Raw genomic sequence first — 72,089 nt, 5'->3', positions numbered from 1 at the left:
CACTTTTTCTAAACACAGAAGTACTCGAAATCGTTAAACATTTTTTCTAAACACAGGGCCTTGACATATAGGCCTACGGGACGGCTTTAAGCTCTCCCTTAGTAGAGTACGTAGTACTCTAAATCGTTCCCAGCTTTTTCTAAACACACATTGACATATCTTGAATAATTATGACGTTTGTACATTGAGCATGTAAACAGCGGACGGCCATATGCTCTCCCATAGAAGAGTATAAATGGTCTCAATCGTTCACTACTTTTTCTAAACACATATTAATATTTGACATCCCCGTTATGTCGTTGTAGTTCTAGCCAGGGACGGCACACTGCTCTCCCATAGTTGAGTACGAAATACTCAACATCGTTAAACACTTTCAAATGCGAAGCATTTCTTAGCGAACTTCGGCGACTTTGAGCGTTTTTATCTATCTATCTATCTATCTATCTATCTATCTATCTATCTATCTATCTATCTATCTATCTATCTATCTATCTATCTATCTATCTATCTATCTATCTATCTATCTATCTATCTATCTATCTGTCTATCTATCTATCTGTCTATCTGTCTGTCTGTCTGTCTGTCTGTCTGTCTGTCTGTCTGTCTGTCTGTCTGTCTGTCTGTCTGTCTGTGTCTGTCTGTCTGTCTGTGTCTGTCTGTGTCTGTCTGTCTGTCTGTCTGTCTGTCTGTCTGTCTGTCTGTCTGTCTGTCTGTCTGTCCACCTATGACTTTTAGCTCTCCTAGCCGTTTCGATAATGATGTCAATACCAAAATTGGTCTGGCATAACATGACTGTATGAAGAACATATTTGACTAGTCATAACATGAAAATCGCGACATGGATGTCATGAATGTCATGATTTACATTTCATGGTTTTGCAGCTCTTGCGGTGGTTTCGCTCACATGGCATGTTGCAAAACTGGTATGGTATGATATTATTGCATGGTAAACACAAGCGACAGACTAACATGAAAATGATACATGCGTGTCATGTAACAACATGACTACATGCCAAGCTCATCATGCGCTCGCGTCCATTTCGCTAGCGTCACATATACCTAATTTGGTATTACGGTACGCGAATAGAATACGAAGGTATGTAACTGGTGCAAACATGATAATCGTGAAATGTGTGTCATGTAACAACATGGCTACATGCTACGCTCATGATGCACTCGCGGCCGTTTTGCTAGCTTCACATGAACCAAACTTAGGATTACACGACGCGAACGGACGACATAGGTAAATGACACGTCCAAGCATGATAATCAGGACATGCGTGTCATGTAAGAACATGAGCACATGCCACACTGATGATGCGTTCGCGGCCGTTTGGCTAGCTTCAAATAAGCCAAATTTTGGATTACGTGCACGTCAATGGATGACGAAGGTATGCGAGTGGTACAAACATGACAATCATAAGATGCGTGTCATGCGAGAACATGACTACATGCCACAGTCAAGGCGCGAATACATTTCGACGTGACGCAGTATGCGTGCTTGCCGTCGTTCATTTCTTGGCGCCACGCCGGCGTTGCCACGCCAGGCGCCGGTCCTGCTACATACTCGCAGGCCCGCGCCGCGTTGCTTTGACGCATGCGCGTTTCAGCGCGTCCGGCGTCCCTCCGTCACGTGGAACGCAGCGTTGTGGGAGACAACGCTGCGTCCCACGTGACGGAGGGACGCCGTGGGAGACGCAGCGTTGTCTGGATAACGCATCCGTGCGAAATGCAGCGTGTCGTATTTCGCGCCGGTTGCGATCGGGCCGCAGCGACGGACGCTGGTCGCGCCGGGTGCCATGACTATAGAGTGCTCGCGCTTTGCTAAGGTAGCGTCGCTGCGCCCAGAATGCGCGCACGTCAACGCTACACTAGAGTATATTGGGCCCTTCATGATGCGCTCGCGGCTGTTTGCTGCTCCACATATACAAAATTTGGTGTTACGTGACGTCAATGGATGACAAAATATATGACTGGTGCAAACACGATAATCCTGATACGCCTGTCATGTAAGAACATGACAACATACCACGCTCACAACGTGCTCGCGTACGTTTCGCTAGCTCCACATATACCAAAGTTAGTGTTACGGGATGTCAATAATTGACGAAGTAGCTCCCCGAGCACCGAATTTGGTGTCACGTGACGTGAATTGATGAGGAAGGTAAACGGCACGTCCAAACATGATAATCATGACACGGAAGTCATGTAAGGCATCATTTACCTCCACCTCGTAACGTTGTGCTGATTTTAATGTGACATATCAACATTTCTCATTAGTGCTTCGCATATCATCGATTCCCACTGTACGTGGGATCTGCCTTTTTTTTTTTTGCCGATGAGGCCCTATCAAATGTGAGGCCCATGGGACGGCTTTCAGCTCTCCCATATACCGTGTATCCTAAATCGTAAACCACTTTCTCAAAATAAACCCTTTCACACAATTAGACTGGGACAGCATTCTGCTCTCCCGTATATCATACTGCGTATTTTAAATCATTAACCACTTTTTTTTTAAAGACACCCTATCACACAATTGGTCTGGGACGGCATTCTGCTTTCGCATGTTCGAGTACCAACGAAGTACTCTAAATCACTAAACAATTTCTCTAAACACACTTCGTGATAGTGTGGACAGCTCAGAGCTCTTCCATAGTATAGTAAACCGTACGCTAAATTGTCGAATATTTGTTCTAAACAATCCAAATGGCCCTTCAAAACACCCGTCCGAGACATGCAACAGTTCGAAAAAGCGCTCACGGCAAATTCGTCGAGATGTGGCACTCGCTAATGGTAATCCTACGTGCTGAACTTGCGACAAGTTTATGCGATAAGCAGAGGTATCTGCGAGATAATTGTGAACTAGGAGTATTGTAAACTCGACTCGCTGTGCAAGCAGAAAAAAGAAGGGAGACAGGAAACAGCACAGTCATACTGAAAATTCTCATCTTTCGCTAAGTCAAGCTTTGAACAAGAACGAAACAGTGCAAAGTAGTACTGCTGCAAAAAATATGGACAATTTGGGATAATTTCTTAGCCAAATCTAGGGTTTCACGAGTGAATACCAAGATACGATTATGAGAGACGTCGTAGTGGAGGGCTCCTGAAGTTTCAACCATCTTGGTGTTTTTTAACGTTCACTGACATTGCACTGTAAACAGGCATCTACCATTTTGCGTTCATTGAAATACGAACGCCACTGCTGGTACCCGACCCGCGACCATCAGTGAGAGTTGGAACGTCGGCTTGTTAGTGCTGCATTTAAAAGAGTTTCATGCAGCGCGTGGCGAAGTACAGAAAAAAGAAATGTGCAGCTCTGACCTGTACATCTGTACATTTCGTGTTTCCATAAAATACTTTCAATAGCGACCTTCGGGTTAGCAAGCGAGAACTATTACCACTGCTCCACCGTGGCCGACAATTTGAGTTTGAGTTTGAGTTTGAGTTTATTTAACCACGTGACAAGTACACGAAAAAACACAGCTTACGCGGTTTGGTGCGAAGGGAAAAAAGCTGCATTTCACAGCTTGACTGGCCCCTTCACCCAGAAAAAAAATTTAAACTACAAATTTACAAAAAGTTACAGGCAGCGGAAAACGACAATACAAAAAGAAACACGCATGTGGCCCATGACAGCAAATAATAAAATCACAACTCTAAAATACACACAAAAATATTCATAACAAAGCAGTGCATGAAAGAATAAAAACTGAATAACCATTAGAGGTTAGGACATTTAGGATTTTCTACCACGCACATGAATATTTTTGGGGTAAACGGGTGTTGGCTTTGTTCGCATCCCTTAAGATGTCGGTCGCCGGGGTCGGGAAAACCTACCACAAGGGGAAGTGGCGCTCCCTGGTGGTGCACAATAGCCTTGATTTCAGTCAGCCTCGAGGCGTGCGTTAGCTAAACGAAGAAAGCTTGCATCAAGGCACGCTAGTATGCGTTTCAGATAAATGTATTCAGGCCTATCTAAGTAATGAAGAGAGAGTTAGGAAATGTAGGTAGATATACCGGTTCAGGATAATCGGTAAATCTAAAGAAAATACAATGAAATCCAGCACAGTGTATGTTGTTTACGTCTTCGTTTCGGTAATCTGCCAATTTCAGCATGCATGAATTCACTGATGAGTAGTAGAAACTAAAGGACTATACTTCGGCTAACATTACCTGCGACATCCTATATACTGTTCGCCGGCTCGATTATTTTATAATCAAACAGCGCTAGTCCGCAGCCGGGACCCGCAAGGAGGCCTAGATTGCTGTATACAGAGCTCCTTGCATGTTCCTATCCTCATGTTCCAGGCGCACTTTTAATGTTCTGTGGCGGCACTGCTGTCATACTGTGCGACGTACGGAAATGTGAAAATTTGATCGTGAATTTACCGCGGCACCTTAATTTGTAGAACAAATTGTATGTAACCATGTGGCATTCAATAACTGTTCATTTTCCGGCCGTTCGTTCTATCGTGGATAACTGGCGACGTAAGTCCAATCTTGTTGTATCGCACTGCATCGGCCGCGACGCACGGAGAACACGAGGCCCGGCGCCCCAAAGCGTGCGCCGAGAAGGAGGAAGAAGTGACTTGACCAAGACCCGAGTGGAAACTGTCTCTTTACTCTGTATACCACGCTATACATAGAATTGTACAACGCCCTCCAAGGAGGCCAGGGAACTGGTTACCAAACTGCAACTGAAACCCCCGATACCACAAATCGGACATGCCCCAACTGGGTTTTCGTGTATGTAAACGTGTCCCATGCGCAAGTTTCGCTACTTCTCATGCTTACGGTCAACCATCATTATAAGTAGCCAAAAGAATTTCCCGCTAGAGGAAACAGCTCAATTTTAACAGCGTAGCCACCTGTAGCGAGCGTCAGTCCGTGCAGAGCGAACAGGATTGATCATAATAAACCGACACGCGCATATTTTGCCTCGCCCCCACAACATGTGCACCGATTCCTCCGCCGCGGAACGGAATAACCACGATGAACGAGGGAAAAAGTGCGGAGCGAGAGAAAGAAAGAGAAATAAGGATGCGAAGGCCCATGGTGATAAGGACCCATGATGCGAAGGTCAACGTCATAGCCACTCGGCTACGCAAGCACGCTAGCAGAGCATACTATAGTATAGTGCAACAATACGTGTATAAAAAGAATTGAGCATGAAGAGGAGGAAGAGAGATTAAAGCATAGCACCAAAAGAAAGAGAAATAGAGGAAAGAAAGGCAGAAAGAGAAAACACATAACGAAAAATAAACCAGAAAAGGGAGCGAAAAAAACAAACAAAACAGAACAGCGACAAGAAATAAGAAGAAAAAAAAACAAAGATGACGAAAAGAGAAAGAGAGTGAAAAATAAAAAGAAACAAAGTAGGGTGCCCAGCCCCGCACTTTGCAGTCCTCGCAAAGCAAGGCGCTACAGTAGCGCCAGACTAAAAGAACGGCGGAGCAAGTCAGGACCTATCTGGTGCAGACTCAGAATTATTAGCAACTATCGGGTCACACTTTGCTTATCTTCCCAACCATTTGATGCAGCTAGGCCTGAAGTTGAATGTATTGACTGCCGTAAAGTATAACTTAGCCAAATCGGGTTACACCATAGGAGTTACTTGGTAATGACTCACAAAAAAACTTAGCACGAACAAGCATCGTATCAGAACACTTAGCAAAATGAAGCCAAACGTACCTATCACAAGGTTTACGAGAGTCAATCTTCTTTTTTTTTCGATGTGTTCTACGTGAAGCATATACAAGATGTCTAAGCGAGAGGGCATGATTAACGCTGGGAAGATCTTTCTCGTCAGGATAATCAGTAATTACAGTTGTAAATACATTATGGGCTCCGTACTGGTAAAAACAAGAACGCGGTTAACTCAGCCAAGGTTTTCCGTCTCGGTTCAAGACATCGTTTCGGCAGGCATGGCAGGGCTAAGCCGATTCAAGCAATGTGCAGCTCACGAGCAGAGTGATCTCCCCACTCTAGTAACGGCGACGAACGACGTCGTTAGAAATTCCAACAAGCTGGAGCACTAATTGCTCATGCCTTGCAAATGACTCACAACGTAATAAAACTATCAACATGGTCGCAATTATTCAGCGCTAATGAAGCGAAACCGGTTGTTGTGTAACGGACCTCCCGCTGGAGCATACATCTTGTCACCACAACGTTCTCCTTCTTTTCAGCGGGATCTTCAAGTACGTTCGAACGGCTTCATGCTGTCATAAATTTGCTCTGGTAGGCTACAAAACTTTCAACGGCTAGCGAATATCATCTACTTAAGGAACTTGCCTGACCGGGGCCTCCACTCTTATGTTCATCGCACGCTAAATCATTATCCAGACTTAACAGAGGTGTAACTCGAACCCCTCTGCGCTGAGAATCAACGCAGAAGCCTAGCATCTCTAGCACAAGCATAACGACAACCTAAAACCAACCTAAAAGCAGCATCATCTATAGCTAAGGCCTATAAACAACCTGGAAGCAAACAGATTAGTCAACGCATGTTACAATAATAGCGCGTGAGACAACTGACGCTTTTATAATAGTCCTAAGCTTGAATTGTGCATGCTCTTTTGTGTCAACATGCACATAATAAAAAAAAGCGGGCAAAGCTTGCACCAATCTGCAAGGCTTGGAACAGTGATACTAAACGATTCTGATAACTAATCTGGTTGCTTTTACGTTCGTTTCTGTGCCTTAGCTAGGTGATGTAAGTTCTAGGTTGATTCTACGTTATTGCTGGGTGATTTTAGCTAGTTGATGCCAAGTTGCTTCCAAGTTGATTCTCAGCGCAGGGAGGTTTGAGTTAAGGCACGCACAGTCACGGACACGACCTGGTTATCAAAGCTCCAGCGACAGAAACACACGCTGAAACTAAGCGTTCGTGCTTCTCATAGATCTCATAGATATCAAGTATAGTCTCTTCATTAGTAGTCTGTACCGGTGACATAATAAAAAATAATGTTCTAATGTTCCGGGTTCTAAACAAAATTACATAAAGGAGATATCACCAGATCAGCCCTGTATGAAATTCAACTGGAGGACACGACAAAGCAATCTAGTTAATACGTTTTCCAGATGTCTGGCAGGACACCACTGAATATTCCACGGAAATTTTAAATGACTGAACTCTTCCCACGGCGTAATTAATTCTATGGCATCTGCACGAAGCGAAAAATTTTGGTACCTTATTGCAGTTACTGTGGCCACCTAAGGAAGGACCTAAAGTACTAGTCAATTCAATACCACTCGTGCTAGAGAGTCAGCCATTTTATTTACTTCTAATCCACAATGACAAGGTACCCCTACTAACTTTATTAGCTTCAGCTGTTGGGGAAGTAGCATGAGAAACGTCGCTAAGGTCATTGATTTTGATGACGCTGTAAGCGATGTACAGACAGACAGGGAGTCGGTAGTTATTATTGCATCATGAACATTCACTGGTAGTCATTGCAGCGCTAGAATAATTGCCAAGAGTTCTGCTTCTGAAACGGGGGTGTAGTCCAGTATAGTCTTACTGAAAAAGAGTAGCCAAGCAAACGGGAGCATATCCCTAGACCTGGCTTTTTTTCTCTCACTGAAGCATCTGTGGCTGTTATGTTAGTCGTTCCTACATGTGCTATATGATCGTGCAGTTGGCTGTTTAAATCCTTGTTTGATCGTAATTTGGGCTTCGAGGTAACTTTTGAATCACCTGATGTAATTCTTCCAATGTAACCTTCGCAGGTTCCATTGTTACGGCTGCTTTTGGGATATCGTACGTTTTGGCAGATTTAAATCGACCTTCTAGGCCTTTAGTTATGTTATCTAAAGATTTCTTCGTTTCATTCAAAGCAATATTCTCATTATAAATATCAGTTGGACATGGCAACATTTTACGTGTTCTCATAAACCGAAAAACCGCCTTTTTGTTTTGAGGTTTTGAAAGAAAATAATAATCTTTTCTATCATATTCCTCTTTAGCTGAAAAAAACTGTGCGTTTAAAGCTGGCAGCGAAAAACTTGAGACCAATTTTGGGGGCACTGGTTATACCTGTTTTTTTTCTAGGCTGCTTGTCATCATCAGAAATCACGTGCACAGTCGGAATTTCACCACGGACTATACGGGGTGTGCTCTTTGAGCTTCAACTACAAAATCTGCTTTTTTGTTAGTTCTTTTGATCAACGAACTTAGTCTTATGGTTTTCAGATCTTCTTGCTCTTCTGAATGATGGCTCAAAGCAGACTCTTTAAGTGTTCTCTAAATTTGTTGTATTTAATAAACGCTCGAGTATGAGAACATGACGGTGTGATTGAGTAAACTATCTCGAATATAATAGGTAAGTAATCGCTGTTCGTAGCACAATTCACCACTGTCCATGATAAAATAGTGAGCGATGAACTCGCAAAACTCAAATCCAAGGCTGAACGAGACCTATCACAAATGTAAGTCGGCGTTCTTGAGTTCATGCAACATATATCCGCTGTTCACTCCCATAATCTTTTACCGCATCAATTAGTTCGCAAACCCCAACACGTATGATGTGAATTAAAATCACCAACCAGAATTGCATTAACTAACAAAAAAGGCAAGCAGCCAGGCAAAGTGATTTATAAAGCGAAAATTTAATTTTCAGGTGTCATATGCTTAAATGCGATTTTAGCCTTGTGACTTACTCTATTACTAATAAAAAATGTCAAACCACCACCCTTCGCTAGACGGTCTAGGTGGAAAGATCTGTAGCTATTCAATTGAAAAGACTGTTGCATTGAAAGCCATGTTTCTTGTAGTGCAATAAGATCTGAAGGGAATTTATCAAATCAGTTACTGCTGCGTGAATCGATCGGCAATTCCAGCGAAGAATTTCAAGAGAACCAATGGTTTCGATATTATAACCTCGGCGATTACCTTAGTTAGAATATCTTCTTTAAGAAAACCTGTTTTTGGAGAGGCTGTCCTTTTGGTATTTTTTTTGTCCTTAGTTGGAATATCTTCTTTAAGAAAACCTGTTTTTGGAGAGGCTGTCCTTTTGGTATTTTTTTTTGTCTTTAAGTGAACAGGTGAAGCACCTTTTTTGGACAAAGGGGATCGTACGCGCTTTAGAGTTCGGAGATCTGTCTCCATCTCATTTGTGCTCTCATATTTTTCCCTGATAAGGTAGCTTTGAGTCAGAGTGACGCCATTTTCTAAACCTCCATTGTGTGCACTCTGCGATGGAATCTCCGATTCAGGCTCCCTTGAGTTCTCCGCAAGGTCACTAGCTTGAGGTGATAGGCAGATATTTTCCGCAGTTCCAAGTACTTGGGCCATCCGATTCGTAAGAATTTAGGCCAATGACTCACAAAAATTCGCAGCAATATGTTCCATTGCCTTTTCCACTGCGTTCTTGATTGCCTCTGCAATAGGAACAGAGAGAGCCCCTTCCATTGATGTAATATCACAGGCTGTAACACCAGCATAGCCTTGTGTTCTTGCTTGTATTTCAAATACTGCTTCCTTCCGACAACATCGTCTACGCTCAACAATCTTTAGAATTTTCAGTTCACGTGCCTTAGCAGGACAACTGGAACAATCTGCAGCATGAGCTTCTCTGCAGAGGCAACACTTATTGTCATTACTTTGACACTCGCTAGCTCAGTGACTTTCAACACATACTTTAGAACTGCCAGCAGTTCCACAACCTTTTATGGTGTGCCCATATCACCAGCACTTCCCGCATTGGAGGGGGCAAGGGGAGAAAGGTTCGACCCTGTAAATGAGAGGAGAAGCCTCAATTTCTGATGGTGGTACTGACCGTGCAAATGTCACTATGACAGGCTCAGTTGGAATTTTGATCTTGTCAACCACCCGTCCACACCGATAATCTGAAGTAACACCTGCTGGAGAAAACAATTCGAGTATCTCAGAGGGTGTCATATTGGTATCGACACCACGAACTATCAGGTGGTATGAACGCTCTCACCGGTTGGAATGCAAACTGCGAGCACTTCAGCAAATCTTGTACACAAGATTCATCTGGTGCAGACTACGTCTCCTCTGCCGAACTGGCGGACCTCAGTTATTGACTGGAAATGGGCCGTCGCTGGCCGTAATTCCGCCTGAATCGCTTTCGAGTTCTTCATTTGAATGATGCCGTCATTGGTCAGGACTAGAGCCCCTGGAACGCAAGATATACCGTCGCGCAAGAAAAGATGCACCGGCAGATCCTTCGGATCAGTGGAAGCAGACCAGAGGAAGGCCCCAGGTCCAGGTGAAGAAAAGGGCATCCGGCCAGGTCTGAACTGCACAAACACACTTATCAAACTACTATTGCACTGTAACAAACAATAAAAGACAATTCAAATCAAAACAGCCACTTAATTCTTGGCCACAACCCCAAGAGCAGGCGAGCAAGTGTTCGACCAGCTGCTGCTTCTTCTGGCACGAGTAATGGGATTTATCCATACTCTGTGACCCATACTCTGTGACCCATACCCGTTTATCATGATGACGGTTTCCTGGTACGCCACACAGGCCTATACCCGCCGATAGTTTGTGCGATCGGAATGATAGTTTTGTGCGATCGCTCCCACAAGAAACAATCGGCTAAACGGTTTCACTCATACGTATACCAGGGTTCGTTCTGCATTCATTCACCTGTGACGAATCGAATACGAAAGGCATCCTCTTTTTCTGCTCAGGCGATGCACTGAGCGTTTCGTTTTAATCGAAATGCAACCGCCAAGGCCGGGATAGAACTCCCCACGAACGGGTAAGCAGCCGAGTACCATAGCCATTGCAGCACCGAGGTTGACTGTCAACATACGCAGTGGGGACAAGAGAAATTCCGCAATTACGCCAATTTTCTTCCCCGAAACTAAAAATAGAATGAATTGTTCGTCATAACCATAATCAAAAAGGGGGTGATAGTTAAAGGCTATTCATTCATGTTCGTCCGTCGCGGTGGATCAGTGGTACAGTACTCGGCTGCTAACCCAAAGGTTGCGGGTTCGACCCTGGCAGCAGCAGTCACATTTCTCTAGAGGCGAATTATCGAGAGCCACGCAGCGCGTTCATTCAGTCCACGTTAACCTACTCGAAATGGTTGAGATGTCCGGAGCTGTCCAGAGCGCTTGCCTAATAATCACATCGTGGTTCTGGCACCTTAAACCTCAGGTATTGTTATTATTTCTTGCCTGGTTTTGCTTTAATAGTTACTTTCTGGCTAGTGCCCTTATTAACGAGAATCTCGCATATTATAAGAGAACAGCAACAACTGCTGCCTCAACTCTGCTGTGAACAGGCGTGGAGCAAAGCTTCTTGTATGCTCGCGTCGTACCGTGGCATGAACCTGATAGTACAGAGCATGGATGCAACCATGCGAGCGTAGCGAATGAAAGTGACTGTGAAATCAGGGACGAAATTTTGTCCAAGCGCAACGCGGCGCGCAGTACATAAAGAAAAAAGCAGGAGATACTAGAAAAAACAACAAACAAGCAAACAAAAAATGGCATACGGGTGGAAAAGCCAAGCCCGCATGCGTCGAGGAATCTCTGATATCGCCAAGGGCATACCTATAGAACCTGCACTCTTCACAATAAGAGAGAAAACAAAAGAAAACAAAACAAAACAAAAGTTGATGAGAAAAAGGAAGTTGACCAAAACTAGCGTTCCACGAGGCTTGGGCCGAAGATACAGAAAAGGGCAGGAAGAGGAGAGCGTGGCGTGCGTCGCCCGCGTCCTCTCGCGACGTCCTCCACTTTACGTTCATTACGGGGCATCATAAATTACGGCCACTTGTCAGCCGATGTCGTTTACTTCGCATATTTTTCCACACACGAGCGTCCAAGCGTCCTCTTGTCACCCACGATGCAAGGCTTCACTGCGTCTCCTTGTGTGCCTTTCTTCTTCTTCCTCTCTCGCGCATCGCCACTTGCGTTTTCCCCTTTTTTCTTCTTCGCATTCGCTGGCTTTCGCCCCTGGTCTACGTGCATGCCTTCTCGATCCTGTCGCTCTCACCGAAATCCACGAGCATACACGCAAAGCGAGTTCCTTCAATAGCTACAGCCTCGGGGGCCGGGAAACCTAATTCCTCGTGTTCGTACGAAGGGGACAAGACACGCGTCTTCCTGCATGTAAAAAAAAAAAGGCGTTTCCGCTGGAGACTATCAGTCATTCCTCTGTGAAGGACCAAACCTGAGCCTTGCACACCCTTTATGCTTTTATCAGCGGTAGGTGCGCCATGACCAAAAGGCTGGCAAACGAGAAGAAAGGCCCCGGAAAGTATTAATATTCGAGGCCTTACGTCTGAAAACCGCGATATGGTTATGAGGGCCGCCGTAGTGGAGGGCTCCAGAAGTTTCGACCATCCGGTGTTCTTTTACGTTTAATCGCATAGTGGATGTACACGGGCCTCTGTCACTCCACCTCCACGAAAATGCGGCCTTCGGGGCCAAAATCGAACCCACGACCATTGGGTCAGCAGCCGAGCACCATAATCACTGCTCAACCACAGCGAACGAGCGGCCCGGACAAGTCCAATGACCGGCTGCAAGAACATGTGGGCGTTTAGGCATGCGTGGGTTTGCGTTGCCTTGATTCGTACGCGTATACAGCGCTCTAAATTTGCGTTGACATCCAGTCAGTGTTGGGAGTTGAATACCTACCACCTACATTACCGAGACATTAGGAAAGCTTTTTTTTATCGACAAGTCGCATTACCGCTTCGAATGAATTCAATCAATGAAAAAATAGCGCCTAAAATGCGTCAAAACCCCAATATTTTTGAAAACATGAGCTCACCACTTCTTGGTTGGTACGTAGTTCGATGACGGAGGAGTACAATTCATGCGAGGTATACATCAATGCTAGATCGTGAAAAACTTAAACGACTTTGAGGAGAAATCTCTTGTTTTCATGCACGTCTTTGGCAGACTACGTTTCATTTTGCAACTTTTTTTTTTTCAAGCAGTCACACACACACAAAAAAAAAAGAAATTCAGTTGGTGAACGTATTGTAGATTGTAAAATTGTAAAGACCATTTTCCCAAAACTAACATTAGATCTCGAGCCGATAAGTCCCTGCATTCGATCGAACTGTGTACGGTATTGTCAGTGTGTTTCCGAACAGGGTGGAAATATAAATTCAAGGCTGTCTGCTGAAGAAAAACTGCATAGTCAGCATTGTCCTGTGGTTCATGGTATCTAAACTTTAGACATTGACTGTACATGCTAGAAATGGTCCTTCGCCAGATGAACATACGAGAATTGCCGACACAGATTATATATCCATCCAAAGGACATTCTCACATGTATACGGCTAGAGCTGCGTGTTCGTTTAGCACGGATTGTCTTTCGTTATGGCAAGAGCTGATCGCGAGCAAAACAACTCGCTGTCGATGACAGTGAGATGCAAGTTGTAAACCGACTGTATTAGCAGCTTCGTGGGTGTTTTCTCATTCACTCTCACTTCCTGCATAGTTACTGCGCATTGCCGAACCTCTTGCGTTCTCTTTCCTCACCGAAAGCACTCGTCCTAACTTTTCCTAGAGTTATCTCTCGAGAACCCTTCCTCCTCAACAGCGCTGCGACTAAAGTGGACAGGTGCCCGAGCACGGTTCTCAAAGTTGTTGTGCAGAACGGGCGTAAATGTTGAGCACGGCTAGTTCTTGCGTACCGCCACCGCAGATAAGAAAGCTCACAGTGCATAGTCTGATTGATGAACTCGCGCCATGGGGCGATGGGCCCCGAGTCGAGGAGTGCACACGCCCGTGCACTCGATTTCTTTTCGTGCTTCTTTTTCCTTCACGGGCCGTTTGTCGACGACACACGCAATCTCGCTGAGCGCATTCACGTTTCGTCGTCGCCACGAATAGAAAACGGCCGAGGAAGCTCGGGACGTCCCATCTCCTCCGGACTTAATGACGATACGGCGACGCACTCGTTCGGTCGTGAATGGGAGGAGAGTAGCAGTGGCATATGCTCCTCCCTGATGCAAGTCTTCACCCGCAATCTGCGTAAGAAAAAGTGCGCGACGTAAGTATAGATTCATTAAGTGCTTCCCTTGTTGATCATGACCTGCTTCCTTTGTCTTTGATGTACGAAGAATGACGGATTGAAACAACGCTCGCGAGAAAGGGAGTTAGGCGAAACAATGAAAGGAAGAGGAGCCTTGACGGCCGCGCATGCTCAACCACGGAATTGATGGGCACTGCGGCAAAGCACCTACAGAGTAGTTGAAACGATAAAGTTGGTCTGGAAAGTGTTTACTACGAGTGAGATGGGTTATTTCCAGCATATTCCTTGGTAAGGGTAAGAGAATGATTCAATTCTTGGTGCAAAGTTGTGGGTGGTATGTCATGGGATGCCAATATATGCAGGGAAATATAGGTACTGTGCTATATACTTGAGGCCATGGGGTGCGAATGAACCAACTGTGAAATACGAAATGCAGCGATAGCTGGCAACTGAAGGAAACCTCACGCGCATGTTCTACTCGACAACGAACACCCTTGCATAGTTCAGATATGCACTTCCAGCTCCATACAAGGAGGTTGACGAAAAAGTTGTGCACGCAGCAACAATCTAAATCTATTTGTGATTGTTGCTGTATAAAAATAACTGGTCGCTTTCGAAGGTAACATTGCAAGACTTTTAAGAGTGCGGTAATCACTAAAACTCACAGCTAACGTTTTATTCATATAACAGTATCACATTCGTGTGATTGTAGAAGGCAATGACACTGAACAGCTGTAACTTGGCAGTTTTCGTCGCTGTCTCAGATGGAAAACTTAGACTAGAAGTGTGCGCAAGAACTGTATTTACCTCACCTCACCGTACTTGCGCTCGTTACACGCTTCATTTGACGTGCTCTAATGTTCAACAAACCAAGCGTAATGATGTATATTAAAGTGCATTCATGTCCACCCCAATTTGCCTTACACTAATTAATGAAGACAGCTCCCCATGCGTTGTACAGGCAGACCGAGAGGTGTACATAAATCCTAATGAGCAATCGTATCTCACCGGTTCGGTGAGCTCGGCCCCTTTCAGATTTGCGGCCGCCTCTCAGGGGTATGAACTTGTGACCTCACAGGTCACTAACGCATACATAGAACAAACAGACGCTCGTTAATTTATCCTCCTAAACAGAGGACGGGGGGGGGGGGGGGCGGGGACTGCTTTTTTTCGGCGCCCACAGCACAAGGGTCAGTTGCAAAGCTGACTGAAGGTGACGCGTAGCTTAATGCACTGCTTCTTATCGCGTCTCTGTTTACGCCCCTTATTGGCCACGAAATAGATTAATCGTGAATCGCGATATCAGATGAAGGGAACCTCACGCCGTGCAAACAGACTTCTGCATGGTGGGCCTCGGTATCATTTAATCGCAATGTAAAAGAAGACCCTGGTAGATACAAATATTGTCGAAGGAGGTAGCAGCTCAATGTCGACGCAAAATTCATCGATATACATCTTCCTTATAGGCGCGATTATAGTTACCTATAGAGGCAGACACTGAGCCATGTGGCGTTCGTTCATGTTGTAGCGTGCTGAATGGAACTTCTAACTCTTCTTTAGCGCTTTTTTTAACGCTCTGTCATACCAACATGTCCAAGCATCCACTTTAGATGCATTTTAGCTCAACCTACGATGACGTGAGAGGACGCACCAGATAAGAATAACAAAGGGCAAAGTCTCTTGCACTGTTTCAAAATTCACCCAAACAAACAACTTCAACCCTTTCTTTTACCCAAATCAACGCACTGACGCTGTCACCTGCCACGTACACTATCGTTTCACTAATTAAACTCGAAAGTTCTATTCAGCACATTGCTACGCGCACATGTGCAGCTAAGTTGGGGCAATTATCACTGAAACGTGCGTGGAATCACTGCATGTATCTCTCGGGCTTTTTAGATGGTGCGAACGGGCTCCTGGTCACAGTGCAGTGTTGTTCAACAGTTGCGTCAGTGCACCGACGTCAGAGGCATCAGCTCTCATGTCAGCTAGCGGGTCACTGTTACGAAATTGAGCACCACAAGAATATAGACGTTGAAAAGAGTAGGAGCGACGGGGCGAAAAATACATGGCCATTTGAAAAGCCTTTCCCATATCTTATACGTGGTCATTTTTCAAGCTGATTTCGCGTCAAGATTCCACAAAACACATCATCTTCAACATCGTCTTTATCATCATAATCATCATCAACCTGACAACGCCCACTGCAAGGCGAAGGCCTCTCCCATGTTCCGTCAATCAACCCGGTCCAGTGTTTGCTGTGACCAGGTTGTACGTTCAAACTTCGTAATCTCATCTGTCCGCCTAACTCTCTACCTCCCGTCCGCGCGTTAGCCTTCTCTTGAAATACAGTCTGTCGCTTTTAATGACCATGGCACTTTTTAACATGAACTGACAACGCACAATAAATACACAGGCTTCTAGTATTTGCCCTCCCTCGAAATGCGACCGCTACGGCAGGGATCGAACTGGCGACCAGCGGGTCAGCCGCCAAGCACTGTAACCCCTACTACATCTCGGCGGACGTCTCAGCGTGGCAAATGTAGATTTGTTTTGTCTCGACTATTTTTCTTCATTTATGGACTTTGCAACCATGAGTTTCTTAACTGAAGGGTCTTTAACATCAAGAGTATTTTGAGCTTGTATGACTTATAAAAAAAATTGTATTTGACACTACAATGCGAAAATGCGTAAAATGCTGTGGAAATACATGCAACGAAATGTATTGCCTCTCACGCAAAGAACGACATGAAACGAAGAAAATTACATCATTACGAGGTGATCAAGCTAGTGAGCAACTGCTTACGTTTATTTAGCTGATGTATGAAAGTGGCTATTTATTAGAGAAAATGAGAGAGAAGGCGCTTTTCTCTACCTTATCGGAGGTACGGCTAAGCACTTCTTTAGGTAAGCATTACAATATAAGCCTTATACAAGGGAAGGCTATTCTAGTTATGAACCTTGCAAGTGCGCTGCGTGGCACAGTCATGCGTAAAAACAAAAAAAAACAAAGTGACGAAAAGTCCTCTTTACGCACGTTTTCTAGAGCAAGCGACTGTTTCATGCAGTACACTTACAGAATCCATCATAAACAAACTAGCCAGCTGGAAATGCTTAATGAGTGTATTCCAGTTCAAGCTTCCCCATGCTAAACACCAGCATGCGATAGTTATAGTGCGAGAACAAAACGACGACACAGAGACAAGAAGGGCACGAAAGACACGAGCGCTATTGTGTCCTTCTTGTCTCTGTGTCGTCGTTTTGTTCTCGCGCGATAACTATCGTCATGCCATACCAACTAGCCCAAGCTGCCACAGCAGCATGCGATAGGTGCACCTGTACCTTTCCAACTATGTAACCAAATGTGAAATATGTAATAAACTTGACTTGACTTGACTAGCACCTCCTGAATACAAAGGTGAGAACAAATCGGCCACGGTCATGCTCCTGCTATCTACGACGCTCCACTGTGCATGAGCTTATCCTGACGCAAATCAGGATAGGTCAATGCAACGTCTAGCGTCGTAGAAGAAGAGCTACTTTAAAGGGAGAACTACTTTAGGGTAAACTGCATTCCGACGCAGTTTTCCGACGACCTTAGTGGGGATGAAACACGCTTCCCTGCAGGCCCGGTTTCGGCCTTAGTACCCCTCGTCCCTCATCACAGTAATCCTTCAAAACAATTTGGCCAATAACCATGGCCAGGCCTTTCCTTCTATTCTTTTTCTTCTTTCTCTCATTGCCCGTTACCACTGCTATTGCTGTGAGAAACATTGGCACATACTTGATGCTTCGCCGCTCCACAAGAATAATGTTGGCGGGGCTGAAATACCGTTCCTATGCTATGTCCCTCCCTTCCCTATTTGTATACTCCCTTTTCCCATTCCTTAAGCGCAGGGTAGCCAACCGGGCATGTGCCCGGCGAACTTATAGCTGCGTTCTATCTTGTTTTCTTTCTTCGCTCAGCGCTACCACGTTAAAATGGCGTACAAAATAACCCAAGTCAAAGCTTATGTGGAGTAGCCGGCTTTTGGCTACCATAAGTACACCTATCCTCGTACGGCCACTATAGCAGCAGCGCCATCCACCATGCATCCTCGCAGCAGCCAGCTCTAAACTGCCGAAGCCTCGGGGCAGTGCGCGCGGGTCCGTGACGTACCTGCTCGAAACGAGCACCGACAGGTCTCCACGATGGTGGTGGCGTAGCCCGTGTAGTGGGCGTGATCACCCCCGTGAGGTTACGCCGAGAGCATGAATTAATGGCGCGCGCGGTAGAGCATCATTAGCCCCGCCAAAGCGCTGGGTCACCGGGATCGCCTCTCCTGGCGTCGTCAATGGCCGCTGCTGCCGCTGCTGGAGCGCCAAGACGTGCATGGCCCCATCCGCCCCTGCGAGCCGGTTGCGCAAGGAGACGCACCGAGTTGAACGAGAAGAACCGAGCAACGGAGAGGACCGAGGCTGGCTGCCCACTTCCTTGGACCCCGCAGGGTTCAGCCGAGTTCCTGAACCAGGATCACCGCGCGCGCACTGTATCCGTGCTGCGAGAGAACTCCAGAAAGATGAATGGACCGAACGAAGACCGAGGGGTAATGTGTACACCTCCGTGGCGCCAGTACCAGTCTTGAGAAGAAAACAGTGCGTGCTAAGAGTATATGCATTCAAGCATTGAACTACGAACTTGTTAATTAACATTTATTGTCAAGACATATTTATGTTATGTCATTCTGTATGTAGCGGGCATTTGGACAGCCAGACTGCAAACAATGAAGAACAGTGTGTGGAAGACGGCGATGGCGACCGCTAACACTTTCAAGATGAATGTTCCGAAAAGCGCTTCGAAAAATCGCAATATATTGAGCTGTTCATAAGCATTTAACACTAAACCTTTCCGAAGGAAAAGCATAACGATAACACCGTCTTGACATATATAGTCCCCGTGAGAGGATCACCAAACACTGCAGACAATGGCAGCACGTGCGCACTTACCACGACTCAAAACTCTACATCTGTTAAAAATGTGCGTAGAGGAAAAAAAGAACGCCAGGCCTGTGCGTAAGGAGCCACACAGTCACAGCGAAAGCCAGAAGAGTGGCCTCAGAGTCTTTTCTAAACACTCATTGGGTAACTGCTGCAAGCACTCTTGCTAGATACCCACTACAGCATTAATAATAATTTTTGGGTAGTAGGCCGGCATTCGCCATGCAGTTTTTCGATATTATTCTGAGAAGCGTGGTGTCCACTATACAGTTGCAAGGACGTTTGTGCCAATTGTTCATGCAGTGGCGGACGACGATGAAAAATTATGATTGAAGTGGGTATCCACCACAGTTATTAGGTGAACAAGAACCACCTTTTGTAATGGGTTGGAGCATTGGACGGCCCACTCGTTACGCTATATTCGCATTGTGCGACGACTGGTTGTTGTTTCGCTGTTGCAGCGAACACTGTTATGAGGTCTCACCACGGGTCACGCGCAGTTGTCTGCCGGCGCCGCCGCAGGTGTCCATAACCCCATCGCGCGAAGTTTAAAAAAAAAACCTAGTAGCAATAACACAGTGAGGCTCGAACCCGGGTCCGCTGCGTGCCAGCCCAGTATTCTACCACTCAGCTATGCCGTTTTTTTTCTTTAATGAATGACATTATCACCAGTAAAGTACACAGAACATACTTCATCAGAAGTCAGGCAAACACACACAAGCTATGCCGTTTTTTTTTGTTTACACCGCCGTAGCTCAGTGTCATTAAACAAAAAAAAAAAGCTATGCCGGTTTTTTTTTTTTGTTTACTGACACTGAGCTACGGCGGTGCTTGAGATTAGTTAACAAACTTGCGTTAAGCACGCTTGACGTCGGGAAAAGCAATCGTATTAATGCGAATTATCAAGCGTTTTAAAACAGCGAAAGAACAACCAGTCATCGCACAATGCAAATAGCCTAACGAGTGGGCTGTCCAATGCTCCAGCCCATTACAAAAGCTTGTTCTTGTTCCCCTAATAACTGTGGCGCTTACCCACTTCAGCCATTATTCATGTGGCGCTTACCCACTTCAGTCATTATTCATCATCGCCGTCAGCCACTGCATGAATAATTGGCACGAATTTCTTTGCAAGTGTTTAGCGGATACGACGCTTCTTGGAAGAATGACGAAAAATAGCATAGAGAATGCCGGCCTACTACTGAATAAAGTTTATTATCAGTGCCCTACTGGGTATCAAGGATGTGCGCTTGCAGTAGTTGCTCAATGAGTGTTTTGAAAAGGCTCTGAAAGGCCGCTCTTCTAGCTTTCGCTGTGACTGTGCTGCGCCTTCCACGCAGGCCTCGCGTTCTTTTAGGGGCGAAGCTCCCTCAAGCGGCACCCGTTCGTATTTCGTCGTAGTACGTAACATGTCTGCAAGGTGTACACGCAGTACTGCAAGGAGGTGCCGGTGGGAGATTTTTCCCGTGCGTTGTTGAAAAATAAAAAATTCGCAGCGTGCGCGTTCCCTAAAAGCCCAATTCTCCTGTCTCTCATTCACCATTAGCAGCCATTGGAATGTACATTGAGCACTATCTGACAAGAAAGGGTTGCTACGTTATACTCGCTGGGCGTAACCTCCTTGGGTTTAGAAAGGTTTAGTGAGCGTTGGGCCACAGTGCCATGAATACAGTTAACTATAGTATATACCATGAACTCGAGGTGGTTAAATGAGGGAAGTAGACATGAAGCGCAAGCCGTAAGATTGTGTGCGTGTGCCACCTCTCGTTTAGTTCTTAGAGTGTCCTTTGGATGGCGGTGCTTCTATATGCGGAATATTTGATGAAAAGATGCGAGATGGTGGTACTTGGAGTGTTGAGTAGATGGACGAACGGACACACAGACAGATGCATTGACGGACGCATGGATGGCTGCACGGACGGATGGACGCAAAGACGGACGCAGGGGCGGGTGCAAGGACGAACGCAGGAATGTACGCATGGATGGACGTGTGGACGCACAAACAGACGCGCGCATGGACGGGCGTATGGACGCACGGACGGTCACACAGGCGGATGCAAAGACAGACGGAAGCAAGAACGAGTGGACGGGCGGATGCTTCGCCCCACTCTCCAACATTGACCCCGTGGATATGCTGCCATTTTTTTAAACGCTTTATAAGTCGTGTCGACGCGATTGATTTCCCGACATCAAGCCTGCCTAAGGCAAGTTCGCCAACAGGTCCCAAGCACCAGCGTGGCTTAGTGGTAGAGTACATGGCTGGCACCTAGCGGACCCGGGCTCGAGACGCACAGTGTCAGGGGTACTAGGTTTCGTGCAATGTGGTTACGGACACCGGCGGCGGCGGCGGACAACTACGGCAGCGCGTGACCCGAGTTGTAATGACATAACAGTTTTTGCTGTACAAAGGTAGCAAAAGGGCAATGTGGTCTACGAGGAGCGCACAGACAGGCTAATGCTCACAAGGATTTAATGAAATCTGGAAGCGTGAGTGGACATAGCAATTTGACGTCTTAGGCGTCACGATCTCTACAGACATATATGAAGCGAATAAAAAAAACGCAGCTTTTGCAAGCAATTGTGCACTCTTAAGTACAGGCAGACTGCCACGCTGCTGAAATTTCGCGCCATTCTTCGGCCATTGAGGGCACGCTGCGGACATATAAGCACCCCCGACCAAAGCCGGATTCGGTTTAATGCGCGACCGTTAGCGCCTGCTTGCACCGCGGCAACGTCATCACGGCGGCGGCCGGCGCAGCACTCTTCGCCGGAACTCGGCGTCTAAAAAATCACCGTTCCTCGCAGCAGAGATTAGGGTAACCTCTTCCTCTGTGGTCGATGCGCGTTTTATAGTCGGCGCAAAACCGCGAGAGGTGGGAAGCCACCGTGTGGCGGTGGTGAAAAAGACCAGCACGGAGCTCTTTCTGTTACGGCGCCGCGGAGCCAATTACAAAGAGACGACGGACTCGCGGCGTACCATATTTCATACCCATCGCGGCGTGGCAAACTGGCCGACCTAGAAGCTAGGCGCCTCCTTCCCGTAGAGTTTCCGGGGTGCCGCTTCGACTAACGCTGCCCGAGCGCGGGTCACTCTGCGCGAGACGCGAGGTCGCATGCAAACGCGAAGGCTGTCTGCCGCTGGAAGTGGACGACCGAGGGCATCGCTGCGGAGATGCCCGGGCGGGATCCTACACAGAGAGGGTGGCGACGAGTGCGCTGCATGCATCGGCGTGTGCCGCTTGTCTACACCAATTAGGGTTGCGCGAATGAACCACTCCGGCTGCGGTGGGCTCAATTATCATTTGCATGTGGCTATAGAGCCCAGGAAATCGGGATGTATCTCGAATAGGACCGCGTCTGCAAAATGGCTACGCTGCACTATATATGAATCATGGTTGCATCGCATAACTACAGCGTCCTTGGAGAGAGAGAGAGAGATAGTTTTGGCGCAAGGACGGTGCAGACCGTCGCGAACGGAGAAAGCATATTGCCTCAGCTGCTATAGAGGAAGGTCGAGATGGAACATAGAGACGTTCACTCCTCTGCATTGTATCGTGACGCGCAGTGCCATTTATTTTCAAAGAGATGGCGTTGGTACCGGCAGAGACATTGGCGCACTAATCCGTCCAGCCATGCTTATCGTTATGCCATATAGACGAGTTTTTGCCATATAGACAATGCCATATAGACATATAGATGCCAGTATGCCATATGCCAGTATGCCATATAGACAATGCCAAACAATAATTAGCATAAACTGAATCAGGTGCATTGGTGCGCATGCTTAGTGGTAAAAGCAGTACGCACGCACGCACGCACGCAAAGGACATGAAAAGATGGACCCAGAAAGACCCCAGATTACCATGTGCTGGTGTAGTAAAACTACCTCCTGGAGAGCACGCATATTTCTGGCCTCTGTCGTGAGAAGTTGCGCACGAAGTGAAGAATGACTATCAAATTAGAGAGCGACGGAGTGAACATCAGTAAAGAGTGGGAACGGGCATCACTGATCTTCCTGGTGACGGGCAATGGATGCGTATATTGAGTTCGAGATACCTTTTATTGCGATAGCAATTATATGGACACTCTCGGCTGGATTTTGCCGCTGGCGTCGGCATCAACATCGGCGTCGACATGGGCGTCAGCGTCCATGTGATGCACCGTATATTTATACGTAACTATATCGAGGGTGGGGGGGGGGCATTGTGTTTTCAGCATTACCGGCGAGATGACGCAATGAGCGCGCGTCGCCACATCGCGCGGTGGCGCCCGCTCTAATCACCTACACGTACTTTGCCCCGCTTTGAGAAGGGGAGCGACGCTCCCTCACGCGCCCTTATCTCGCCGCGGTGAGGAGTGGAAGGTCGTACGCCTTGGCTGGACTCGGTCCTTACCTGGAACGATTCTGCTGTAGTTACCGGGCACACAAAGGTCACTGCAATCATTGCAGTCTCCGTTTGCGAAATGCGTGCGCTTTTCAGATACAGCAAAGTAACAAATTAGACGCTTATTCCGCGTGCATTCGTACCAGTGAGCACGTTTTGTGCATCATTTGCAAGTGAGGAACGCGGGGCATGTTTCAATCTGCTTTCCATTCTGCGCGTGACCTTTCAATTTGTTGCTATCGCGTTCATTGCTTCGCCTTTCCGGCAAAGCTGTGACATTTTTGCGGTACGCGCTGAATGACTGCATAAGAAAGACGTTAATTGTTTATGGCGCAGAGCGCGAAAACACATAGAGGAGACAATAACCATCTGAAAAAGCAGTCATCGACTGATTGTAGAGTTAAGCAAAGGAACAGGTATATGGCATGTTCACGGAAAGTTGTCTATAGGACCCCATTTCTTGTGATGCTTGTTATGGCGGAATGACCGGAAGATGTCTGAACAATCGACTGAGAGAACACGCTAACAGAGTTAGAAACGGGAAAGATGGTTTTCTTGCTCAGCACTGCACCGAGTGCAACTGTGTTCCCCTTTTCAAGGACACAATGATGCTGTATAAGCACATGAATGAGCGCATCCGAGTTATCGTCGATGCCGCGCATATGGCACGCGAACAGGTGTGATGCATTAGCGAGCCCCCCGTGTCTCTGTCCGAGAAGGAACTAAGGTTCTTCGAAGGTAACGGTGCGCTCAACTATAGTTATAGTACTTTCACTTTTCTGTTTTGTTTCCTATAGATTTTTCTTTGCCTTTTCCTTTGCCTTTTTCTTTGTGTTTTTTCCTTACCTATGCAGAAAGACAAGTTTTAAGACACGGATAGCGAGAATGTTGCGAAAAGTGAAGACCCGGATTGCCGTCCCCCCTCCCCCCCCCCACCTAATTGTTCCGCGCAGTTACCTAGGTTATTACAGCGCATCGTAATATGAACTCGATAGAACTACGATCATGGCGAGAATACAAAAAAAATTGCCCGCAGCTTCCCTCGGGGGAACACTGAGGAGGATGCGGACCATATAATTGGTTAACGGGGTGTTAAAGTGCGACTTACTTGGGTCGATGGCTAAATTGGTTAACGTGGTTGTGAAATGGGGTGTTAAATTGCGACTTACTTGGGTCGATGGCTAAATTGGTTAACGTGGTTGTAGGAGGGGGTGTTAAATGAGTGAACACGTACACACGTATGCGAAAGGGCGGCGCTGGTCGAAGGGACGTCGATCATTCTGTTTGTGGATTCGTTGGAATTCATTTCACCGTGACCTTGGACGTCGACGCGCCGTACAAACCAACCGACGAGCGGCAACTGAGCGAGCGAGCGCCGACCTTGAGTATATATACAGCACGACGGCGCATGCACTGTCAGCTGTTGAATGTTCTCGAAGCGCGACGCCACATGCGCGTCCACTGGAGAATCAGGAGAATTGTAGATGTCGAACGCGGTGTGTAGAGGAGGAAGGGTGCACAGATGGTGGAGGAGTGAAGCGCGCGCGGTGTGTAGAGGAGGAAGGGATGCACAGATGGTGGAAGAGTGGGCGACGGCGCATGCGCGCGCGTCAGCTGTCGAATGTTCGAGAAGCGGTGTGGACGGCGCGGACGACGCGGACGGCGCACTACAAGGCGCGAGTATAAGATGCTCCGCATCTAAAAAGGAAGTTGTTTGTTAAGTTTAACTTGAGCAAGCCCCTGTTTCTCTCGGTTAACTGTCTACGAGCAAAAACCTACAAATCATGCGCAAGATGTTATGGAGCCCCCGCAAACGTGCGCAGCGTTTCGCATTAAGGGCAAGGCAGATAATCGAACGCATTTGTGGTTAACACTTCCTTCTTTTCCCCTCCTGTTTTCCTCCTTCGTGCATAAGGGGCGTGCAATGGGGGCTAAGCTTTACGGCAGCGAACTCCCCCTCTCTCCCGGCTTTTCATCGAGCGGGCCCAGAAGAAAACAACATTCGCTGCGAGTACACAAATAAATATAGCATGCTTCTCACACCTGTGAGCATTTTGTTCCTGGCTTTCCGGTGGCAAATGTTCTTGGAATACAACGCCAGGAGTCCTTGGTCCCATCCTGTCCATGGACACTTGTGAATATTGACTTATTGGTTCCTTTTGTTTTCAGAAAGACTTGTTCCGTCAAACAATGACAGAACAAGTCGCTCTGGGTTAAGGTACAAGGCAGACCCGGTAGCCCCCTTTAACTATTAAGCTGTGAGGTAGTCCCCCCTACCCCTCCTTCCCCTTTCTGCCTGGACGCAGGCCTATGGGTAGCATCAAGAAGTAAGACCAAACCATCCCGCTTGCCCAGCTAAATGTCCAGATCTACAGCATATACCACAAGCGCATGTTCTCATTTAGTCCTGCACTCTCGAGCAACGGGGACTTAGGAGTTAGTGTAAGTAAGTGTAAGCTGAAGCAGTTGCTTGACCGGCATGCTAACATTAATTATAGAACACCTCTGCACGGCCTCGATCGTGAAAAGCAGCTCAGACGTGCAGCTTCCGAAGCAATAATACTCGCCTGTATACGGTCCCACACGACCGCAGTGCGTATCGCATCCCAGAATAATGCGAAGGCCGCACGGACGCCTAATCTTGACGAAGACCTCAGAGGCGCGCTTATCCGCGCCGTCTAAATTTCATTCCCAACGCGGGGTGCCGTTCGCGCGATCTCCACGCGTTATTTGTGCGCAATTACGGACGCGTAGGTGCGAATCACGTGAGTCTAGCGGCATCCGCACACTCTGATGGCGGTTGGTTCGTGATCATGTGGCGGAAAATGAGGTTATAAAGCCAGGAGTCATGGCCAAAGAAAAGCATTCGTCTTGAAGCTAATAGAAAGTACGCTGAGGGAGCGCTGCAAGAACTGCGCTCGCCGTGCCGCATGTAGGCTTACCGTCCAACAAGGCCACGATGATAGAAATGAACAAAGGCGCGCAGGTTCCATAAACTTTATTCCTAGCTTATGATTTAGAGTGAGCATTGGTGAAGATCAAAACTAGCGCAAAACAATTCAAAGTGAGCTACTGCTCGTGAAATTCGTGTATCACAGCCCCTTTTGTTAAAATATTGGAAGCTTTAAGCTCTTAAGAATTGTTTACATTTGCGCAGTTTATAAGACATCATCAATTAAGATTCGCTCGAGAGAAAGAGAGATGAATGTAATGCGGAAATGCGGAAGGGTTGATATGGAAAATAAATATCTGGTTTGCTACCCTGCATTGTGGAAGAGGCAAGTGGAGTCAGAAGAGTAAGGAATAGAAAAATGAGAGAATGGGGAGGGGCGACTTCAACAGTGCCTTCACCACTTTCTGGTATGAAGCTCCTGCTATCTGGTATTCCAAAATAGATTGCTCAAAAAAGCGGCTCGTCGTCCAATCGCGCAAGCACTGCTGAGAAGAACTGTCTTTCGGAGCTGTGTTGAGGGCGATGAGACATGATGTGTTCGCTGTTTCCTTCGCTGCTGCTAAGTACAGAGGTGACACTGTTTGTCGTTCGGAAGTGGCAAGCAACTATTTCTTAGAGATTGACCCTACAAATGATTCTGGCGTAACAACGTATCCCCGAATGTGATCCCGGCAATTGAAACGGACGCGACGGGATCACTGTCTCGTCTACGCAAAAAAAGCAATTTCTAGTTCCCAATTATTCACACCTTAATCCACTTTACTGATGACAGGCCTATCCGGGGTAGGTCAACGGCGTTCGTAAAGTTCGTTCACTCTGTCCTCCATAGGTATACAGCTGCGAGAGACGGGCAACAATCCGTGCTTCGTCTTCGTCCGTCACCAGCTACACACAACCGCTAGAGTGGCGGCGGCGGTGCTAAAGCAAATCGTAAACGAGCTATCATTACAAGCTCAATCGTCACGCACAGGGACCCGCTGTCTCTCGAGTCTCGGTACAAACACACACACAAAGCGATCGCAGCGCTGCCTCTCCTCCAGACCAAAAAGGAAGGAAGGTGATGCTCGCGCCCCCTTTCGCTGGCCGCCGTCCGCACCGCGTGAACCACGCTGCCCCTAAATTTAATCAAGGGGTCGCCCCAATCGGCGTCGTGACCCGCGTAATAGCCCCGTCCCGGCGCTGGACCGAACGCTTCCACGAGAAGCGGCGCGCGAGAGTTCCTTTTTTCCTCGCCGCCTGCACGAGCGGCCAATCGAGTCAACAAACGAATAACCAACGACGGAGAAACGTCATCATCATCGACAACAACGAACAACAACAATAACACTCGTAATACGTGATCGCTGTTTCTACAGCACCGGACAAAGGGACGGCACAAACGGACTGCACGCAGGAGGTGGCGCTGCTCTCGAGGAGTCCAAAGGGAAGAGAGCCAGGCGCACGCACGTACAGACGCACGCACAGCTCGCGCAGAGCGCCGGGCCGGAACAACTTCATGGTGTAACGTGACTATCACGACAGGTAGCGAGATGCGTACGCGCCTCCCTTGAAAGAAGCCCTGCACCCGGCCCCTCCCCCATTTTATCTTGCATGCCCCCTCCTGTTCTTCCACCTTTTGCTTACATGGCTAAAGTCTCTGAACGTTCGTGCTGAAGCGCACACGAAGGATATAAGGCGGAGAGTGCGTGGAGGAACTCGCGTGGCGTCCGTGGGAGTCCGTGAGTACCGCATTTAGCTGCCATACAGGGCGCACCTCCACGACAAGTGGTCCACTCGTCAAACAGTTCCCTTTCCGAGTGCATCAAAAGGTACAGATGGGTCCACGGTTAGAGGGAACGCCTGCATGCTCAGCATTTTTCGGATTTCGCTTTCTTACAGAAGAACTGTGGCTTAGGTTTGCGCCAGGTTATACCGGTGGTTCACAGTTCTGACTCCTCTTGACGAACTACTGACGTGCATGAAGATTGTTTCTTTATACACTGGCTGTTGGAGGGCCAGCAATGTGGACGGTGTTCATTAGAGTGTTTCTTTTAACAGGGGACCGTATTGTACATTGTGGAGTTCGTTCGTTTCACCTAGTTTGCAAGTTTCGCCTGTAGAGAAAGCCGTCGCAGGGCGCCTTGTAGTCGAACCCGTGATACACACATCTCTGCACTGCGCCTTCAGTACATCTACAAGCATGTTCTTGGACTTTACATTAGCCTTAAGCCAGGTAACAAGTTGCTTTGATCCTGAAGTCTGACTGAGTCTTCATCAACTTCTTTCTGAACTTATATACACGCACAGCGAGCAAACGAGCGCGAAGTGTAAGAAAGTAGCACGTAAGTGACACGACCCTGCAGTAGTAGGTCTTACAGTGTTCACTTGAGAGATCTGTGGCACTGCTATCGTTCGGCCATCATTGGAATGATGGAGAGTACACGGGTTTGCCATGCTTCGCGCTTGCGTCTTCGAACAGACGGGTGCAACATCTTTCTGGGAGCTGCCCTCTACCAAAGCACGCCTGTCTACATATCGCGTGAGGCCCGGTCGCCGTAAAAGTTGCCTTTAATGAGAAAGGCCGCCACGCAAGCCTTCAGTTTTCGTTGTAAGAGGTGTCGGGAACTTTGTGATTCCTTGCTTACAAAAAGCACAGCGTTAAAATAAAGCGTACAAAATGGGGGTCCAGTGTATATTGGAGTCACGTGTGCACGGCTGTCGAAGGAAGGGTGCGGAAGTATGGAACACAGACAGATGCCGCCGCCGAGCGATTTGCCACGTTCGGGACGCCAGATCTTCCGCAACAGCGGGGCATATCAATTGGCGGTCCGCCACGGCAATTTGTAGCCTCCCCGTACGCGAAGACATGCACCCAAAGCTCGAGCCGCGCGGCATGTATAGGGAGGAGAGAAGGGAAGCGCACTTGCGAGGATGCCAGAAATGCATGCGTGACGAGAAAACGATTTTCTTCTTCCCAGATCCTCTCGTGCTCACGAGCACTGCGTTATAAGAGGCTGGTGCCAATGGCTTGACCTCATCGGCGCCGTGTTGGGATGGTGCCTTACCGCGCGTAAAGCATGCCCACTGCAGAGGGATGCTGCATGCAGGTGAGGAAGGCCCGCGTTCGGCTCTGTTTAGTTCGGCAGGGATGCCGTAGGTTCGAATATTTATCTGACTGCTGCATGTGAAGCTCTATGGAAGGTTTAACGTCGGGAGCAGTAGTGAACTGTGGCCGAAAAAATGTGCAACAATATAACTTCACATTATGCGTGCATAATGCGCGATACACAGACGTACAGCCTTGGCAGACTGTGCCAGTTTAATAACGTCACCCATGGTACTAAACTGGTAGGCCGAATACTTCCATTGATTGATATGTGGGGTTTAACGTCCCAAAACCACCATATGATTATGAGAGACGCCGTAGTGGAGGGCTCCAGAAATTTCGACCACCTGGGGTTATTTAACGTGCACCAAAATCTGAGCACACGGGCCTACAACATTTCCGCCTCCATCGTAAATGCAGCCACCGGCGCAGCCGGGATTTGAACCCGCGACCTGCGGGGCCGAATACTTCAAACTCATTTAAATAAAAGCTAAAATGGGTGTATGACCCATTGTTTATGATCGTATTTATTCTGAGGTTGCCTGCCTATTTTATCGTGTTCGTTATGTTAAGGTATCTGTATACCTTCCTGTGCATTTCAGTAAAGCTAAGTTGCCTGTAGCACGTCGTCCTGTCTTCTTTGAACCTCACTGTCGTTTCTTTCACGCCTTATTTCAGGATTCACTTTTGCCGACTCACCCAATTGTCCTTGTTAGTACCGGTAACATCAGGGGCCCCTTACTCGAGGAAGTCGTTTATGAACGTATTATACGGCCTAATGTAGGGCCAGCTTATGAAGGGCGTGTTTGCGTGTGTGTAATAACCGTGTTCATCACATTCCTTAACTTTAGACACTGAAGTGTTACGCCAGGCTACCAATCGTGTCAACAACACTTTCTACTTAAAGAGGACAAACTTTTCAAGGCTGCGTGGACATATAAAGACGCTCTAAAGGTGTGCCTCAATCTCTTCTTTTTTTAATTTACCGTATACCTCCCCGAATTCTTAAACTTTCGCACCCGAGGGTTTCCATTTGCTAACAGACACGCGTGCTTGACAACTCACACGAAGTTCGTGGAATCAAACCCAAATCGTAGTGGCCGCATTTTAATAGAGTCGATATGCTACAGGCCCACACTTAGTTGCACGTTAAAAAATTCCCTGCAGGTGACCGAAATTTCCGAAGCACTCCACTACGACACTCCTTATAACCACATCGTGGTTTTGGGGCGTAAAGCATCAACAATAACCACTTGAGATATTTACAGACACGAAACTATACGCGCCGTCCCTGGATTGCATCGGGGCGCGCGTTCGCCATACATATATATATCATCGCATTGACATAGCTAATAATTGAAGACAGTGGGTGATTCTCGTGCGAAGTGATGCACGAACAAACTCGGCTTAGAAAGAAGCACTAAAGTATACGCTGTTCTACCTTCGGGCGGGCTATTATCGCGCGAAGTGACACACGAACAAACTCGGCTTAGAAAGAAGGCACACACTGTTCCACATTCAGACGTATTAGGGAGCATGCATGAACGTCGGTCATGTATAGGCTCCCCAGGACGTGTAGCGTCAGAACGCCGCGCTCAACGGCGTTCCAGCTGTACGCCTGTATATACGCATAAACACAGCGGGTACGCGGACAAGTCCACAGAGCCGCGTTGCAAGCCGGGTGAGCTGGTTACGTCCATCGGCCGTTGCCACAAGACACGACCCGGAGCAGGAAGGCGGTCGTTCATTAATTGCCATTAAAGGGGAGGAAGACTGGCCGACGCCGGCAGGGGAGGCGCCTATGAACCTTGCCTGGCCGAACACCGGCTTACACAAAGGAAGGTAAGGGAGGAAGGCTAGATATGTGCTTGGCTCGTGAGAGGCGTGCATACATCTGGAAGGACCTCTTTCTCATGTTCCTTTCGTTGTACTACGCGTGCCGTCTCGCTTACGCTACATAAGATGGTGCGCGTGTTCACACTGAGTGCATACAAACGCTGTTCTAAAAAAAATTCACAGGCCAGGCGTAAAGGAGGCAAATCTATACAGCAAAATTAGGCAAAGTTGTTCATATCGCAGTGGTCTGCAAAAAAGTGTGATACAACCTGCATCGTTTGAATGAGCAAGAAAGAGAGATACAAGGAAAGACAGAAAGGTTTACTAGACGCACGTCTGCCTTGCTACCCTGCGCAGGGGGAAGGGATGAAGGGAGAAAAAGAGAGGGAAGAAAGATACACATAATCAAGAGCACACTTGGGGAAGCACATGCACTCTACAGGTGGTCACTCAGATTTGTTGAGTCCAGGCACTTCAGTAGCGCTTTGGTTGTTTCTAGCGCTATCGAAGCACGCGTTCAAGGTCCTAGAATCTTCTGTACAGGGAATTTTCTGGAGTCCAATTGCTTCAAAACCATCCGGAGCAGACATCGCTGCGCGTTGTAGCAAGCGCAGTTGCACTAGATGTATGCGATGGTCTCACCTGTTCCCCAGGAGTCGCAGGTAGAAGGGTCCGCCTTGCGTATACCGATTCGAAACGAGTACGCCTTTATGAATGGAATAGCCAAATCAAAGGCGGCATAGCTTCGTTGCATCGGAGTGGGAAAGTTGTGATGTAGCTTGAGCGGAGGATCAAATTAATACAGGTGACACCTTTGGAAGCTGGTAGGCGACCAAACTTGTGTGTAAGATCGTGGGTCAGCAAATGAAGTTCTCTTGCCTCATCAGTCCTTGATAGAGAGATCGGAACCACACTGGCTCCTTCGTATAGGCTGAGCAAGCCACATCGTCGGCTAAATGATTCTCAGTAATGCCAATATGTCTGGGTAGCCACTGATGTATATGTCCTTTTGCTGGTGCTTCATGACGACAATATCTTATAAACTGGACGCATAGTCTATAGTTAACCTCCCTACCTTTTCTACATTTCTTTTCTCTCTCTCTCTTCATGCACCAATTGCTCATGAACCTTCCTACGCGCATGCATGCAAACAGCAAACTCTGAAGTGCCGGCTTCGAATCGCAGAATATTACCCACTTGCTTGGACGCTCGTGAATGAGATATTGTAAAGCGGCTCTTAGAGCAGCAAGCCGTGATGCCGTAGACGTAGTTGTATGCGACAATTAAATTTCATCGTCATTGCAGCAGCCGAAACTACAGCGGGACTTGATGAGGTGCTGTACGAAACTGGCCGATGAGCATATATCTGCATTCGGTACAAAACCCGCCATGGTGGTCTTGTTGTAAGGCACTCGGATGCTGACCCGCAGGTCGAGGGAACGAATCCCGGCCACGGCAGTCGCATTTTCGATGGGGGCGAAAATTCTTGAGGCCCGTGTGGTTATATTTAGGTGCATATTAAAGAACCTTATATGTGGTGAAATTTTTGGAGCCCTCCACTAGGACGTCTCTCATATTTATACAGTGGTTTTGGGACGTTAAACCCCAACAATTATAATTAATATGCATTAGGACCAAGTATGTATAATGCAATAATAGCAGTGCCACTTGCTTCATTGCTACCCTGAAGTGGTTTGTTTTCTTTCCAATGGTTAAGTTGGTCACCTCAAGTTTACACCTTCCGACAAAACACTGCCTCGTTTGTGTTCGTGGGCATCAATCATAATCTGCATTCGTATGGATTCGCCCATGCGCGAGCATGATTGTTCACTGTTAATAAAATAATAGGATTAGCTTGCAAGTCTGCTCATCTATAGAACAAGTAATTTCAGAGTAGACACCGTATACGGCGTCCACTGTTCAATTACTCATTTCTACTACCCTTTCCCATGTGCGTAGAATGAATGAGACAGTTACTTTTCGGTAAGGTGTCCGGAGGACCTGCTTTCAGCAGCGTCAGAGATTGGTTGCGTTAATATGTATCCACGACATCATGCTGCCCAATAATTCAGGCTTTTCTAGTGAGCAATATTTGTTACCGTCTGCCATCGCGTGTTCGCGCCCTTTGACTTCCTCTTTCCTTTATGCAATCATAGTGTGCCGAAAGAGAAACCAGATTCCTGACTCTTCTTAACTTTCTTCTATTCCTTGTTCCTTTTTCTTTTTCTCACACCTGCCCTTTTTGCTTCTCTACAATACTCGAAACTACGTCGCCCCAGATACAGTACTCCTCCGTACATCGTGAAAAAAATTGCGCAAGAACCACCTTGTTCAAACACTGATCACCATTCCGGGTTTTATCTATCCCTTTTTTTTTCAGCATAGCCGATCGAACAGCGACATAGCCCTTAACGTCGTGCTATGTCACTGCACGAAGTCAAGCTCGCATTGTGTGCTGCAGCGAAGACTGTCGCGCAAGTGTAACAGCGACAGGTACATACACTGCAAAATCGTGCCGGCATAGAGACATCGCTGTACGACCTACCTATACACCTCGACCATGATGCCGGCGCGGCAGTTATGAAAGATAAACTCGTAAAGATGTACAATGTGTTTCTGTGCGTATCGATACTAGCCACAATCGATGCAGCCGCGTTGCTGCTCGCAGTTGCAGCGCCGCATGACATCAGTGTCATGCGGGAAGCCATCGCCGTGCACTCGCGGTGGTCGGGGATCGAGGGGCCGGCGGCGGAGACGGGGGCAGGCCCGGTTGACAAATCGCAGCGCGCGTCACGACACTATGCAAATCACTCGGGCGCACAAGAGAGTCGCACGCAACTAGCCGGGCCTCGCCAACTGGCTCTCGGTACTAAGGGGCAAAAAGAAGAAAAAAAAAGAGAGAGAGAGAACACCGCAGCAGGGAATCGGGTTTTTCGAGTCGACCTGGTAGGCGTGCGTATAACGTGCTTCAGCATCGGAGCACACGCGACAGCCGAGCGATATTTCGGAGCAAGGACCAGCATCTCTTTCTCCCGTTTCGCGCAGGTTTTGTGCACAGAAGACGCGCGCACGAAGTAGAAACCATGCAACGCCGGTTCGCTGAAGACGAAGCAGTGAACACGGCCGGCAGACATTAATTAAGTTTGCGCACAAGAACGGTAAGCCGGACGAGGCAACGCACGTATTTAGACAAAGAATGTGAAAAAAACACGCGAGTAACATGCTGCTTGACTGCAAAAAAAAAAAGATAACATCTGAGGTTTTGCGCCCCAACATCACGATAAAGCAGTGAGACATACCGTAGTAGAGAGCTCCGGAAGTTTCGACCCCCTAGTGTTCTTTAACGTGCACTTATTTCGCATAGTACACTGCCATTCCGCCTCTATCCAAATGTGGTCGCCATGGCTGGGATTAAACCTACGTCCTTCGGGTCAGCAGCCGAGAACCATATCTCCACCACGCAGGACAAATGGAAAAGGGTGTGTACGCTATATTCGAGGAAGATTTCCGGAGAGACAGTGAAGATTTATTTGAAGGTAACTGATGGGGTAAGATTCTAAATTACGAGTCATCCCTTTGTCTTGTGCTAAGCAGCTGCGGCAGCCATCCTTCTTCACAAGGCCCAATGGCTCACAAGTTTTTTTTGCAATTGTAGAGTATCTCTATTAAAGGGCAAACAGACAACCAACTGTTTGTAGCACGAAGCCACAAAAAAAGTCTGTACAGATTTTTCTGACGAAGAAAGAAACTTGTTAGTTGCCCGAAAATTCGTCCGGATGCGGGGTGCGAACGTGCGGCCAAGGCCTTTCTGTGGCCGTCACTCTACTAATTCGTACGGATTGTGTGTGTGTGTGCGCGTGTGCGCGTGTGCGCGTGTGCGCGTGTGCGCGCGTGCGCGTGTGCGCGTGTGCGCGCGTGTGTGTGTGTGCGTGCGTGCGTGCGTGCGTGCGTGCGTGCGTGCGAGAGGCTTCGTGCTACCAAGAGGTGGTTGTCTATTGTCTATTTCTTAAACCTTTCGCCACTTTCCGAGATTCCGCAGAACTCATTTGCATAATTTGTAACCACGTGCTTTGAGTTGTCAATGAATTAGCCCTCACTACGCCTATGTCTAGCTTGCAGCTTTGGTCCATTGGTAGAGCAACCGCTCCGAAAATGCGTTGGTCCCCCGTTCCAACCCCGGACCAAGACGAATTTTCGGGCGACTGAGAAGCTTTTCTTCCTGAAGAATTTGTATGGATTTTCTTGCGGCTTTGTGCTACAAACAGGCTTTTGCCTCTATGCGCTTTCTTAACCTTTCCTCCACCTTGCGAATTTCCGCAGAGCTCATTTGCAGCGCAGTATCTCTCCGTTTAAATTCAGCGTTACATCACTCCCAGTTATAGAAGAAGCTGTTTGAGGCCCGTAGAACTGCTTGAGAATATACATAAAGCACAGGTAGAAAACCCACATTACGATGGATAGCAAAATGCAAATAGCACTCGTTTTTTTAGATTAAGGTGCACGTTAAACGAGCCATCCAACACTTTTGAAGCACCTATTTTTTGAAGCACACTTTTGAAGCAACACTTTTGAAGCACAGCTATCGCTGCCGTTCTTGCTGCAGTAATTTGTCCGTGCGTCAGTCTATGCAGTCCGCGAGTGAAAATTGAGGGGGGGGGGGGGGGTTGAAAAGTGTTAGAGGACTTCTTTAAGGAATCGCAGGTGATAAAAATTGATCAAGAGCCCTCGACTACGCCGACCCTCGTATTCACACTGTGGTTCCAGCCCGTAAAACTGCAGAACTTAAGTTTTCCACTTGAGGAGAGTACTGAGGCACCGCAGCTGTTGAGCAAGACAACGACAGTTACCACTCTATAGATGCGGTATTCACTTGACTTCCCGTACTATCGGTTGCATTTATTCGGCCCCTTTGCGGATGCAACTGATAGAGTATGTACGCACATAACACTTCACAAAGTTTACAATGACTATTTCAGGTACTGTTTCTTCCTAGATTCTACTTTCTTCCGAATTCTTTACTAGATTCAGTATTGAAAATGCGGTCACGTACTGCCTTTTTCGAAGGGACAAAACTAGTAGTGTACCTTGTTACTCTGCAATAACACTTTGATGCGGCGTTCATCCTCAGCATAGTCACAAATATTGAATGCCAGCTTAGCGAGCTGAAATTGGCAATTGTTTATTTGATTGCTTAAGGGCTGCAACGTATAGATCAGTGGAGCATACAGATTTTGGTTCGGCTCCCTGCCGCAACTACCGTACTTCAAGAAGGCCAAACCACTTTATTACAATTTTTGCAAGCTATTAGGTTTATACGAAAGCTTTCAATGTACTGCGAGAAATGCTTACCATTGGATGCATGCAAAAAAAAAGAAGCACATGCTCTTTCTCATTTTGCATTTTCTTTTCACAAATAATAGGGATTTGTTTTTTTTTTTCAGGCATAACAATACCAGTACAAACACCGTCGCATTTCAGTGGGAAGTTAAAGATCTCCATGCAAGTAAAATACTCCCAAAGGCCTAATTAAAGATATAGTGGCTTTAGAACGTCATACACCTTAATTTATGTAAACGTATAAGAAAGACGCGTCTGTGCGGCCTCCTTTTCGCCTTCGCCGAAATGCGAGCGCCACAAACGGGATCGAACTCGCGACTTTTGGGTCAGCAGCAGAGCACCGAAACCACTCTACCACCGAGGAAGGTTGTTTCGCAAAGGAATGAGATAGGTTGAACTATCAGAAAAAAGTGCCTCAGACAGGCTTGCCGACGTTTCGATAAAAGGACCCATATTCCTGAAGGGTGTCTTATCTTTGGCGTGTTAGTTCTAAGTATTGACGTCATCTCTTGTGGAGGCACGTGGATCTTGCTCGACATGCACGACCTCGCTGCGAATTTTCACAGTCAACTCTTTCACGAATCCGTCGAAAAAAAAATACTCTAGTCTCTTTTCAAACAGTCTTATTTCAGCTTGAGTTTATACTAGTGAATTATTTTTGATAGGTTTCTACTGAGACTGGGGACGAAGCAGTCAGTACTGGAAAGGGGAATGATACCTGTAAGCTAAAGGGACAAGAAGAGATAGATATGTGGGGTTTAACATCCCCAAACCACCATATGATTATGAGAGACGCCTCAGTGGAGGGCTCAGTAAATTTTGACTACCTGGGGCTTTTAACCGTGCACCCAGGGACAAGCAGAAAGCCGAGTGCGCCGGGGAACAATTGGGTGTTGAAGACATCTTAGTCGAAATCACGAAGAAATGAGCATGGACACGTCATGTAGCACCTAGGCAGGGCAACCACTGGTCATTAAGAGTAACATAAAGGTATCGAAGAGAAGGCAAGCGGGTGATGAGGAGGCAGAAAATCAGGTGGACACATGAGATTAGTACGTTTGAACGTATAACGTGACCGCAGAAATCACAAGACTGCGGTGACTTTCGAAACATGAAAGATGCATTTGCCATGCAGTGGGCGTAGTCAGGCTGGTTATCAGATACTAAAGTAAACGGGTTATTGCTGTCTTTTGTTTAATAGTCACCAGTCGTGCCAAGCTTATAGGGCTCAAAAACAGTTTTGACGCCGCAACCTCTGCACCGAGTATGTACTGAGAGAGCGAAGCACCGTCTCAGTGCTTACAACACACCTCCGCGCACAGGAGGCTGGGCGACTGACTCGTCGAGACAGGCCGTGCAGCCGGCGGCGGGCCGCAGAGACGAACGACGTGTCGAACGGTGCTGCATCGCTACGGGGTGTGGCCCGCATCATGTTTAATGTATAGGCGAAAGAAATAAAGGAAAATAAATACGAATGGAGCGCTTGGATTTCCTATACGACACCGCCATAAATTCCGCGCATCGCAGCTTGTATATTTTTTGTCTGATTCTGTCTCCCATCCACTCACCACGGTTTCCTTTTCCTTTTTTTTTTTTCCTTTTCGCAGCAAATCCGGTGCAGCGCATCTTCGGCTACCGAGACTGATAAGTCACCTTCCGCCGCAAGACACGCTGATTCGGGAGGAAGGGAGACAAGAGGAAAATAAAATGAAGATTGAGAGTAGAAAACAGTCAGAAGACGCGAAAAGAAGAAGACTAAGGACCGAAGTCACGGTCTTGCTTTCCCTCTAGTCATCCAGCGTCACGGATTCGTTGCGCAGTGTGAACTACCGACTCACTCGAGACGCGGTGCTTCGGTGCTGTATATAGCGCGCCCGGTGCGTCAGTCCGCGGCGTCGGCTTTAGCGTCGAGTTAGCGTGTCATCCTCCTCTCTGGGCGATGGTCGTGTCGTTCCCACACCTTACACACTTTCTCGAACCAGTCTCGTTCGCGTCTCGTTTTATTTCCCCAGCATCGGTGGGTCCTGTTCGTCACACGACAACTCGAACCCCCCTTTCCCGCCCCCGCTCAAAGCGATTGCGTTTCCGGCGACACCCCGGAGTCGGCGACCACCGCCCACGCACACGATTTTTTTTTTTTTTTGTGTCAAAGGGTGGGCATCGCTGGATTCGCCTCGAGTAAGTGATCGGTGCGCGTTTCCGGTGCCAAGTGGCGTGTCGAGTTTTTGCCGCGCGATGTGGTTTCGCCCTGCGGGTTATACGAGCCGATAATCATATGCGCTTAGTTGGCTCGTGGGGATTTCCAGCGATCTAGAGCAAAAAAAAAAAAAATTAGCGCCATATTGGCCTCACTGCGTTTGTTAGAACACGGCAGAGTCGCATATCGTAAGCTTGCCCACGTTACGCGTGTCATCGTTTAAAATAGTTGAGTTGGTCACACTGTGGCAGAGTACACAGGCAGACACCAGTGCCAGAATATTGGCTGGAGCGCTTAGTACGAAGAATTACGGAGGTAGTGCTTAAATGAAGTCAAACGGAGGTTGTATAATATTCTGTTCGCCAGTCGCAAATTGATTGATATGTCGGGTTTAACGTCCCAAAACCACCATATGATTATGAGAGACGCCGTAGTGGAGGGCTCCGGAAATTTCGACCACCTGGGGTTCTTTAACGTGCACCCAAATCTGAGCACACGGGCCTACAACATTTCCGCCTCCATCGGAAATGCAGCCGCCGCAGCCGGGATTCGAACCCGCGACCTGCGGGTCAGCAGCCGAGTACCTTAGCCACTAGACCACCACGGCGGGGCTCGCCAGTCGCAAAACATTGTTCACCACTGCATTCGTATTATAGACATCGAGCTCAATATAGGACCCACGCTGACGAAAAAAAAAAAAACTGACGAAAAGGGGTCGGCGAGAGCTTATGAAAAGCGAAATACATGACCGTTCAGCATTTTGCTCCCATAGCGCAAATCAATGTTCATCGTGGTTTATGGCTCACGAAATAAACAACACACATTTGCTCTGTTTAACTTCAATGCCAGAAAATGAAGCAAGTGACCTCTTTTTTTTGTCAATCGACGCGACCGCTACACGGACGTATGTATGCATGCGAACGCGTACCTAACTGTACTTTCTACAAGAAGAATCAGTGAAAGCGGTTTGTCCTCAGAGCCCTGATTGGTACATTCACGTGGAAAGGAAGCCTTCACACACACACAAAAAAAAATGTTCAAGCAACCGATGTTGGCGACAGGTGTAATGAACAAGCAGAAACAGTGTGCCTTAGAAGTCGCACAAGAAAATCACGCAACTGTACAGTTTGGGGTTTCGAGGATGTCTTGCATATAGACTTCAGTGAGATATAAACCTCACTTCTCAATAAATATATTAGCTTCAAGAAAAGGAGGTTAGGGGGGAGTTTGACGGTGAGTGGACGCGCGTCGTGTCGGCTCCGGTTTCAACGAATGTTTTGCAGTGGAAGTCACCTAGAAGCCCACAAGAATTTGGTACCCGCGTATTCAGCTTGTCATCAGGAATCGCCCGGCACCAAGTTCCAGGTGGGGACTTGAATTTTAACACCTTTACCGACGCATTTTTGTCAACCACGCTGGCGAGAGAGATAGGCCTAACGCCTGCCAAGCCACCGGCAGCGCAGCTGCCAGAGACGCTGCTGCCTAGGCCGGCCTAGCTCTGCGGTCACCAAGAAACGCCGGTCGGCGCGTTTGACGCGTCCGACTTTTTGAGAAGAAATGGATGTCACTGTGTAGGGAGAACCCATTTCTCGGGAAGAATTCGAAGAATGTACAGGATGGAGCACCGTAGGATCAAAGAAGTCGACCCGCGGGCAATCACTAGAACCCGGTGCGGATTCTCAACGAGGGAATAACAGCAGGAAACGGCGTGAGCAATGCCTGAGTCAAATAACAAGATTAAGCCGGATGCCTCCACTGCCCCGAGGTGACTACAAGATCATCATCCGACCTAAAGGCGGCCTTCGACTCACCGATCATGGAGCCGCCCGACTGGCGACTAGCATTTACCACGCCGCTGAAATTCCGAGAGACGCCCAAGATGAAGACACAATATGCCCGAATTTCCAGCAAAATATCATCGTTGTGAGCACACCCATCGAGGCGCATGCCGATAGATACCAGAAAATCTCTCGTATTGTGGTCGGCAACAAGACGTAAGATACCAGCGCATATGAAGCAGCACCAGACGGTACGTCAAAAGGCGTGATACGTGATATCCCGTTGGAAGATACTGCTCGAGATATTACAGCTAATGTGATTACAACAAAGAACCCTACAGCCATCGCTGCAAAACGCCTCAGCAACACAACGACGGTGATCGTATTGTTCGCTGGTCTTCGCGTGCCAACATACGTTCGATACGGTGGGGCAATGTTGAAGTGCTCCCTTTACCGCAAACAGATAGAGACGTGTTACCAATGCGGCCGCCTGGGGCACCGCGCAGATGTATGCCCAAACCCGAAAGACCACGTGTGCCATGGCTGTGGTACGACCAACCCCCCGCAAGATCACCAATGCCAACCCATTTGTCAACTATGCAGCGGCGACCACCAGACGGCCGAGAAGGCGTGCAGGGCACGTTACAAGACGCCGTACCTGGTGAAACGCCGGCGATGGGAGCGACAACAACAACAATATGAAGACTACCCGACGAAGCCAACGCCTGTCGAAAACAGCCTGGAGCAGCGGGACACTACCCCTACCCGGAAGCCCGGAAAGAAAGCCTGGTCGAGATCTCGGTCGCGGTCTCGGTCGCGGTCTCGCCCCCGGCCCCGCTCCCGGCCCCGCTCCCGGTCGCAGTCAACATCTCGGAGCCGTACACCTGGACCTGGCGCAACCTTCAAGGTGGGCTGGGTAGACGTAGTCAAGGGGGCGCGCTCGGGGTCTGAGGAGGCCGCTTCTCAAGGCAAACTTGATAAATTAGAGTGTGAAATAGCACAGCTCAAGCAGATGTTAGCACAATGTAACCAGAAAATGACAGCTTTAGGAGAGGAAAACAGGACCCTCAAGGAGGAGTTACACCACTATAAAAAAAAACAACCAGTAGTACCACCGCTCTCAGCTGTTACACCCAGTGAAAAAAATGGAGGAAGGTACAACACCACCACCTCCCAAGCGCAGAGCCGAAACCCAGTCCAATGAATACAAACCCGCACGCATGACGCCCGAGAATAAAGTCCTGAAGGAAGTTCAGCAATCAGTCAAAGAATTAAATGAGTGGATGAGCAACGCATCCCGACTGATCTCAGCCCTTACTGACCGCGTAGAGACTATAGCTAAAATTACCCAGCAACAAAACGAACACCTACAACAGCGACTCATCGCCTTGGAGGCTAGAATCACCCCTCTGCCACCTAGCGGACTGGACCCCACAGCGAATGTAAAGCAACCTTCCTCGTCGGCATTCAGTGTGATACAGCCGGCGACATTCCTACCCCCTGAATCTCATCATAGCTAGAAATCACGCCTACACAATTTGGCAATGGAATTGTAGAAGCTATACGCGAATAAGCAAGCAAATCTTCACCAATACCTTAAGGGGAAAGTTAAGCCCGATACATTTTATTGCAGGAGACACATTGTCTCGCTAAATTGGCAGGCTACCGCTCGATCGGACATGCCAACGGGGAGACGACTGTCCTTACCACTCTAGTTAGACGAAACCTTACGTTCACGCAACACGACACGGAAATTACCAATATAGACAATATATTTATTGAACTCGTTCCGCAACGCAACACAAAGGAAAGTCTTTTTATACTAAACATATACAGCAGCCCTAAACAAAAGAAGCACAGATTTCTCACACTCTTTAAACGCGCCCTCAACATCGCTGGCCGAAATACCATCTTAATAGCGGGGGACTTCAACGCACCGCACACTGCCTAGGGATACTCTTGTGTGTTTCCTAAAGGTAGGGCCCTCTGGTTTGACTCGCAGCAAGAGGGATTAACTCTCATCACCAACCCTAGCACACCCACACGTGCGTGCACTAGCTCCAGTAAAGACACAACGCCTGATCTGACGTTCACGAGAAACACATCAGCAGCCACCTGGAAAAATACCCTAGAGGACCTGGGTAGCGACCACTACATCATCGAGGTACATGTTCAAGGTGGCCCACGTAAACCCACGGGAAAAGAGCTAAAGTTGGTAGACTGGACTCAGTTCCGCAAATCACGTGAGAACCAGGTCCAACCCATCAGCGACATAGAGGACTGGATACACACGCTTAAACATGATATTAATAATGCCACGCGAATCGTACCTCCCGAGGCACACCTCGAAGAGATCGATAGCCGGCTCCTCCACATGTGGGAGGCAAAGCAATCGCTCCAAAAGAGGTGGAAAACACAGAAACACAACAGAAACCTCAGGAAACGCATAGCACTCCTCAACACAGAGATAGAGATGTATGCAACACAGATAAGCCGGCAACACTGGGATGAAACCTGCGATGCGATGGACAGGCAGCTAAGTCTTAGTAAAACTTGGCATTTTCTACGGTTCCTGCTCGACCCAGAAGACAGCAAAACCGCCCAACGACAAACCATCAACAAACTAATACATGCTTACAAGGGCACCGACGAGGAGTTTCTTAGGGAGGTAGAGCTCAAATATACCTCTCAGGCTCCTACTCAGCAGCATCCAGATTATACGGGCCAGATCAACACTACTCTAGACGAAGAATTCACCGAAGCGGATATCCGTGCCGCCCTACAAAAACTTAACACCAAATCTGCACCAGGTCCAGATAACATCACGAATAAGATGATACGCAATTTGGACGATGAGTCAATCACGCATATCACAGACTATATTAATAACTGCTGGAACACCGGAATCTTGCCCCCGCATTGGAAAACGGCCAAGGTGATTCTGATTCCGAAACCAGGCAAACCACTGAATACTGACAATCTTAGGCCCATCTCCTTAACATCTTGTATAGGCAAATGGATGGAACACGCTTTCCTGGCTAGACTGACAAATTACCTCGAAGACAATGATTTTTTCCCACACACCATGATTGGCTTCCGCAGGCATCTTTCACCGCAGGATGCCATGTTGCAGCTTAAGCATCACATCATAGACAGTACGGGACGCTCCACTAAGGGCATACTTGGTCTTGATCTGAAGAAGGCTTTTGACTCTGTCACGCATAGCACCATTCTAAATCAGGTCAATACCCTAAACTTGGGGCTTCGCACGTACAACTATATTAGGGCATTTCTTACGGGCAGAACGGCCACGATCACTGTGGGAGCACTCAGGTCGTCCGAAATAACCATAGGAAGTGAGGGCACCCCGCAGCGTTCCGTGATATCCCCCATGTTGTTTAACCTCACCCTCATTGGTCTTCCTTCAAAACTTCAAACCATCCAAGGACTTCATCACACCATTTACGCCGACGACATCACCCTCTGGGTGTGCGACGGCAGTGACGGTTCCATTGAACAGAGATTATAGGAGGGGATTGACACAGTCGAACGGTATTTACAAGGAACTGTACTATCCTGCTCGGCGGAGAAATCTGAGCTACTGCTATATTACCCTACACTTAGAGGTCGGCCACCCAAACAACATCCCCAAGCGCAGGCACACGCTGATATAAAACTCACTACAAGCGATGATCACGCCATACCAACCGTGGACAAAATCAGAGTGCTAGGTTTGATCATAGAAAGTAAGGGTACCAACGGAGAGACAGTTCGCAACATTGAATCCAGAGTGTCTAACACGATGCGCCTCATTAGGCGCATTACCAATAAACACAAAGGCATGAAAGAGGCCAGCATCATCCGTTTGATGCAAGCGTTTGTTCTAACTCACATCACCTATACACTCTAAAAAAAAAAAAAAGGGAGCGAGAATGGAGAAACGGGCTCCGTTGCTCCTTCGGCGCAGCGACTTCCTCCCTTTCAGGCGCTTTACCCGTCGCGCCCTCTCGCGGCAAGGACCAAAGGAGCAACGTTCCTCCTTCAGCGTTCAAGTTTCTCCTCATCACGGGGGTCTTGCTCGCGCGAATGCGCACGCCAAGCCTATAGCCGGCCGCGGCCAGACGCGAGCGATTGCTTTTACCTAAGATTGTTGTAAGCAATGCAGGAGTGACGTTTTCTTTTGTTTTATTAGTGTAGAGTAAAAGCCTCTCTTTTTTTATCGTCAGGCACTCGCACGATGCTCCGCACACTTCCATGTGTGTCTCGTGTTGTTTCATACTACCAATTTGTCCCGAATACAAGGAGCTCTGCTTCCAAAGCAGTCTTGATTTATCGATTACCTTAGAGTGTAAAAAAATAACGATTTTTTTCGGTGTCGCCATACTTGGTAAGCCCACACATTTTTAGTTTCGCACGGCACCGACAGCACTCGTGAATTCAACGAGGCGCGTAAAAAAGCATCACACTTTTCATCATTCTAGGAAACCTGATACCACTGTACACTCCATGCGTGAAAGTACGATCATTTACAATTGATAGAGTTATACGTGCCACTACCGCCATATGGATGTTCTTTGCAGTTTACCCCCATTCGAATACGGCCGCCGTGGCCGGAAGTCGAACCTGCGTCCTCCGGCTAGTCACACGACACCCAATAAGGCTACGCTACCACGGCAGGTGAAAGCACAAAGGGAAACAGGCTGCGAAGTTTCACCGAGTGTTTATTCGCAAGGCTAGGTTACAACCATCAGAAACTTTTTAAACATCATCATAACTAAACTTTTGTGAAAAGTGAACCAATGACTTCTGTAGGTTAAACCAAATTCTGAATCGCATTCGTTTTGAATTGCCCATGCCAGCACTGAGAAGTAGGAAGGAATTATGCACGCGTGCAGTATGCCTTTCTCGTCCATGATTCTCCTTTGTCGTGAGAAACTCAACACAAAATGCACTTCTAGTAACAGCTGTGCACAGCAAGTGAGTACTAACGCTCACTCACCTTTGTGAAAAGAGTATTCCGAATCCAGAGTAATAACCACCACAGCCGCAGCGCTAACAACAAAATTGTGGCACGCACTATGATTGCCAGTTGACTCACGAGGCGAATCGCGAGAGGCATCTGAAGCAGAAATGTATGCAGACACAACATTATATAAAGTTATAGTAAGCTTGCGCGCTGCAGCGATAGTTCCTCCACTCAAGTATTGTAGCTGTCGCGACGCCAACAGCCACTGTCATAGCTCACGAAAAAATACCGTCGGATGCGAGGTCATCGCTTATTTCTCTCGCAAGACCCGCGTTGTAACGTACAAATACACTGCTAGGACGGTCGTTACCGCATCAAAAACCTTGTCATTGAAGGGCTAGTGGTGTACTGTATCCATGGCTAACGGTCACACTTGTGGTACGCACGTAAAAAGAATATAAGCAAACGTTAAGACGAAGCAACTAAACGAGGTCGACGTGACCACAGGACACCTACCACGACGGAGACAAAGTTTGGTCCGCATGCTGCGCCCTCTCCAAGTAACAAGAAGAAAAAGAAACGTGACCTGCGAAATGGCTAACGCGCGGCAAGTGTTTGCACTCTCGAAGACTTCAAGAAAGAAAAAGTAACTGGCAGTGGTCAACAGATGGCGCAGTGTTTGGAATGCCGTGGGCAACTATGCAAGGCTTGGGGGTGTCCGCCTTCGTGAAAACCTGATAAGCTCTAGTAATTATTCCGTTCATTATTGTGCAACCATTGATAAACTCGCGTTTGTCTTAGCATCAGATACAATATATTTACGTGTGCGCATGTTGTGGTATTGATACGAAACGTAAAAAAAGTGTAAGAAAACCTACTTGTAACCTGTGCCACTATGGTCAGTCGAAATTCATCGCTATATAAGCTGGCGCGCTTTCATAGTATGGTGTGAGTAAACACGTCGTAGTGTGAATCGTTGCTGTGAGTGGTTGATTGTGCTCTTGTTGCGTACTTGTTAGCGTATATGATAGCGTATATTTGTTGCGTACTATACGTGCAGTATGTGTCCATGTGTGCATGTGTAGTTATATGCATTGCACCAGCGCATATTTACGCTTCCGGTGTCAGTGACAGTAATCCTCAATGGGCTGTGACGTAAGAAATCCTGAATGAGCTGAGGCGTAAACAATCCGCAAGGGAGCCGTGAAAGTGGGAATGACAATGTACGTCGCGGCAGGCAACTTTTTTTTTAGTTTTGTTCAGTCCCTCTAGAAGGCACCAGCTACCACCTACTTCACGGTTATGACGCTCTCACACCTCCAGCTACTTATATAACGTTGAACATCTGTCTATCAAAGCTGCAATACTGAGTCGGAATGGTTTCGCTGCGATCGAGTCTACGGTTTGGAGGCACATCTCGTGACCTGTGGACCCGTAAACGCATGGATAACCTCGCTACACTATGTGAATCTGCGAGAAATGAATACAGCATGCCTAGCCTGCACTCTTCAGGTGAGGGCTCTGCAGTATATATCCGTGCCTATCGGAGTGAACGTGGCTTCGCTGACCGAACGAAACGTACTTGCTCCGTCGTTCTCTTTCGCGATGTGTTCACCGCCACAGGTTCGTCTGCTTGTTTTTATAATCATTTCGTGCAATATCAAGCTCAGCGGGACCGTTTTTTGTAACTTTCAGTGCCGTGTACTCCTTATCAGTCGAGAATCGTTGCATTTGCTAAGCCTACTCACTTCGCCGGGGGGCAGCCATGTTGATTTTCATAAGGAGGAACGTATTTCTCCGTGGATAAGAGAGCAACGTTTCTCTATTTAAAGACGAACATTGGGGACATCGCCGTTTCTCCCTAAATGGAGAGAACGTCACTCCATTTTTTTTAAGAGTGTACGGTGGCGTACCACCGATGGTTCACCGCGGAAAAGTCAAAACTCAACAGCCTAATTAGAAAAATTTACAAACAAGCGCTAGGTTTGCCTCAAAGCACCAGTACCGAACTACTCGTTCAACTTGGTTTACACAATACCCTTGAGGAACTTAGTGAGGCGCAACAAATCTCCCAATTCGAGCGTTTAGCCAAGACTAAGCCAGGCCGCCAGATTTTATGTAATCTCGGTATTACTTACCACACTCAACACGGAGACAAACACGACATACCACGCACTATCCGTGCTAAGCTAACAGTACCACCCATACCAAGAAACATGCACCCTGAACACAACAAGGGCAGACGTGTCAGTAGAGCCAGAACCATGTCAAAGATGTTTGGGCGCAACCATGAGGCAGTCTTTGTCGACGCAGCACGCTACCAGGAACGTCACCACTTCGTGGCTCCTGTCGTAGACCACACACAACAATGCAAAAGCAGCGCGTCACACGGAACGTAGAAACGGCAGAGGAAGTGGCTATCGCGATGGCCATAGCCCACACTAACGCCTCATGCGTAATCAGCGACTCGCAGACAGCCGTTCGAAACTACGCCAGCGGCAGAATCTCCCCCGAGGCATTGCGGATTCTTAATACAGGCAAAATTCACGAGGCGGACAAATACGTAAACATCTTGTGGTTCCCTGCCCACACACCACTAGGTAACGCGGAGGCCAGTCCGAATGAAGTGGCGCACAACGTGGCTCTTACGTTCCGAGTCACGTCAGACGAAGCGGCCACCCAAACGGACCTTTCTGCGTGGGTGTGGGAATGGGACGATCGGCTCACTAAATTTAATGACATAATTCAACACTATCAACTGCAAAGGCGGGAGTACCCTCCGCCTCACTCCAAGCTAAATCGGGCCCAGTCCGTTCAGTGGCGACAGCTACAAACATGCACATACACGAACCCTGTCATCATGCACCACATATATCCTGACGTCTATAGTTCTAATCTATGCCAGTAGTGTACCACCAGAGCCACTCTCGACCATATCCTATGGGAATGTCCAGCATTAGTCAGAAATTCTGGGGTCGGGGCCTCCAATAAAGACCTTCGGGCGCGTTGGCGGACTGCGCTGCTCACTTCGGGCCTGGACAAACAACTTTGGGCGATCCAGCAGGCCAAGGAAGCTGCCGGGAGACACGGTCTCTCCATTGGCCCCTAGGTGGGAGCCCATCCCAGCAATCTGCCGGAAATTATTAAAGTCTATCTCTCTCTCTCTCAAGAAAAGGAAAAAAAATGGCCCGAATCTACATGTTACACTGTAAATGACATAGAAAGACGATAGTCGTGTGCGTATGGAGAGAGTGAACAAAACGTTTATTTGATGTTCTGCGCAAGAAAATCCGTGAATGGTATTCCGAAGGCTCTGCGTTAGAGTGCCTCGAGTGTGTAACGGAGGCGAACAAGCGCATCTAGGCACGTTATACACCAGCGCCATCTGGCAGTTATCTTTGAAAAGAAAGGCGTGTGCGACCGCGGAGAAGGGTGCGCGCCAGTCTCGGAGGTGATAAGGTGTAGAATGCAAAGCCACGGGCAGGTGCCACCACCATGACGTCGTAGCAAAGCGTTGGAAACACCTTCTTGAGCATCGCGTTGCACTGTCAGCGCAGCGCGTTCAACGCTACAGTCCTTAGAGTTACTTGTGTGTGCCTCTTTTAGTATAAAGGCAGACATACAAAACATAGACATGTTGTTATGGTGCCTCAGATATGCGGAGTATTTGCTTTTTTAATTGACAATCGCACAACTATGAACGCTAAACCTTGAACAATATTGGTGGGAGCTGCGGATAAGGTTGGCCATTGGGTGCCATTTGAGGTATCGTTAGGGTAGACAGACAAATGTACAGACAGACAGACAGACCAAAATTTTTCCGTCGAGGGTCCCCAAGAAAGACTATCGTCTTTAAAAAAACCGTGCAGCTCTCCATACGAGTGAAACGTCTTCATCAACCGACCACTCGTCAAACCAACACCATAGCACGAGCTTGAAGCCCTTTTTAAACTTAATTAGACAAGTGACAAGCAATCTTGTTTCTTTTTTTACCTGACCAGCTCTTCGCCATGCATCCTTTACTTTCAGGGCTCCCGAAATACCTTGTAAAGTAAGTTTGCTCTAAAATTTCACGCTAGCGTCGGGTTCCAAGCTCAAAAAGGTACAAAAAGGGTAGGAAAATTGAAATGCGCAAAAGAAAAGTCGCGACGCGAAGCAGGAAGGAGTGCGGGTTAAAAGGAAAGCATCTCAAGCTCATCAGAGAGGGCCACTACGCCAAGGGTGGTTGGCGAAAAAAAAAAAAAGATGTACTTGCGAATACAAGTTGAAAACGAAAACATAACACAACGTGTCAAACTAGGAATAGGACTAAGCCTCAGGAACCCGGTGCCAAGTTGGCGCCATACCTTTAAGCTTACACTCGAACCGTCCAAAAGTGGCCCGGTGGGCCTGTACACGTGGGACAGTCGAGTTCAACAAGAAGAAGAAGGTTCCGTCTTGCGGTCTAATCTACTTTGACTTACAAAGAAGCCGGTACCAGCGCCGCGCACTTTCAAGGCTAAAGTGACGAGCGGCGACACTCGCGGAGCGCGAGTCCGTTACAAAACAATAAATAAATAAATAAAAGCAACAGAGGAACGCTTCGAGTCTTCGCAAACTAAACTCCCAGTGCTCGAAGCACCGAGGACCACGCTATGCGTGTGCCCAGCACGAGCGCCGCAGTGGTGACTACGGTGACCCACGTCCCCGAAGTGGTAGGGAAAAAAAACGAGCAACCCAAAAATACACAAATATGGAACAATAAGGCCGTATTATAGGAAACGGTGCGAAGTGGACTCGCACCCCGCTCAAGGGGCCAGCCAACGGGGTGCCGGCGTGCATACACTATGCATGCGCGACATTTCCAATCCAAAGTGTTCGAGCGGTAAGGTTCAAAGAGAGAAGGTAGGCCCTCATCGTCGTTAAGGGAGCAGATGGTAGGCCAGGACGCAGGAGGAGCGGCGGACTGCAGGTGAAGCTGGGAAGGGAACGCTTTCGACTTTGCGGTTTCGGGTGTCCCTCCCGAGCCGACGCTTTCTTTTTTGTTTTTGCTTTGTTTTCCTCTTTCCATAGTCTTCTTACGTCTGGAGAAGGCAGAGTGGCACGTGGCTAGGCAGTCGCTCGCCGAAAACGGTATTCTTCCAGAGCGTGAATGATTGCATGTGTAAGTTAGTACCCTAGAGGTCGTCGTAGTCGTCGCTGCAAATTCGCGCGTACTCTGGGTGTGTTCCAATTTTTTTGAATTTTATTGCTTCGCACTAACTCACCACACGTTGTCGTTCAAACGGTGAACTGGCCTGGGCCACGACTGATCGACCCCTGTGGGGACGACCGACGTCGGAGTAGACGGCGGGGAAGAGGTGGCAAAAAGCCACGCTTCCGACCCTATGCAGCCGCGCCACCTACAGTCAAGAATAGGTTCCCTAATGCAGTTTCGGAACTTCGCGAATACTTTTCCCGCCCATATGCAATGCAAGGTGTGGAGAAGCTGGAAGCGGGGCCATGATGGAAACTCTTATAAGTTTTGCGTGATGCCGCTGCTTTAGCAAGGCTGCCAGAGTGTCCGTTGCTCGAGGAGCATCAAAAGGAAGAGCTGCCCATGGATGGCCAAAACCGAGGTACTCAAGCATGCCCCTTGGAAGAGTGCACGTGTTGCCTGCCCACTCCTCTGAGATTCGGATCGTACGTGGTGGCTGTGGAATGATGAGGTGACTTGAAGCCATCGTGAGTTCTTTTAAGCTTTGGGTACAGTATGTCTGTGGGGGCCATTCGTACCGATCTGCCTGCTGAGGTCGCTGCATATGCGATTCGCGAAGAAAATTCCCCTGTGCCTGTTTGAAGAAATTTTGTTCGTTTTCATTGTTTTTCGCATTTTCTTTCCTTAGAGGTACTATACGAATCGCGCGCCGTTCTGCTTAAGGGCACGGTGCGCGTATACCGACCTTTTGCTTGACAGAATATTCGCCTTACTTGACACGAAAAAAAATATATATCAGTCTATATAGAGTGAAAATGATAACAAGCTTTTAAGTGGTGTCTGATTTGACTTGTAGAACAATGGCATATACTTTGGGATTTCAGGAACCCTGAGAAACCCATTGACCCGTTGAGAGGAACCGTGAGAAAAAATTCTTTAGTGTGGAAGGTAGGTGTGGCAATCGCAAAACGAGGGAGGAGAAAGAAAAGAATATTTCTTTAAGTAAAGACATGGCCCGGAGTCTTCCGAAGGGTTTTGTACGATGGCGGAGAACTCATTTCACGGTGGACCCTATGGGCAGCGGCCGTGCTCTAGCGGCCAGACCAATCTGCTCCCGAGTGTTGATAGGCAGTCAGCAACAAATTTTGCAAAAAAAAACTATCCTAGGTATGATGCGTGGATAGCTCAAGTATTATGTACGATAATGATATATTTTTTCTGCATCCATATCCAACGTTTAAAGGAGGTCTCGTTAAATTACAGCAGGACATGGTGAAATTGGCGGGTTATTCTTCACCCACAGATGGCTAGCATTTGTTATAACGCAGGCGGAGCATCAACCGTATCCCTGTTAATAAACGATAGCTTTAATAACAGCGTAGTAAAATGATTGTATGGACTCAAATTTGTAGCGGGAAATAGAGAGCGGCAAAACAGATCGAACGTGGGACCAACCTAACAACTTTACCTAATGCAGCCATACAAGATATTTCACCAAAGTTAGCGTGTTCAGTGCGCTGCGTAACGAACGTTTTGAGACGAAATCGTGCAAAGATAGCTTTGGTTAAGATGGTTATGCAGCGGCACCAAACTGGTAAAAAAAAAACACAACTTACACGGTTCCCACCAAGTAGTTACTCGATATTTCAGGTATCTAAAGTAAGTGACGTAAGTAAAGTAACTGTGAAGGTAATGAAGTTACGTCACTGTTTGCTTGCGTTCAATAATTGAGCGGCGAAGGATGCCGAAAGCTTGTGTATGCTTCCTGCATGTCTCTCTGTTCGACCATGTGGACCTCCACTTCGTACCTTTTAAGCCCATCTGTTACAGCACAACGTGATCGCACATTAGGGCATTCACATAGTGTGCTGATTCAAAGTGTGACCGCACATTTAAGCGGTCACACTTTGAATCAGTGCCGAAAACTATAGCAGGCACTGTTGAAACGACGCATCGATTCCAAGTATCCCTGCTTTCCACATTTATGTGGCTTGGAAGGCTTGGAAGTCTGCCGGAATATTGGTACACAGTTGCTGCCAGCACTCGGCTTCCCGGGCCTGTTTTTTGCGCCCGCACTGTATCACCATTTCGGTGAATGCAAACTCTCTTATGTTTCCGCTGTCGGTGCTCTTCCAAAGTGGCCCGTGATATACCCATGGGGAAGGCTTCAGGAGAAACTGATGCGCGCACTCGGAGCCACGGCTGCGACGGGATGGACGACGTCACTCACAACGCAGCCAATAGCGCGCGTGCTTGGGCACGACGCAGTGAACGACATAACTGATAACACAGCCAATGGAGACAACTCGTGACACCGCTGCCGGACAGTTTTTCGTTTCTCCTAGCCATATAAAGCTTCCGGTGTGAAAAACAGAAAAGTGGTGGTTATCTTACGCAGAGGTGACGGTATGGGCAGACGTGAACGGGGGAGCTACTCCGGATATTGACGAATTCCGACCTAATGTCTGATTCTGCAATGACGGCATTTCCAACCAATCGCAGAAGTTCTGCGTGTACCAAGCCTGTGTATCTTTTGATGATCGTCGACGTACTATCGTAATCCTGACAATTCTGATTTAGTCCAGCCAATCAGATTCTCACACTAACACTGTCCGGAACAGTGCAAATCACAATTATTCAGACAGTCAGCATTATGACGCGTACAGGTCACTCTATCTGGTGAGGAAATTCGTCACGGGGTCATTGATCGCCAGGGTAGTGTTAATCTGATGGCTTACCAATATTCGATTATATTCATTCTGGCATATTTACACCGTAGTAAAAGCTTCTGTGGTTCGTTTTACTTTCTGAATAAATACCTTTCTAGACAATTCACTTTAGGTAGACACGAACAATGATGAAGGCTCTCGTTCACGTTCACCGTAAAACTATTCCAGTTCATCGAGGAATATATAAGAACTTCTATTTTAGCTTTTTTTGTTCTCAAAAGGTTCATCTTTATGTCTCTTCGGCTGTACCATTTTTGTAAGTTCTGCGCCGAAATGGTGCGAACTCAAAAACAAAAAATTGACAAGAAGAACAAATAACGCAAATAACATCGTAATTGACAGTCTGCTTGAAGGCGTTGGCTTTAAAACAGAAAGTTCCTGCACATGGGTTTCTGTTTAAAGTCTAACCACAATATGTATAATGAAACATCCTTTCGTATATAGCAACACACAGCTGCTTATCGCAGGCGCTGCTCTAGTCCGGCGTCCACAAAGACAAATTTAAACAAAATGTTCCCTTTGCTGAAGATCCTCACAGAATGACTGCATTATTTCTTAGTATCATCTGTGTCTGGAGGCTACGCACACTTAAATACTGAAGACTTCTCTCAGCACTCACGGTGATGGGAGAACGCTTCGTACTCACTGATATATCCAAACGCGCGCCTTACACGCGACGGTTGAATCGAAAAGAAAGCACACGGTACAAAGCGATGGCTACAGGCGTAGCCCCCGACAACGGATGAAAGAAAAGGAGGGAGGCAAAACTAACTGTGTGAATGAAATCGTGATGGATTGCTTCGCCCACATGAAAGATCTGGGTTGGGCTTGGCTATAGACGTCGCGTGGCCTTTGCACCCTGAACATACAACGATGGACACCTTTCGGCTACACACACGCCCTCTCTCGTCGATGACGCAGAGCACAATTATATTCCACACTGTAATCCTCCATGCGTTTTCATGGGCGCTTGAAGCCTTGAAAGGCCTTGCCATGGCGATTCTGAGAGCTAATCATCTGACAGAACTTGAAAGCCCAGGAAAAAATAGAAATGTAACGTCGTGGGGTCGTTCTGCATTTGCCTAGACGACGACTCAAAGCAGAAAGCCTGTTTTTTTTTTTAATTTTTCTTACTCTTTCGTGGGTCGTCGTAGCACCGACTTACACGATGGTTTATTGCGTGCAATAATCCGCGTATAACTTTAACGCAGGAGGAAGTACAACAAACAGCGTACAAGCGTCAAAACTACCGAAAAATCACAATTTATTCGTTAAATAGGGCACTTCGTAAAGTCGGGCTTCGTTAGAACGAGTTTTATCTGCACTGACATGCACGACATGTAAGAGGATACGTTTTTTTCTACGGAAAGTAAACACTGCACGCCACGATGACGTGTTACACATTAAGCAAGTGATGTGACGGTAACCATATTATCAGAATTATCCAGCTTCCTATATGCTACAATAAATATGCTTTGATAAATGTGCTCGGACTCCGAACGCGAAACACGTTCCGTAGAACACCAGGAACAAGGCTAACCACGTTGCTACGGGCCAGCACGTACGAAAACCTGTTGCTACTCGTAGATCTCAAGTGTAGGCCTCGTCCGCGCGTATACACCGATGCCGGCGTAATCTCTTTCTGTACCAGCCTAACAGAGAAATGGGGAGACATCGAACAATTGCAACAAACACTTTGGCAATGCGCCATTCGTTCTTAGCTGCGCGGACTGTCGAGACAATTTGTCGGGGGCAAGCGTGGCTGGGCGCGATGTCGTGCTCTTTCCCACGGGTCTTGCGCGGTCACCCGCCTTCCTTCGACTGGAGAAAAGAAAAAAACAAAATGGAAGGACGGACAGTGTAGACCGCGTAGAAAACTGGGACTGCCCTCCCACGATCGGCGAAAAACCGTCGCCGAGAGCGCCGCAAGCGCGTCGAAGACTGCGAACTGGTCCTCCTTCTGTGTCGCGGCGAGCACCGCTGGCTATCTGTCACGACAGCGAGAGTTCGAGCGGGTCCGGGGCCAAGGAGGCAGGCAGGCAGGTTGTGCACCGCCGCCGCGACAAAGCGTCAGCTTGCTGGCCGCTGCAGGGCGAGAGAAAGCGGTCGCTTCCCTCGTAGAGAGAGACAACAACAGGTCTTCTTGTTCTTGTCGGTGCCGACGTTCGCCTGGGCCGCTGGCCGCCGTCGTACGTCCGGCGGCGCCTCGGGAAGCATGCGACGTCCGTGTCGTTTAGCCATTGCAGCTTGCAACGTCGGCCGTCTACACCGACCGTCGCATGGCAGGACGATCCGCAGCGAGGGGGAATCGCCGAAGAAGACGTCCCCCTCTCCCACTTCTTACGCGTAACGCCGGGTTGGCGCGGAATCGACGGAGTTTTGAAAGCGCGCGTACAAGAAGATAGAGAAAGCACGATGGGCAGACGGGCGGGCTTCGGCGATCCAACTGTCACGCTCCTGACAGTCGGACACGGCCGGAATGGATGGCCCTATCACGTTGGAATGTTCGTTTGCCTCCGCGGGTTACGAAGGGGGCGAATCTTTTACAAGTTCCTCCTCATCCTCCTCCTTCACTTCTCTCATCTTTCCATCTCACTCGTGGTCTCGATTTCGCGAATACTTTTTTTCCCCCGCGTACGCAGCTTCTCCACTCTCTCTTGTACAAACCGCTTCGTTGTGTCCCCCATCCTACGAGATATCCTTGTTAGGGGTCACTCACGAGCTTTTTCATCATCCGCCAGGAGGCGCGCGGGCGCGTCAACTATCGACGTATAAGCCTCGACGAACGCGATCACTTTGTGGTTTCTCCACTCTGTATCCAACACAGATAGGATGCTTTCCGTCGCTCCGGTGCTACAGGTCGGACATGTCTGTTCGGATGGTCGAGTCGCGTCAGGAAGAGAGCGAAAAGAAGGGTGGCATCCACGAGCGCGCTTTTTACGCGGATGCGCAGTCTGCTGCAGACGTGTACATCGTCATCTTCCGTATGCCCCCCGCCCTCCCACTTTCTTAATCTCCATCTCACTCTCTCATCCCCCACCATTCCAACAACTTTTTCAACTCCACACTCTCCGTCTTTGCTCGCGTTCGGCAGGTGGGCCGTTGGGATTAAGACGCATCGGTGACGGGTCCCAGCGGAATCGGCCAGTCTTGGCTCGGCGGCATGCGCGGAGTCACCACTTAAAGCGTGCTCGAAGTAATTGAAAAATGAGAAATGGCCCCACTCGGCTGCACATCCCCCTGGCCGCACAGCTTCCTGGGATGCCCCCTTCCATTTAAGATGTCTGGACTGGCGCGGCGCGCGTGCGCGTTCGAGCTTACTATGCGTGCATGCGCGATCCAGCAGGTTGCTTGCGTGCTCCTCGTCATCGAGTTCACCTCCACGTCATGGAGACACTGATTACGTGTAGATTCCGGGGCGTTGCCGCAGCCATCCTCAGCGGTGACGTAAGCGCCTGTGAATGCTGTCTTCATCCCAGCATTACCTATATTCTTCTTGGTCACACCTAGTAAGATGCTTTCGCAGAGGAAGAAGGAAGAACAGGAGGGAAATGAAAGACAGGGATGTTAACCAGTCTGGAGCGACCGGTATGCTACCCTACACTTTGGATAGGGATCGCCCGTTGAAGAACACGAGATGGTCAAAATTTCAGAAGACATCCGCTATGGCGTCTCTCGGAATCATATTGTAGTTTAGGGCGGGGAAACGCCACATATTAATAATCAGCTCATAGGTTTCGATGTCGCACGTGGCAAACCCGGTGCTGGCAAGCGTGCAGAAACGTGATCCCGGAAGATGTGCCGGTCGCATGGGCGTTTGTAGTAACCGCTTTCGAATGACCGATGCTCTCTCGATAGTGGTACTGTTGGTGATTGGCCGTTTCTAATATGGTATTATATTTTACGAAGCTCGCTTGCCATATTACATTCTAGAATTTCGCTGTTGCTTGCGCATGAGTGTTGTTGTTAAGTTGAACACCAGTAATTATTATGCATTCATATGCAGGCAACAACAAAATTTTAGAACGTGATACGACACGTGAGCTTCCTAAAATATAATGCAATATTAGAAACGGCCGATCGCCAGCAGTACTACAATCGAGAGAGCATCGGATATTAGAAAACGGGGAATAAATGCTCGAGCATCGTTGTTGCCTGTAGCAGTTGAAGTGTTGCACTTCTTGGCACTTGAATGAAGGTCTCAATCTCGGCACGCAGGAAGGAAAGAGTGAAAATTTCGCACTGCGATAGAAAGAATGGATGAGAAGTGGTTCGTGAGGCACATCCCTTGCCACCATTTGCTTCGTTGTGGTAAGGGTTCCTGAAGTTTGATTACAAATCATGAACCACGTCAGCTGACGCCGACGTTTCCGCATACTTTATACGCTACCATCACGTTTTCACGCTTTGATGGTGCTGATCAGTACCGCACCGCCGTCTCGGATGGTCAGATTTTGTAAACTCGACGTAAGCATTATCATGTGTGCGCTGCATCTGATGTGTGTCGTTGTCTAAGTTCTATATATCTCATCATCATCATCAGCCTGGCTACGTCCACTCCAGGACAAAGGCCTCTCCCATGTTCCGCCAGTTAACCCGGTCCTGTGCTTGCTGCTGCCAATTTATACCCACAAACTTCTTAATTTCATCTGCCCACCTAACCTTCTGTCTCCCCCTAACCCGCTTTCCTTCTCTGGGAATCCAGTTAATTACTCTTATTGACCAGCGGTTATCCTGTCTACGTGCTACATGCCCGGCCCATGTCCATTTCCTCTTCTTTATTATCTGCGTGAACGATAATGTAAACTTTATTTTTTTTTTTTTGCTACTCAGCGTCATTGCCGCTTGGAAACAGAATGAAATCGTCATGGGATACAACACTTGCCGCGTTATTTTTTTTGCCATGTATTATAAGGTGACATGTTTCCTTTTTCTTACGATGCACACGGGTTGTTCTTAAATGATTTGTGTTACTTTCTCACTACACGCATGTCTGGTACGTCCGGCATTGTTTTGCCGTTTTTTTAAATAAATCTTTCAGCTGGGAGACCTGTGTATGACGTGAGATTTATTTGACGCGTGCAAACACTACACCAAAATAAGTGTTTACTGGTGCAGTAATAAAATTTTCGATAAATTAACTATCTGCACAGCCAAGAACGCTATACGTAGCCAAAGGAAACGCAAGATGTATTTTTGCAATAAAGTAGTAGAACTTCCAGCTTGAATTTAACCATATGATTGCCTGTGAGTTGCATTCACATGTTATTTTTTTGTTTTTGAAGATACTCCCTTAAACATCGAACTGCGCATGCAATTATGGTAAATGGCCGCTGAAAGCAATCGCAAGTGGGGGTAAACAGCATTAACTGAATTCCTGTTATATAGAGGGAGCATATACCCATCAAAACATTCAAATAATTAGCAATTATTCCACCGATGTAGAAGCTAAAAATGCATTGAAATTACTATTTCTTGCTGCCACTCCAAACAATGCATTGTTGTGAACAATATAAGTTGCATGCATTTCGTTTTTACATGATGCTATATAGGATTGCTCTATAATATTCGCGAAATTCGGGAGCTTCAATACGTTTTGTGACCTCACACGATTCCTTCCTTGTAAAACATGTGTGCTCTCGCAAACATTATTTACGTCGTATTAATTGCAACCTATTGTTTCAAACCTAAATTCTATGGAAAATTTGTACAAGTTAAATTACAGAAATGCATGATTAGTTGCTACTATTACGTACAGAAAGCTGACCTAAAATTTTGTTGCTTTGAATGGCAGAAACAATGTATAAAACAATACTCTTGTTGTTGTAGAAAATGAGCAGGTCATCTTAGTGTACACATTGTTATATATGACAATCGACATAAAACTTTGTGATTATGATGGTATATAATATATATATATATATATATATATATATATATATATATATATATATATATATATATATATATTCATCCAATATAAGGGAGCACTTCCACATATACGGATCCACTTGATATGGTATATATGCTGCGGCCGTGCCTTATAAGGCCGTAATTGACTCCCTAAATGGGAAATGGGCCAACCACGCCATATATGGCTGTATACAACCCCATATATGAACCGACCCCGCCAGATACACATCCATATATGGTAAACGGAAGCCACATAGGTTGACATGTATGCTTATATGTGGCCACATATAACCTCTATAAGTGCAATATATGACATTTCCGTAAGGGACAGCGCTCGTCCTGTGTGCTGTGTGCTCCTTACGCTTTTGTCTTTAGCGCAGCATCAATAATGCAGCATTTTACGCACCTTACATTGAAAATTTTTGTAGGAAAGCATTTGTACAAATAATGACACTATAAACATATTCGCGAAACCAGCTGGCTATTGGAAAATTATTTCTTACGAACTTAAACACTTGGACATCTGGTGGCAGAGGGATTGCAAGAGTTTTTTTTTTCTTTCCATGAAGAACACACACGCATATCAATCGAGCGCTAAAGGAAATAACATGATTGCAGTATTGAATGTGTGTATGCTACAAAAAAGTATATGCAGCATGTGCCTTTTCTGGATGTGCAGTACTCTAGAAAATTATGCGAAATACGTCAATATAGTATATTGTCCACGTAGCGTCATCTTGACATCCGCTACCATTGGAACTCGAGGCATCAAATATTCTAGTACTTAAATATACAAAGTAGCGCATATACAAAATGAGTGTCATTGACGTACCTTCCGGTGGTGTCTACACGAATGTGACAGTCAACGTTTTTATCTAAAAACGTTGGTGACAGTACTGACTTCTTATACCTAAAGGTAGATTTTTCCAAACAAAGTCCAAGTTTGCGCCGAAGGATAGCACTTTGATGTCCTTGCGTTTCGACAGACCATTCACGCACACATATACTCCTGCCCAAAGTATACGTACAAATATCATTTTGCTTATGGTAGCGTTTATCCCACATGGTTATCTAGGCCAGCGTTTGCTGTGTTTATTTTTCGTTTCTTCATTTTTGTTTTGGGGGGATAACAACTGTTTCGCTTTACGCTGCATAAATTATACTAATGAAATAGCTCATGTGATCTAAACATTAAGTTTTCCACTGTTAAAACCAGTTAAAACAGAACAGCACAGACGTCCACGCATTTTTCACCCTCCTGAGGTCGGTGAATATTCTCAGACATGTTCAAGGTATATGATTGCGTTGCTTTATTATTTCTTTACTGGAACAGAGCGCCGAATTAGATGAATGGGCGGATGGACCTGACTTGGTGATGTCTTGAAAGTAGCAGATGAACAACAGTCCATCTATTAGCTCGAATCAAGCTCAGCCCAGGTGTCTCACGTTTTAAAAGTTTTCGCAGTGTTGCACCGATCATTGCAGTTATGGCTCCCATAAGCCCAGCACGAGTGTGCTTTGTATTACCTTGCTTTGTAAATATGTGCTTTGTATTACCGAACGGAGAGCAAGGCAGACTATAAAAATATTCTGATAGGACAGAGAGACAAAGACGGTTCGTAAGTTTACGCTAAGTCGAAATACCATTGCGCGCTACAGTCGGATTTCCATGTGAACCACAGTCGGTGATGCCCCACGAGAAAGCCTTCGAAACCGATAGTCCGGAGATCACAGTTACAATAAGAATCATTCAAGCAAAGAAAAACTAGCCATCAGAACTATAATGTGGGCGTGCATCATTGTAGCTCACCACAGCACAGTACACCAACGGAAGCGACTGTATAAAACCCTATCGCGCTGACGACAGGAAATGCTTAAAACGACGACCATTAGCAAAACGCGCTTGCTTTGTGTGCGCCGCCATCCATTTCACCGTGCGCCAGGACAGAGCGCTGCACGGCGGCTACATCTCGTTCAGGAGACAGATGGCTGACCATCGCAAGAGGGCTCGGGTTCGTACTCCTCCCCCGCAGGAAACCAAAATAAACCGGGTCCTCACCGCCGGAAGGGCGACCCCTCGCCGCTTCGGGGTCTCAAACAAGGCGTGAAATCGCAACCCCCCGTAGGGGTTGCCAACGCCCGACCTGTTCTCGTCGTTCGTCTCTGCCGCAGGCACGAGCACGTGGTCAAGCCAGACGGGAAAGATAACCAGACAGCACGGTGCGGTTGTATACGTGGCTTGGAATAACGCGGGTGCAGAAGCTATGGGGAGGAGTGCGCCTTTTACCACTGACGCATTGGGGCTCTTGGTGGTTTTTTGAGGGATAACGGTATAGTATATACTCTCACTCGGGCAGCGAGGAGAAGTTGTTGCTTTCCAGTGATGTAGATTACGAAAGAATGTGTACGACAGCGATTGGCCTACAGAACGAAACGTGTGACCGTTGAGACAATTCGAACCTCGACCTATCTCAAAGACGAGAATCACGTGGGATGCAGCGAAGTAAATGAGAGTAGCATTTAGGGCAAGTTGTAAATCAATTACTTGAGCATAACTGCGCAATGAGAAAAGCACGGATGTAAAAGAAAATATCAGTTGAAACCTTGTGCTGGTTGTGTACTCTTACGTCCACGTCTCTTCCGGTCACCCAATCGCATTCAAGTATAACATAACGGAGGCTGAATATAGAAAACATTTGATCGCTTATAGCTTCGCTCTTAAAAGACCCACCCAAAACCCGTATGCTGGGCATTGTTTTCTTTGCAAGTAACACAATCAAAACAAGTTTTAGCATGCCGTAAGAAGTTGGACGATATCCGCAGTGTCGTCAACTTTCCAATTTACACCCGCATAAGCGTATCTTTTAAGCACATGTTTCAGCAGTTCATTGCCCAGTTCGTTGAACCACGCCATACAGATTGCTGCTTTTCAAAAAGCACTGCAGTGATTTTGCAGCATTGTGCACTCGTACCCAATAGGACTTGCAACACGGGAGCGCGTAGCCTGGCGAGTTCATAGGTTGCGCATGGCTCCAAGCTGTCTTTAACAACTAAATATTATTTTCTTATTTTGAACTACGCCCAAGTGAGAAAAAACGCGTTTAGTAATGGGAACATGGGTAAGTGGAAGCCATGCGCATTGAACACGTGAAGCCACGCGCTCCCGTGTTGAAAGTCATATTGAGCGCGACTGTACATCTCACATGCACTGTATCAGGGTGCCAATAGTTCTGCTTAGTGTATGTGCCGTCGTAGCACCGGAATGTTGCTGCAAGGACAGTCCTTTTGTCGACATATGCAAGGCTGTCACACCAGGGGTGTTGTATAGTTTATTTTACATCATATTGGTGGCACTTGGCAATCGTAAATTACACTCAGTAGTCAACAAGCGTTTGCTAAAGCCACCCCTGTACGTTGAGGTGGCATAGCGACGCGACTTGAAGGCGGCTTCGCATCGGCCCATCCAGTGCAGCTGTGGCCCGACTATTATGGTGCTACGGACATAGTCAAGCGACACATGTCGTCACCGTTCACCTCACGACAATTGCAACTGCGTATTCTTGTACTCTGAAATATGCGCATTACCATTGATGCTGCCACTGACAGTATTAGAATAATTATCTATTTTAGCTTATGCATGTCGTAACGTATAAAGCGTTGCCACACAATGACCCTTTACGCCACAGTCACCATACTTGTGCACTGTGTCTCCGCTATCCACCCCGCTTCCTTCTTTAGCTATCTTCGTACCAAGCTCACAGACACTATGTGGTACACGCGAATTCCAGGCTAGTCGAGCGAGCAAGGCTTAGCTCGCGCCGGGTGACACCTTCGTATGCGCGTCCTGGCAAATGCTCACGATCCGCGAAGTCGAGTCGGCTCGCTCTACATTTCCTGGTGACACACTCTGCTTGTCCACGCTGACAGAGCGCGTCGCGCGGCCCGCGACATGTCGCGATCGGTCGCAATATGTCGCCGACCGTCTTCCGGCTTGTTACGCAGCTGCGCATCGCGAGACAGGCGCATGAAGAGCGCTGTCGCCGTCCGCGATGCCACTCGCTGTGACGTGGACTGGCGTTCGGCAACTTCAAAGCTCGCTTTGCACATCAAATGTGAAAGCACGAAAAATGTTTGAACGAAAGTGGAAACAATAACGTGGCCCTCATTCGCACAATAGATCTTACGGAAGAACATTTCTTCCAGAAAGTCTCACTCGCGTCTGCCTCCTGTGTTGCAATACGCTATCGCCATGGTGATAGACAATTTTGAAATATTGTTACGCATGAAAAGATTCTGTATAAGGGAAACTTTGGGAATGAGAGCTGGAGCAGTTTATCTAGAATTTTCAATATTTTTCAGGGAGGGTGGAGGGCTGCTACCAAAATGCGGAAGGGGGGACGTACATGAGTGTCTGTCTCTAAAAAGAAAGAGGTGGTTGGATTACTGTAGAATAATTTTGAGGGGCTGGGATGTATTAAAGAAGTGTATAAATCTATGCCGAGCCGTACCACCGACAGTTGTGTAGAGCTCTCAGAATCTGTCCCAATCATGTTGACAGTTTATGAAGATGGACATCGCACGTCCGTGAATGTGCGTTTTTTTTTTTTTTTGAAACAACGTTACTCTAAAAGCAATACTTTCCATGCAGCCTTGTCGAGCATTGCATGGTTTCGTTGATCCCGCCTGTCTTCTACAGTTGCTGTTGCAAGCCCATATACTGGCTTTAGAAACATGAGGAATGAATGGTTTACAGAGAAAGACACAAATACAGCAGTCTAAAGCATGACACCACTTTGACTTGGAAAACTTATCACCAAGTACAGCGTTGAGCGTCGTTCTTCGCAGACGTTATACAACACATGGCGCACTAAAGCGTAGCGTAGCACCTACATTAGAGTCAATGACAGGTTCACGATAACTTACGAGAGTATAAAAGTCTGAGATAGTCAAATTAAATCGATGGCGTAAGTGCAGACTCGACAGAGATGTCAACACTGCATAAAAATGGCGTTTGCCTTCACCGATTGTCATCGCTCTATTGAGTAATCTCAATACAGTAAGAATGAGTGCATTCCTTGAGCAGGTATGCGAGGTTGATAAACAAGTATAACCGCGCACCTAGCGCGAAACGCAAGTGTATATCCAGAGGAGGGGACTCAGCAGCATGAAATGTTTAGTTTATCATTGTAGCGAAAATTTTACAGGGAAAGGTAGGCGCGTGCAATGGTGACCACTCTTAGAAATCATTTTCAAGAGAAAATATGCGTCACTGTGCAAATTATTCGATTAAGTTACGTATACGTGCTTGCTAACAACCCCAATCGCCATAATACGACCTTGCTATAAATATTTATCTTTTACACAATAATAACTAGTACGAAAGTTTATGCGGATTTTTTTGTTAGAAACTTTCACGCCGAGAGTTACCAGAACTCTACAGCCCATCTAACAAACAAAATGGTACTGCGACTCCTTTTGACCAAATAATTGACGCTGCTTTGTTCGAGACTATAACACTTATTCAGTACTACGTCAGTATCTTCTATTACCCCCCTCCCTTTTTAACATACTTCCGCCTCTGAAGTATTGCGCAGCTAACCAAGCGCAACCTAGAGAAACCAATCTCATATTTTCAGCTTCCTTGCCTGCTCTTTTTTGTCTCGCCAAATTTAGGATGATTGTTCGCTGGAACACCAGTGCGTACATTCCACATAACGACGTCGACGCATTAAGCGCACCGCTCATATGACCCATTATATTCATCATATCACAATGTCTTCTACCAAGCAGCAGAGTAATCTACAATGTCTTCTTCAATTAAACAGCAGAGATTCTACGAATGCAATCTCCTAGCAGCACATACACTGATACCGGACGTTCGGTTGCGCAGGCACAATATCGCCACAGAACCTCACAGTCGGCGCAACAGCAGAGAAACGACACGCACGAAAAAAAAAGAACTAAATGAGCCCACTTTTTGTCAGCTGTAGCTTAACATTTTGATTAGCGGCTGTTACAGAAAGCACTAACATATAAAATGCAGTTCTTTAGAATACAGTAGCGAATCGCTGTACAATTCGAAATTTTCGGAGACTTAGTGGTGTTTAAACTTTACAGTACGCTCTTATGAAACATCTCGTCTCCACGTGTGCAAACGTGTTGGGGTGATCTTCGACATGAAACGCGCCACCATTGCATGGACAAAGAAGAGTAAAATATAAAAAAAGTGGAAGTCGCCAACATCAGTAAGAAGCCTCAGTATGAAGAGATGAGAAAAGTAACAAAAAATCCACAAAGACGGCGCTAGGGCATTAGAGAAAGCGGCAATGAACAAATCACCAAGCATGCGCAGTCACCGAGGGAGGAAGAAGACGAAGACGCGCGACAGCGCTGCGCGTCGTTGTCACCGAAGCGCTCGCCGCTGTCGTCTTTGTCGCTCTGCTCCTCCTCATCCTCATCCACGTAGCTCCCTGTCGATGGCGGCCGTCTCGTCCCAAATTCGAATCACGCGTCGGCCAGCGCGACACACAGCGACAAACTCGCCCGGCCGTACACTTAGAAGCATGCACAAAGCGGTTGCTCCACGACGCGACATGAAGCATCGCTGACCGCGCTTGCCATGCGGTAGCGCATCATTGCGTCTGTGGGGACGTGGGAAGAAAAACGACACCGGACAATAATCCACGGTCGCGCTACTTGGGTGAAAGTGAGGCGATCGCTTGAAGCACGTTGAACGAACGAGACGGCCGATGAAAGTGAAGAAGCATCACAGAGACAACGGGGTTAGAAAGAAAGAAAGAAAGAAAAAAAGAAAAAAAGAAAGAAGGAAAGAAAGAAAGAAGGAAAGAAAGAAAGAAAAAAAAAGAAATAAAGAACAGACAAAGTCGGTCAGAGGGACAATGCGATGAATGAAATAGGGGTGGAAGTTCAGAAAGCAGGAGGAACGGTATAGGTCTTAATAGGCCATTAGTGAATTCCGCCAGTACACCAGGGGCAGACAACAAAGCGATTCTCTTTCAAAGGAGTTTTTGAATATTGCTCCTCCGATGGAGCCGGAGGTCTCCATGAGAGGAACTGGCAAACAATTTATTTGTACCCACTGTTTTACGACACAATGAAAAGCACACCCTCGACAGTGGTCAAACTGTTTATTCCAAACGATAATGGCTATTTGTAAGCAGAATGTTTCAATCAGATAAGCATCTACAGATAGTTGACACGTGGACAAGTGCTATAGCAATGCCAAAGTAGGCGTGCGTATGGAGGGGAAGAGAGTGGGGGTAGTGACCTAAGGAATGGAGCACAAAGACTGCCCGATATGTTAACTTAATACGTAGGGAATGCACGATAACGAACTCCTCCCCCCGCTCCCCCCCGCTTAAAAGGAACCCAGCCCACGCCTAACGCCGAAAGCCCTCTATGAAAACTTAACCACGCTCAGCGTTCATGCCTTCACAGCAGCGAGTCTGAGTGAAGTTAAACACCTTCCTTCGGACTTTTTCACTCGTTTATAAACCTAAAGAACAGGTAGAATAAGTTTTACGAACACTCGTCGACCCCCTAATGTTTTCTTACAGATTCGCGAGCCAAGCGCTGCTGGTATTTTTCCAACTCATAAACAGATGCGGCTAGTTTCTCAGCTAAAATATTCATGCTGCCGTTCATGAGCATCAGATTATACGTCAAGAAAAGACAGAGTATTTTTTCTCCTCACAATAGCGTACCTGCAAACCTAAACTTAGGAAATTATGAAATAAAGATTGCACTCCGTTTCAACACCAGTATAGAGAACATTAACCATGTACTCAAATAAAAGGTCGCACGATGGATCTATCGCATCTACGCTTTTTTGCTGCGTGGGCACCAAAAGTAACATTTTCCTGGTTCTAGTGAAGAAACCAACGATATGAAATCGGGTCTAAAGGGGAAAAAGGGATTGTCTGAACCAGTACGACGGACGATATTTTCATTAGTGGTACTATGACAGTACATCTTCTGAGTGGTTATTGTAACTAACACAGAATGTACAGAAGTAACAACTGCCTGGGTGTTAGTGTTCGACGCAGACAAGTGAGGACCCTCTTCAAATCTATAAAATTTCTATTCGGTAAAGTTCTCTCTCTTCAAAGAGAATAACGTTGTGGACAAAATTGGCATATTGAAACTTAGTGTCCGACTGTTCTCCACACAACCTTGTTCATGTACCATTTCGTTCTGAACTTCATTTACAGCGATAGACCATACACCCAAAAGTTGCTTTTCATCCCCAAAAGGCCTTTCTTTAGAACTTAAACAACCACTGATAACTGAACTAGGTACAAAGAACAAAAAAATGTACGCAAGGAAGAGGGGCTTTGCCTTAAGCATTGTGAAGTTCTTCGTTTAGCAATTTAGGGTATACAAAAGCCTGAACGTAGAGAAATGGTTCAATTGGCCTAATTCATTTAGAACTGAGCAAAGAACGAAAAACTGAAAACAACAGCTGCTCGTCGAACGAACTCAAGTGATCAAAAGACAGGTCCAAAACGTTCAAGTCCTCAAGTGCAGTTCGAGTTGTGTGCCGAGAGGTACGACAATAAGATTTGCAGTTGAAAAAAGGAACCCAAGGACATAAACTTGGGGAAAGCATCGGTCAGGTTTGAGGGGCGATGGCGGCCACGTAAGAGCTCACCTCACCGGAATAACTGAAAGCTGAGTGCCTGACAAAAAAGAATGGAAAGGGAAAAACACACACGTAGGCATAGTGTACCACGACTTCGTGAAGCTGAGTAGTCCAGTAATACCCAGCCGTGAGGAGACTGCGTGATGTAGGCAATACGGAGCAAGCAGTGCTCGAGCCGCAATCGACATGTCGACGCCAAACTCAATTTAAAGCAATCACGGCTGCCCATCGCTCTGCTGCTCCACACACACCGACCTGGCGCGCCAAGCCCTCGGTTGCTCCTGGGTTCCTGTCCAAAAATTTTAGAACTACCCCTCTTTACGCTCCTAACTGCGTCTTCACGTGTGTGATGTGTGCGTGCGTGTGTGTGTGCGTGTATGCCTGTGTGCGCCTGTGTGCATGTGCGTGTGAGCATGTGCGTGCGTGTGTGCGTTGAAGAATAACTTGCAGGGCTAGAGATGCTGCAATGCGACGATGAAGAAAAAAAAAGGGGGGGAGGGGGTCCCAGTTAGCGCCCGAAAAGAGAGGCCTCGATGGAGACAGCGAGATATCCGAAATTTACTCGTAATGAGTTTCTCAGTCTTGAAGACCGAATAACTTCCTGTAAACTTGCGCTTGCCAACTGAAGTAGCAAGCGTGAAGCCACGTGTGGCAGCACGGACACATACATGCGCGACTGAATTGATTGATATGTGGGGTTTAACGTCCCAAAACCACTATATGATTATGAGAGACGCCGTAGTGGAGGGCTCCGGAAATTTAGACCACCTGGGGTTCTTTAACGTGCACCCAAATCTGAGCACACGGGCCTACAACATTTCCGCCTCCATCGGAAATGCAGCCGCCGCAGCCGGGATTCGAACCCGCGCCCTGCGGGTCAGCAGCCGAGTACCTTAGCCACTAGACCACCGCGGCGGGGCCGCGCGACTGAATGGCTGCTGACAACTCTGGCCTGACGAAGAAAACGCCGGCAGCTCGTAACCTCGTGTTGCCGCTCACTTCGATGTGAATATGAAACTTGTATGCCCCGCTTGTCAAAATTAGGCGCGTGGGTAGAGAGCGTCGCTTTAAAAGTCACTATCATTTCTGATAGGGTGGTATCACGAAGACCCCAGGCTGGACCTCGCATATTTAGCGCATGCCCCACGTGGGCCGCTTGTCATGCCGCTCCATTGTAGTCTTAGATACTGTGTGAAGCTATACAAAACGAACCAGTATTGTTTGAGAGAGATCAGTACTGAATATTATTCCGAACAGAAAGCATGAAAACTAAATATTTCTTAATTACACCCCGTTATGTGAGCTACCGGTTTCAATGTAGCGGAATTAAATGTTAGACATGTTGAGAGGATATGTAAACGTGGGTGCCTGCGCACAAAATGGTAAGATCGTATTCTCGGCGCCACAGGGTAACGCGTAAGTTAGCTCGAAGAAGTTGTAATAAACATGTTTCAATGGCAGTTCATGTGCTCATGTTGCAATTGCAACGGCCGCCAGTGACCACTTTATTGGGAACACGAACGTAGTAGCTGCGACAAGAATGCACCCGCATCTATGCAATTGATTAAACAATAAGGCGAACAAGGCTCTATGTGGTGACTGCAGCTAAAAATGTTCTCCATGGCACATTTACAAACTGACCAATATAACACGTCAGAAACAAATGCTATGTATCATATTTCTAAAGCGGGAAAACATCCGTCATAAGAAAAGCAATACACGGCAAACGCTTCGCGACGGAGCAATCTGAAGATGCCAGTTTGCGCCACGTAGGTGGTTCAACCTAGCGCTTGGCTATTACACAGACAAGACGCCGAAGTCTGCTATACTCACATGCCCTTTTAGTCGGTGCAGTCCCAGGCATGTGCACGTTGTCGCGGTGGCGTGCCACGCTACTGCACCGGAGTCCGGAGGTCCTACCGAACACGGTCTCAGCCACTGGCGCCGGTGGCAGCGTAGACGAGCGACAGCACAACCTTTCAACGGAAGAGCTGCAGTGCCTGAGACATCGCCCGCGCTGGAGGGAGCCTACTCACGCCACCTGTCTTGCTCCCGCGACGCATGCGCATTGAGCTCGGCGCTTATCACAGCCAGCGCCACGGTTGCGCGCTTGTCGCGAGCGCTTCACGTGATGGGCATGCAAGTCATGCAGTCGTATCTGGCTGGCTCAGTCGTATACGTACTTCCATGCCGCACAGTACGGTGACTAAGCAGGAGTGTGTGCGTTCGCGTCGCCAACACTAGCGAGTACACACAACGAAGGAGACCGTGTGCATGGCATAACCCGTAGCATGAAAGCCATGGCCTCACAGTCGCAGTTTTCTTAGATTGCGTAAGTGCGATAGGCGCCAGAGAAATAAACGTGATACCAATCAATAAGTTAGGTGTTGCTTAACAAAACGACCAATGCAGTAGACCAACGCTAAATATACGGTTTGGAAGCTAGCAACTAAAGTGAATTCTCAATACCTTCATTACGAAAATAATTATGCCGGGAAAAAAAACAGCATATCCATTCAGTGCATGATGATGAGTGGGGCGAAGCATCCATCCGTCATTCGTCCATCCGTTCCTTCTTGCTTCTGACCGCCCGTCGATCCGTCCGTTCGTCTGTCTGTCTGTCTGTCTGTCTGTCTGTCTGTCTGTCTGTCCGTTCATATGTCTGTCTGTCCGTTCATATGTCTGTCTGTCCGCCCATTCGTCAGTCTGTTTGTCTGTTCGTTCATATGTCTGTCCGTCCGTCTTTCTGTCCGTCCGTCCGTCCCTATGTATGTCTGTCCGTCTGTCCATCTAGTGAACACTCCAAGTACCACTTTCTCGCAACTTTTCATCATATATTGGATGGATGGATGGATGGATGCTATGAGCGTCCACTTTATAACGGGGTGGTGACAAATATGCCACCAGGCTCGACAAAAAAAAAAAAAAAAACCTTTTTTTCTTTTTTTTTATGTTGGCCTAATGCCTCTACTTCGATAAATTCTATCTTAATGGAAAAAAAGGTAAATTTTCAGCTTAAGTTCTCTGCCATTTACGGCACACTGTCCATATTTTATTTTTCCAATATTTATTTTTGTCCTTTCTCTCTAATTTTCTGCCACCAATACTCTAACCGTCTCTTACTTATTTCAATCGCGGGTGTGTTCAGCTTTCCATTGTTGTCCCTAAAACCCAAGGCTTCCTGTAGGCTCGTGCCCAAACGTACACCTGGGTGGATATCTCCACATTCAATCAGAACATGCTCCGCCGTTTCCTTATCTTTCCCGCAGCATGTGCATTGTTCTTCTTCTTTACTGTATCTTGCTTTATAACTACGCGTTCTAAGGCAACCCGATCTCGCTTCAAACAGTAAAGCGCTTCCCCTTGAATTATCGTAAAATGCCTCCCTCCTTATTTCATTTTTGCCCTTTCGGTAGTTACTCAAAGCCGGTTTTTTCTCCATAGCTGCCATCCAGTAAATCCTCTCCGCCTCCCTGACTTTTCCCTTAACGCTCTTTGTTGACATATGGCTCACAATACCAGCCGTATATTTACTAGTGAGTCTTCTAGTTCTTTTTCTCCACTGTGTGTCCACGCTCTTCCTATACAAATAACGGAACACCTTCTCTGCCCATCTACTCTCCTTCATATTTCTTAGCCTTTCTTCGAACCTTATTTTGCTCTGCGCTTCCCTCGCCTCAAAACCTGCCCACCCCATATCGCCCTTTACAGCCTCGTTTGTCGTCTTCCCGTGAGCACCCAACGCGAGGCGTCCCACAGTCCTTTGATTTACATCCATTCCCGATCGCACCTCTGCCCTCATGCACACCACTGAGTTCCCAAAAGTAAGCCCTGGAACCATTACACCCTTCCACAGACCTCGAAGCACCTCATACCTATTGTATCCCCACAACGCTCACTTCCCCACAACGCTCCCCACAACGCTATTGATCACATACAAGTACCGCCATCTAGCGGACATTTCAAAGGATCAACGAGAGGTGGCTACCTACAACAACAACAGCTACTACTACTACTACTACTACTACTACTACTACTACTACTACTACTACTACTACTACTACTGCTACTACTACTACTACTACTACTACATCGAGGACGCACGGCCCACAGGTTA

At 47.3% G+C, this 72,089-nt stretch overlaps 1 long non-coding RNA gene across 1 annotated transcript; it reads right to left on the bottom strand.

The window, feature by feature from the left end:
* Window positions 1-12,314: 12,314 nt before the first annotated feature.
* On the bottom strand, window positions 12,315-70,017 carry LOC142817830 (uncharacterized). Its single transcript, XR_012895380.1, has 2 exons — window positions 69,806-70,017; window positions 12,315-13,976 (listed from the first exon to the last, which is right to left on the bottom strand). It is a non-coding gene; the product is annotated as an uncharacterized LOC142817830 (long non-coding RNA).
* Window positions 70,018-72,089: the final 2,072 nt, after the last annotated feature.

This window comes from Rhipicephalus microplus, chromosome 5 (assembly GCF_043290135.1).
Source record: "Rhipicephalus microplus isolate Deutch F79 chromosome 5, USDA_Rmic, whole genome shotgun sequence".
Classification (NCBI taxonomy): Eukaryota; Metazoa; Arthropoda; class Arachnida; order Ixodida; family Ixodidae; genus Rhipicephalus; species Rhipicephalus microplus.
The sequence above is the reverse complement of the archived record's forward strand: the minus strand, read 5'-3'. Positions and strand labels throughout refer to the sequence as shown.